Raw genomic sequence first — 72,089 nt, 5'->3', positions numbered from 1 at the left:
AGTTCTGTTAATGAGACATGGTGCTTTTCCAGAAATTTCAACACGTATATCAGAACACATTCAGGTCTTCATGATTTTTTTTTGGATTTTTTTTACTTTTATATATTTCATTCAACATAGTAATGAAGACTTAAAAAAGAGAATAAAGACATGATTTGACATATGGTTTTGAGTAAAATGTCACAATAAGCTGGAGTCTATTTGAATACAACAGTCTCCTAAGCAAATTGGTAATCAAATCAATGAAAATGAGCACATATCATTTAACGTTGTTAACAAACATATTTTCTTAAAATTAATCTCCATAATAAATAAGACAATTCAATAAAATGGAAACATTTGTTCATTTAAAGCACACTTAGTGGCATAATACATCAATTAGACATCTTGCCAAAAACTTACAAAGGCATACTGCAATACGTTTAATTTAATTTATTGCTAGCTCATTGGCTGAGTGCAAGAAAGCTGTTTTCTAAGGGAGACGAAGGGACCTATAATGTCCATGGTCTTGTTCACTCACTAATCGTCATCGTCTCTTGCTCCGCCAGCCTTGGGTTTTGGGCCACCAGCCATCTTGGCCATAATGATCTGGAAGAAATAAAATAAAATTTATTGTCTAAAGAAATGGATCAATGAAAGAACATGTTAATCATGAAATTAATTTCTAAACGAACAGATCAATGAGAAAAATATATCAATAAAAAAAAAAGAGTATTACTCAATCACAGTCGGCCATTTTGAAAAAGGAAAAAACACTTAAACAGAATGGTAATGCTTGTCAGTTTCACTCAATTGCCCAAAAAGCTTGAGTCCAGATTGTTTTAGCCAGAGTTGTGGATTTGCTACATGCGTGCCTTTTCATCAGTGGTAACATCAAGAGTACCAAGTTACATGTGAATATTATAAACATTGTGTTTCAGTTACAGTAGAAATATTTGCAGAAAGACATCAATGACACCAAGGCTTTGACAGAACTTGAGATAATTTTCCTTTGAAAACCAGGTGTTGAATCAATTGCCTTACAAGAAGAGAGACTTCAGCAGACATTTTTTCGTACTAGTCATGTATTATTGAGCAGCAGTTATTAAAATTAAACTTTGGGATGAATAAGCCCCATTTTAAAGGGCTTGAAATTGAAAAAAAAAACAAGCCCTGTTATGTCAAATCCAGAATTTGAGCAACCTGGAAAGAATTTTACCAGTGTAGAGTTTTTGGGCTTGTGCATATTTCGACCACTAGAGTATAGAACCCTATTTACAGTGGTCAAAATGAGCACAAGGTGGCAAGCCCTGCACTGGTAAAATGCTTTCCAGGCTTGCTCAATTATTTGATTTTATATAGCAGGGCTTGGTCAGAAATTTTATGTTAAACAATAATATAGGTATTCAGCTTGTTCATCCAGAAGACTAATTTCAATGACCATGTATAAAAGCATTTGTTTTGAAACCAAGGAAACCAAGATAAACTGTATTCTTTTTAAACACGATAATAACATCTTAAACCACTATTACCTGATCCACTCTAAGCACTGTGCAAGCAGCAGCAGTAGCAAACTTGAGTCCCCAGTACTTGGCGAGGTAGAGATCTAGAATTCCTTTATCGGCAGCATCACACACTCCAGCTCCCACGGCCTCGATGTCAACACCAACGTTCTTCTTACCCTCCTGATGGGCCGCATATAACAGGGACAATACTTCTGTCGCCTAAAGATAAGATGGTTGTGTTAGAAATTAGGATTTACAATCAATTATGGACAATGTTTTAAAGGCTCCCAAAATTATTATTTTTAGTACACAAATGATTATATAAATGCAGTTTTTTACCAAAATCTTGGCCTTTGGGAATTTGGGAATTGCCATTTTTCACAGAAATTAACAAAACAGCTGTAAACAAGAATGAGAAAGTAAAATATTTTGATCAGGTTAGTCTCTGATAAGGAAAACATTGATTCTTTCTCCAAAAACTTTTAAAGGGAGTAAAATTACATGCCAGTTTTTTCATTTTTAAAAGAAGGAGAAATAGGGAATTTTTCTTCATTTTTGGATTAAAAAGTATTTGATTTTGCATTGGGAATAGAACAAAACCCAACTAAAATGCTGAATATATCCTTCAAAGGTTCCCATAAAGGTAACATGGTGATGCCAAAATTCTTGGAATTATATTTATTCAGCAAATATGTCAAACAGAGTGTTAAAACTTTTTATTAATATTTAAGGATTGCAAATTGAAGTCCAATATCTAAGAAAAAAAGTATCTATTTTGGGATTGTAAATGGGGCTGAAATTTTGTAAAAAACACCTCAGTTCATGAAGACATTCATACCTTAACACCAGCATTCTCAGCGATCGTCCTCGGCACCACTTCCAGGGCTTCAGCGAATTTCTTAATCGCATACTGCTCAAGTCCAGGCGTGCTTTCTCCGAGGGTGGTGATCTGCTTTGCTACTTCAATCTCTGTAGCCCCTGCACCGGGTACCATGCGAACGTCACGGGTAAGTGCCTTGTACGTGTTAACACCGTCATTTACGGCTCTCTCCATGTCGTCCATGATGTTGTCTGTGGACCCTCGGATTACAATGGTGGTGATGGCAGACTCTGCCTTATCTGAAAAAAAACAAATGAGAAAAATAAAGAAAAAAATTCAATTGTAAGAGCTGATGTAATGAAGAGCATTTTCTTCATGTGCCAAATCATTGTCTGATTAAAGAAATAACAGTATTTAAACCTAAAACATTCAACGTTCAGAACAGAGTCTCCTCAACTCAACCCAAAGCACTTATTTAACAGTATGGTTGCATAAAATGCATCAATATGAATGATACATGTATATAAAGGAATCACATGCCAATAATAAGTAATCAGGTACAGTTTTTTAACAAGAGATGTTTGTCAAACATTATGCCCCCCCTGAGCGCCATGTTGTCAGGATTATATGGACAATTAAATGAAATATGCATGGACCGAAATGACAGCTGATTTGTCGCTAACATTGTATGCCGTTGAGGCAGTTTTAAGATTATGACCATTCAAAGTTTGAGGATAGAGTGTGTTATGACCATGACCTTTGACTCTATGACCTCAAAATCCATAGTAGTCATCAGCTGGTCACCAAAAATATAAATGTTAAGTTTGAGGGCCATGGGTGCAGGCATTGACAAGTTATCACACAGAAAAGCATTTTTCGTTAAAGGTCACTGTAATCTTGACCTTTGATCCAATGACCCCTTAAATCATAAGGGGTCATCTACAGGTCAGACACAACTCCAAGACAAGTTTGAGGGCCATGGGTGCAGGCATTGTCCAATTATCACTTGAAACATTTTCGCATTCAAGGTCACTGTGAACCTGACCTTTGACCCAATGACTCCTACAATCAATAAGGGTTATCTCCTGGTCAGGCCCAACTTACATGTCAAGTTTGATGATCACAGATTCAGGCATTGTTGAGATATCACTGGGAGAAGATTTGTTAACTTTTTTGCATTAAAGGTTACTGTGACCTTGACCTTGGCCTGATGACCCCCAAAGTCAAGAGGGGTCATCTACTGGTCAGGCCCAACCTTCATTTCAAGTTTGATGACCATAGGTCCAGGAATTGTCGAGTTTGCTTTCAAGGTCACTGTGACCTTGACCTCTGACCCCTTAAATCAATAGGGGTCATCTACTGGTCAGGCCCAACCTCCAAGTCAAGTTTGAGGGCCATGGGCGCAGGCATTGTTGAGTTATCACTCGGGCAACCTTTTATCGTTCAAAGTCACTGTTACCTTGACCTTTGGCCCAATGACCCCTAAAATCAATAGGGGCCATCTACTGGTCAGGCCCAACCTCCAATTAAAGTTTGATGGCCGTGGGTTCAGGCATTGTCGAGTTATCACTCAGACAACCTTTTACCATTCAAGGTCACTGTGACCTTGACCTTTGGCCTGATGACCCCCAAAAACAATAGGGGTCATCTACTGGTCAGGCCCAACCTCCAAGTCAAGTTTGAGGGCCATGGGTGCAGGCATTGTCGAGTTATCACTCGGACAATCTTTTACCATTCCAGGTCACTGTGACCTTGACCTTTGGCCAGATGACCCCCAAAAACCATAGGGGTCATCTCCTGGTCAGGCCAATTCTCCAAGTCAAGTTTGAGGGCCATGGGTGCAGGCATTGTTGAGTTATCACTCGGGCAACCTTTTATCGTTCAAAGTCACTGTTACCTTGACCTTTGGCCCAATGACACCCAAAAATGATAGGGGTCATCTACTGGTCAGGCCCAACCTCCAAGTCAAGTTTGAGGGCCATGGGCGCAGGCATTGTTGAGTTATCACTCGGGCAACCTTTTATCGTTCAAAGTCACTGTTACCTTGACCTTTGGCCCAATGACCCCTAAAATCAATAGGGGCCATCTACTGGTCAGGCCCAACCTCCAATTAAAGTCTGATGGCCGTGGGTTCAGGCATTGTCGAGTTATCACTCAGACAACCTTTTACCATTCAAGGTCACTGTGACCTTGACCTTTGGCCTGATGACCCCCAAAAACAATAGGGGTCATCTACTGGTCAGGCCCAACCTCCAAGTCAAGTTTGAGGGCCATAGGTGCAGGCAATGTCGAGTAATGACACGGACAACCTTTTACCATTCAAGGTCACTGTGACCTTGACCTTTGGCCGGATGACCCCCAAAAACAATAGGGTTCATCTACTGGTCAGGCCCAACCTCCAAGTCAATTATGAGGGCCATGGGTGCAGGCAATGTTGAGTTATCACTCGGACAACCTTTTACCATTCAATGTCACTCTGACCTTGATCTTTGACCCGATGAGCCCCAAAAACAATAGGGGTCAGCTACTGGTTAGGCCCAACCTCCAAGTCAAGAATGAGGGCCAAGGGTGCAGGCATTGTCGAGTTATCACTCGGACAACCTTTTACCATTCAAGGTCACTGTGACCTTGACCTTTGGCCGGATGACCCCCAAAAACAATAGGGTTCATCTACTGGTCAGGCCCAACCTCCAAGTCAATTATGAGGGCCATGGGTGCAGGCATTGTTGAGTTATCACTCGGACAACCTTTTACCATTCAATGTCACTCTGACCTTGATCTTTGACCCGATGAGCCCCAAAAACAATAGGGGTCAGCTACTGGTTAGGCCCAACCTCCAAGCCAAGAATGAGGGCCAAGGGTGCAGGCATTGTCGAGTTATCACTCGGACATCCTTTTACCATTCAAGGTCACTGTGACCTTGACCTTTGGCCCGATGACCCCCAAAAACAAAAGGGGTCATCCAATGGTCAGGCCCAACTTCCATATCAAGTTTGATGACCATAGGTCTAGGCATTGTTGAGTTATCACTCGGACAAGCTTTAAAATTATTTTACCATTAAAGGTCACTGTGACCTTGACCTTTGACCCGATGAGCCCTAAAATCAATAGGGGTCATCTACTGGTCAGGCCCAACCTTCATGTCAAGTTTGATGACCATACGTCCAGGAATTGTTGAGTTATCACTCGGACAAGCTTTGGTCTACCGACGGACCGACCGACCGACCGACATACCGACATGCCTGTGCAAAGCAATATACCCCTCTTCTTCGAAGGGGGGCATAATAAAAGAATGCCGAGCGTAACAAGTTATATAATAACAAGAGCTGTCACAGTATGTGACGAATGCCCCCGAATGTGACATTGACCTATGAACAAGGTCAGTACATGAAAAGTTAAAGATCAAACAAATGCATATGGCAAGTTATTTTAAATTGCCTCTGAACATAAAAAATACCACCCATACTTGACAACCTACATTCTGATGTCCTTATATTCAGCATTCCATTGTGAATAAACACTAAGTGTATCTTTCACCTTAGAGGTAGGGACATGGGTCTTGCACGTGACACGTTGTCTTGATATGTCGAACACATGTGGCAAGTTATTTAAAAATCTGTCCATACAAGAAAAAGTTACAGCCCGAACATAACAACCAATACTCTGTATCCTTATATGCAGCACTCTATTGTGAATAAACACCTAAGTGTGACCTTGACCTTAGAGGTAGGGACACAGTTCTTGCACGCGACACGTCGTCTTGGTATGTCGAACACATGTGGCAAGTTATTTTAAATTCTGTCCATACAAGGGAAAGTTACAGCCTTGACACGACAACCTATACTCTATGTCCTTATATGCAGCATTCCATCGTGAATAAACACTAAGTGTGACCTTGACCTTAGAGGTAGGGACACGGTTCTTGCACGCGACACTTCGTCTTGGTATGTCGAACACATGTGGCAAGTTATTTTAAAATCTGTCCATAAAAGAAAATGTTACAGCCCGGACACGACAACCTATACTCTATGTCCTTATATGCAGCATTCCATTGTGAATAAACACCCAAGTGTGACCTTGACCTTAGAGGTAGGGACATGGTTCTTGCACGCGACACGTCCTCTTGGTATGTCGAACACATGTGGCAAGTTATTTTAAATTATGTCCATACAAGGGAAAGTTACAGCCCGGACTCGACGACCATATATATTCTATGTCCTTATATGCAGCATTCCATTGGGAATAAATACTAAGTGTGACCTTGACCTTAGAGGTAGGGACACGGGTCTTGCACGCGACACGTCGTCTTGATATGCCGAACACATGTGGCAAGTTATTTTAAAATCTGTCCATACAAGGGAAAGTTACAGCCCGGACAAGACAACCTAAACTCTATGTCCTTATATGCAGCATTCCATTGTGAATAAACACTAAGTGTGACCTTGACCTTAGAGGTAGGGACACGGTTCTTGCACACGACACGTCGTCTTGGTATGCCGAACACATGTGGCAAGTCATTTTAAAATCTGTCCATACAAGGGAAAGTTGCTGCCCTGACACGAGTTATTGAGCCGGACACACGGACGGACGGAGAGAGCGATTTTAATATGCCCACCTTCGGGGGCATAAAAATGTACATGTACAAAGCAAGAAAAAAACACAAGCACAGGCTTTCAAGTAACCAATAAGAAAAAAGTAGGGATATAAGTAGGATTTTTTTTTTAAAAGTAGGGTAAAATTGGGATATTAAGAGCAAACTAGAACTCTGCGAGTCGGATGTGTCGCCTGACGAATTATTTACTGTCGACATTATAGCTGTTAGATTGGCATTTTATTCATTTATAGACAATGATGTTGCCATTTAACTTTCAAGTGTAGGTGGCATTTGAACTGAAGGTCGGCCATTTTGTTGTTGTTGTTGTTAATCAATCGTAACCCCTTGTTGTATTTTTGTCGAGGGACACCCAATGAAGCTTCCTGTCAAGTTTCATTGAATTTGGCCAGGTAGTTTCAGAGGAGATGTTCTTTAAGCAATTGTTGACGGACAGACGACGGACAAAGACCAATCACAATAGCTCACCTTGAGCACTTCGTGCTCTGGTGAGCTAAAAAAGTGTGCAAGGTAAAGTTAAACATGAAAATTAACAAAGGGCAATAACTCTTAACATATAGATGCAAGAGTTACGGTTTTTGTGCACTGCACTTTCCCTCAATCAGATATACCTACGGAATAAGTTTCAGGTTGATACCTCCTATAATTTATGAGATATGCCACGGACAAAACCTAAGCAAGAAAATTAACAAAGGGCAATAACTCTAAAATATGGCAGCAAGAGTAACGGTTCTTGTGCACTGCACTTGTCCTCAATGAGATCTAACTAACTATGAAGTTTCAAGTTGATACCTCTTATATTCTTCAAGATATGCCACGGACAAAACTTTAAGCATGAAAATTAACAAAGGGCAATAACTTTAAAACTAAGAAAGCAAGAGTTACTGTTATTGTGCACTGCACTTGCCCTCCAAGAGATCTATCTACATATGAAGTTTCAAGTTGATAACTCTTATATTCTACAAGATATGCCCCGGACAAAACTGTAAGCATGAAAAATAACAAAGTGCAATAACTCTAAAAATATGGAAGCAAGAGTAACAGTTCTTGTGCACTGCACTTGCCCTCAATTAGATCTATCTACATATGAAATTTCAAGTTGATACCACTAATAGTTTAGGAGATATACCCCGGACAAGCGAAAATGGGACGCAGCCGCCACCGACGCCGCCACCAGCAAAAGTAACCCCTATATGTCGTCTTTTCAGGCGACACAAAAAGTAGGGATACAGTAGAGCTCTATATTAATTTTAAGCAATTCCTAAGTATTCAACAAAGTTGACAATCTTCAGGGTAAAATCTATCTGAGTGTTATTCATATCAGCTCATTTTCCACACTATGTAAACCTACCTTGTCTAAAGACGATGACGGGGGTGTCACCAATTTCGTCCAAGTACACATTATCACAGTATCCAGACTCTTCCACAGTGGGTGCAGTCTGGAATAAAGAACACAGATGGTTGAAATAAATGGTTTGCAGTAAATAATGATACTTGAGCCCAGGGTGGTCATTTTGAGAAAGGGCTTATCAGTCAAAGAAATCATCAGAAAATGGTTTGATTGACAAAGTCATTTGATGTACATGTGAAGATCTTTTCTTTGATTTCAGTTATGATCAATATAATTGTCATCTGTTTGTATCAAAAGCTTGTTTAAATCCAAACAAAAGAAAACGCAATGGCACGAACACATGTAATTGATGCTGACACACTTCAAAATACCTTTTATCGGATTTTGAAAGAAACTGCAAAGTAATTTGGAGATTCTTTAACAAACCCTCCCCTATATGAAGCTGCATCTCCCACAGCCTTACATATCCTAGATTGATTCTTCTCAATTTTAATCATTAAGATTTCTTCAGATTTATTTATCACAAAATACAAAGCACTCACCACTCTTGGAAGGGGCGTAGCTCCGACAGCCTTGCACAGCCTACGCAGGTCCCACTTGGACATGAGACGCAGTACGAGGACGCCGTACTTGTTACAGAAGTGGGTCGCCATCTCGCCAACCTTCCCTCCAGACACGATCACCTTACATCCTGTGTCAGATATCGCCTTGATTTGCTGGAATGTTATTAGCATGGTTTATTTCCAGCGTAATTGCGTACCTTCAAGTACTACTAAACAGGCATTTACAGTCGTTGTCTTGAATACATCATTATAGATTATCTTAATTTAAAGAATAACTTTTACAAGAGACAATGATTTCAGCAAGCCATTATCATGCCCAGGAAGAGAATCATTCATATCATTTTAAAGCATTTAAAGATATCATCCTCCAAAAAATTGTGAAGGAGGCAATAAAATTAGTTAATAGATATTTCTGAAGTTTTACTCATTTTAGAGCTATAACCAACAGCCAAAATTTCTCAAAATTATATCGTAATCATAACAGGTTTAGTATCGGTATCCTTAGCCAAATTATTCGGTTCAACTTGAATAAATACACAACAAAAAGTTTACCATGATTATCTGTAAAATAAGTTTCTTTCAAAAGTCTTAAAAAAGTTTTCAGAAATTTACACAAATTATACCGTATCAAATAAAGTGAGCTTAGCTTGATCCTGTTAATATAATGGACTTACGATTGTTTTTGAAATCTGAGTAATATAATAACTGGAAACATTGTAAATGATATTAAAGAGAACTCAGATTGTCAATCTACTACATATGGTGCGATATTTTCTGTTTGTACATTATAATTACATAACATGATGATATGTACATACTTGTTCGACAAAGTTCTCCTCTCCTTGGCTGAAATTAATCAGCTCTTCTGCGTTCTTGATTAATACTGTTCCCTGAAAAATGAAGATAGGATTGTGTCATTAGTTGCCCATATGCTTGAATGCCTTCAACTAAATATAAGGATAATTGCTTGTTTCAATGTAAGATAGCAATATATATGAAATTTATTGCGATCTTACACAGAGACAAACAAGTTTTCTTTTCATAATTTTTTCAATTTCATAAAAAGGGATATAAAATGTTATTTAATTTCAAGTAAAACTAATTGAAAAATCTTGTAAAAGTGAATGCGAGCATAACATACTGTGAAATCATTAATGTTCGAGGGGCATTAATGTTCGTGATTTTCGTGGGTAGGGTGATCCATGAATTTAAGATCCCACGAAATATAGACCCTTAATTCACTTTTTCAACTGCCATGTTATGTACATAAATGTTTATATGTTACAGAAGTCACAGCATCCAGCGTTTAAACCTGTCTCATTGTATATTTTACTATCATTGTTTTGTTAATATATTATATTTGCCTTTAACAAATAATAAACCAAGTCAATTAAATGTGTTATATGAACCAAATGACAGAGGCATGTGATTAAACGTGTGCTGTTAATGAAAATCTCCAGGTTAACAAGATGTGCATGATGAGTGTCGGTACTCGATTTTTTTCTTCAATGAAATAATTAATCGATTACATTGAAGGTTACTGAGCACCCAACGTGACAAAGTACAAAACAACGCATTCAATATATTTATTAAACAAAAACGTGTGAAGAAATATTGAAATGCTCTTGTTTACTAAAATGTACGCACCTTTTCGGTGTTTCCAAATATTCAAGTATTCAATGGCTTCCCCTATCTGTATTTATGATCAGGGTACATATTCTTTTATGACCTTAGTTCCCAATTAAATCGATAATTGACATGGGTATATGCACTAATTGGCATCTTGTACCACTTTAGCGAGTGTCATTAACCGTCTGACGTAGAAAACGGAAAGCACGGGCCAGTGAAAAACCACGAATTCAAGTACCCACGAAATTGTATTTTTTCGGCAAACCACGAAATTTCATGCCAATGAATATAAATGATTTCACAGTAACTTTAGAAATTACACTTTTTAAAAAAAAGATCATGTTCTACATTTCTTTATATACATGTACCTTTGTCTCTGTCTGCATAATATCAAGGGGACAGGAGTAGACGACGATCTTTGCCTTGGACATCTTTGTGACCTCCCCTTCCACGGCTCTTCGGAACACCATACCCTGGACAAGTGATGATTGGAGGACACCAGCTCCCTGTATGAGAAAAATATACAAATAATTAGAGTTGAATTTTTCTAGACTCACTACAAATTTAAAACTGTTGTTCGATTTTTGTCCATGGTCATTTCAGTCACTCCCCCCTTCCACAACTTTTGCAAGGGGGGTGGGGTAGGTGGGATTGGATTAGGCCAAATAAAAAAATAGGTGCGTTTCAGGTAACACTGCCAAAAAAAAAGGGTTGGTAGGTCAGAATATTTTATTTTTATATTTTTTTTTTATATATTGATTTCAGTAACTGTTGATTCAGAAAGTAACAAAAATAAAAGTCATCAATTTTCAGGTTATCAGTAGTTTTTAAACATGTTCCATGCTTCAAAGGAAACATTCTTTGCCAAAATTGCACACTTAAGTCTGACAATCCGAAAGTCAATATCTGACACATTTGTATCTGACAAGAAAATATAGTTCAAGAATTGAAATATACCTGCCACACAAGCACAAACTACCCGTAATTCACCTTAGAGTTTGACAATCTAAAATTCGGACATCCATTATTATTTTCAAAAATAATTTAGTTTAGGTACCTAATTTTCGGACACCCAAAGGACATCGATTGTAACTTTTACAGTTACTTAGTCTCACAGACAAAAATTACTGATCTTTATCGTTACAATGCCTGGCTAGATTATCTAACCGTATACATCACTGTAAGTTAGTTAACGAAATGATTTATTGCCTGTTGAAAAGGATGTGCGATATATTTAATGGAGGATTAAAGAAACAACAAGGGCAATCAATAGATTAAAAAAAACACAGACATGACATGTTTGTAAAACGATCCGCCAATAAACTTTGAAACTTGTACCCCACTTTAAATATAGACTTTATGAAGCAATAATCGTACAGTAATACTCATTGTAGCATCAATAGAACAATAAAAATCAACACATTCAATGATACAGGTAACTATTTAATGTGATGAATTAAAGTTAGAAATGCAATACTTAAGTTACAATCGAAAACACCACTCAGAAACATTAATCCTGCATAGCAATATCCATGCTCTCCATGAGATCCTCGTGGGTATAACTGAGAGTTATGTGATGTCACACAATGTGACTGCAGGGCTTTTTCTATAGTACCCACGGGTCCGACTATCGGACCCATTCCCAAAGCAAAATATAAGATATTTTTCCCAATCTTCAGAAAAAAATCCCAATCCAAAATATTTTTTTTTTTTTTTAGAAATTATTTTTACCTGTACTGGTTCATTTTCAACATCCTAATAAATTATGTCATGTGAAGTTTTTTTGGTAATTGAACTCAGAAATCATTGATTTTCATCACATTCAGAAATCGGAAATATTATCTGTCATGATTTATTGCAATAGATATTTACACCCCAATGATTGATATTTCAGCCATTGTGGGTCTTTTAAAGGGGAAAACAACTAATATTAAATCATTACCTAATTCGCAGGAGACTAGACAGCTTTTTCTTTTAACTGTAAAATTTCCCAATTTTGGCATTTTCACGACGCAAAATTTCCCAAAATGTCTAGGGTCTTTTTCCCAAAATGGGCAGAAAAAGCCCTGGACTGTTTGATCTGAAGCCGATAAAAGGTGTTTATTCATTGCAATGCATGTATAAAATGGTATTGAATGGGATTTTAATTAACTTGGTGAAGGAGGTACACTTATAGGCGTAATAACCATTGATGACTACAGATAAAGAAAAAAGGCAGGTTTACAATACATGTAGATAAAATGTAAAAATGGTTATTTTCTATGAATTCGGAGAGCGTAAAATTAATTATTTTAAGGTGTTCGAACTTTAAGGTGAAACTACGGTAAACACATTCAGAAATCCAACTCTAATATTGTCAACTTTATGTACATACATTTCGTACCCAGATCACATTTTTTTCAGGGAAAAATAGGTTAGGGTCGGCGGGAAAAAATAGGGTCGGTCGGGTAACCTGAAACAGACCTATTTTTTTATTTGGCCTTAGGGGTGGATAAAGAAAATTTTACAAAGACTTTTGACTCGTATTCTGGTATTAATAAAGGGTTTCAAATGTATCATTGCTTTCATCTCTTTACCTCATTAACCTCTTCAAAGACCCTCAATGAGCAAGTGATAATTTGATTGCTTCAAATCCAAGTGGGGGGTAAACAAAGATGATAAACAAGAATATTTCACCTAAAGAATTGATTTTTACCCTTGGTTTTGATAAATAACACCATACCTCATATCTTTTATTTTCAATTAGAAATAAATGTAATTTCATCCATTTTTGGTGTGGATATCAGAGCTAGTTTATAGATATAAATATAAGTCACATACATCAAAACAAAGCTAAAAACTCACCAAGATTTTGGAGACACGAATACTGTCCACATTGAACGTTGATTTCTGCGCCATAACTGAGACTGTAAAGATGAGAATTTTTTTTAAAACATAACGAAAAACACGATCATCGCAGACAAAAAACTGTTCAAATGAGTATCTTGCACTTGTCTTGCTGTTTGTTTGTTTTCATGTTAAGGGCCTTGCTACACTTGATTGCAATGTCACTGGTAACTTGTGTAATAAGTTTCATTTGAATATCTTCAACAGCTTTTGGAGTTACGGCCAAAGTTAGTTTAAGCGTTTGCACTGCAACCACCATGTTGACCATGACACCACAGCTACAACAATACCTTAAATTTTTGGTTCATAAAACAGACCAGCTAAATGTTTGATTTTTTTAATGTAAAAAATGTTTAAAATTGGAATTTTATCTTATCATAATATGATTATATAGTATTTGAGCATGTTTAAAAAATCTTTCGTTTTAATGACTTGTTACAATTTGTATATCTTCTTGATAGGCATAAAAAAACCCAGACAACTCACCACAGGCATCAGCGATGAGTTTAGCGAGGAAATCCTCGTGTCCGTACTGCTTGCTCATAACCGAGGTGCGGATGGCGCGCGTGACCGCCTTTTGCTCGCGCAGTTCTTTCTGATTCTCACATGCCAGGTCTGAAAATAATGGTTTGATAGGTCAGTTTAGACAAACTTAATTTGATCTCGGCAGAAAAACTTTCTTTTTAAGTTTATATTGGTATAGGATTGATATCAGATATTTTAACTGGTTTTGGTCTCAACCTACGTACATGACTTTCTGGCAATTGAAAACTTCAAATGTTAGTAAATTAATTCTTTTGGTATTAACCTATCTTTATAGTCTATCGCAAGGTAATGTTCATGTTCATGGTTTCATAACAGTTTTGCACATTCAACAACCTCTTTCACACTTTAAGATGACCATTAAGGAATTTGTCTCTATTTCTGACAGACTGTGAACACCAAAATAATATAAACTATGATTAACAGGAATGATAAAGGCATTTCTTTCTATTTAAATGCCAATGTCAAGCTAAAAACAAATGTACATTAGAATGAAATCAAAAGCTCTAAAAAGTTCTGACTTTAGGGTTAATCCGGAGCATTATCATCCCAGAATTAAGACGTCAACTTCAATCAAATGTTAAGTTCATTGTTCATACCTGGAAGAATTTCTAGGGCCTTTTTCAATGCCAGTTCATAGCCTTCTGTAACCTCTGTCACTGATAAGCCCTGAAAAGGAAAAGCAAGAATTGATAATTAAATAATTCTCATTCATTTTAAAAATTTATGCAAAAAGCTCAATTGTATTTGTATGTTATGCATTGCTTAGTATTTTGATATATTTAACAGTTAACCCTCAGTCATATATCAGCTGCTTATTTGCAAAATCTTGGAACCTTTGAGCAGAGAAGTTAAAAGTTTTTGACGTGTTGTAGAAATTTGAACTGGCCTGTAGACATGTCATAGAGGGCCTCCCACAGGCAACTATAGCATTTGTAGGGATGTCGTGCACTTTTTGGACACACATTCAGGCACCTCAAATTATATAGCACCCATATGATTTCCAAGATCATCAAACAAGAATCTGAAGATGTCTGTGCAAGTTCCTCACAAGCCCCTTATAATGTGTAAAAATCAGCAAAAAATCATCGAAATTATACAAATATCCTCAATAAATTTACTGATAGTTAATCAATCACCAACCATTCTCAACAGGAACTCTGCCTGTTCCAGAAGGGCGCCAGCAAACACGAGGACAAAGTTGGTTCCGTCCCCTACTTCCTGTTCTTGCTGGTGAGTAGCGAGAACAAGCATCTTGGCTGCTGGATGTTGGACCTGGTTAAAAATACAAAACAATTACATTTTCTAGAACATGAGTGAAAACTTTTATACAAAACATATTCATTTTCTCAAACTCCAGTAACACATTTTCATTATCAATGTAGTATATACAAATAGCTATATTGTTTGATAATGCAGAAACTGCATACAAACTGGTTTCTCTAACAGATGTTAACTATATTTGGTATTTATTGGGACTTATTGTCAAATCAATTATCATAAATAAGTATTAAATAATAAAAATACTCTTTTTTTTACACTCTGGGCTTTTTCTGCCCATTTTGGGAAAAAGACCCTAACCATTTTGGGAAATTTTGCTTCGTGAAAATGCCGAAATCGGGAAATTTTACAGTTAAAAGAAAAAGCTGTCTAGTCTCCTGCGAATTAGGAAATGATTTAATATTTGTTTATTTTCCCTTTAAAAGACCCCAAAAATATCAATCCTTGGGGTGTAAATATCTATTGCAATAAATCATGACAGATAATATTTCATACTGATCTCTGAATGTGATGAAGATTTCGGAGTTCAAATATCAAAAAAACTTTACATAACGTAATTTATTACGATGATGAAAATGAACCAGTAGAGGTAAAAAGACTTTCTTAAAAAAAAATATAAAAAATATTGGGATTTTTTTCTGAAGATTGGGAATAATATCTTATATTTTGCTTTGGGAATGGGTCCGATAGTCGGACCCTTGGGTTCTATAGAAAAAGCCTTGACACTAAAGTCAAGATAACAGCTTCAGTATTCATTACAATTAATAAGTATTTTTAAGTAGTTTAGTTACACCTCATACCGTATATACAATAAGAATCGAACATAGACACTTGCAAGTGCCCTAATAAGGCTCATTCAATGCACATCAAAAGTGCCCTTTATTATTAATTATGACCTATCACCCTGTTCTCTTCAAATCCTGGCTGGAGTACAGATAATCTCTTCAGACAAGATGCTACAGTGGATGTTTAAGCTAGAATATGAATGTTGATGAATGGACATTTAAAATATCAGTTGTATTTTGTAAATAAAGTATAACTTAAGTATAATAACCAAACATGGAAATGCGTTTGTCTTTATTTCCAAATTGTAAATATTACACTTTGGATTAAAGCTGCACTCTCACAGATTATTTTTGTTTTGGAACAAGCCAATTTTTGTGAAAATCCATGGAAACCAATTATATAAGACTGCTGACAAAAAATTAGATCGCAGATGTTTATATTTAAGTTCAAATATTGATTTTTTTATGCATTTTTCTTAAACCGTTAGTAAAGGTTTAAGCCATAAAATATTAATTTTCAAACAGAAATATGAAAATCTGCGATCTGATCTTTTGTCAGCAGTCTTATATCATTGGTTTGCAGATATTTACGCCAAAATTTGCCCTTTCCAAGACATAAAATAAAAAAGTTGTAAAATTGGTAAATCTGTGAGAGTGCAGCTTTAAGCACCAACCACACATTTTTTGCAGATTTTGCAAATAGGTGTGATTTTTCCTTACTGAGGGTGTAACGCTTTTTAATCTTGTTTTTTTGCAGATTACATCACTATTATATCTGACTTCTTACATTTAATACATATGTTATATTTTTGACAGATGTACCTCAAGCTCTTGTAAGATGGTTGCTGCATCGTTTGTGACAAACAGCTTCTCAATGTGGTTAATGACCATCTTGTTTTGACCTGCAAAATATACACATATATATAAAACTTAAACATTTGCAACAATTCTGTTAAAAAGAATGCCACAAAGTGAAACTCAATGCTCATCTAATGATTTTCAATGGAAAAGGGGCGTAACTTAATAATGAATAAAGCTTGAGTTATGCTTTACATCTCTGTGTTGTCTATGACAACCAAGTTCAAAGACCGAGAACCAAGTTTTATTACAATTTTTCTGTCAAAAAACTTTTACAAGATGTTGGCAAATTACAATTAAGTATAACCAAGCAGTGATATCAATCAAACAGTGAGGCAATGAAAAAATAGCACCAGGGTGCAAGCAAAAAATAACCTTCAAAGATGTGTAACAAAACTTGAGATTTTGTTATAAAATGATAATGCTATGCAGTATTTTAGGCTCTTAAATTTGTTTGCATTACCATGTGGTCCGAAGGAAGATCTGGTTGTCCTTGAAAGCTCTTTACAAGCATCAATATTCTTGTACACTGCTTCTTCCAAACCAGAAAAGTGCTGGAATAAAGACACTCAGATCATTTAAGGTATAATAACATGAATAAATGGATATAAATTAAAATATGTTAGGTCTTAAAACCAGTCTGTTTTAGGCTATTGAACCTACCATATATATTTACCCTACCAGCAATAAGTTCAGGAAATCTCTTCTTTATTCACTGTAAATCTCATGACGAAAATGAACATGTTATACTTCAGTTTAAATCCCATTTTAAAATAAATTGACAAACAGAAATAACTTATTTTCAAATCAACAGAAACATAACTTGTTAAGATATTTTGAATTTATGAATTCAGTTTCCTTTTCTCAGTCAGATACTTATGACTCACAAGGAGCGACACTTACCATTTTTATTAGGTGATCTACCTACCCCAAAAATTGGTGACCCGTAAAAAAATCAGTGTTCTGTGAAGTTTCACATTATTATTTTGAACATTATTTTCATTCATATATTATATTTTGTTTTAAAATTAAATAGGAATCAATCAATAGTCTTTTTAAAGCATTTCCTTATCAAACTTTTTTACTATGTAGGGAAATGGCTCAGAAGCACTGCTTACGAATGGCCACTATCCAAAACATTAATGACATTATAAACCGCGAAAATGTGTGGGAGATTTCTCCATCACACTTGAATCAGCCCGTTATTTTGCTTCAACTTTATCTAAAATAATGTCATTATTCGTGGATAATTCTAAAATCAAGGGCTGATAATTATCTTAAACATCTTATTGTTATGATGTGTATTAACAGAGGTTGACAGTTTGCGTCTGCTGTACACAAAGAGATTGTTTATTTATTAATATAGCATAGTTTTGTATTTATTTTGTTTTTCATTGGACAAATATTTTTAAAAAAGTAAAAGAACATCAATGGCATTTTTTTATCTGGTGACCTGGCGGGTCCCTAGTAAATTAGCTGAGGTAATCCTGTCATAAAATTGGGTGTCTGGGGTTACCGTTAGCGTCGTGCCCAAGACACTTGAGCCATTAGTCAGTGAATATGGATGGACCCAGGGGTTTAATTTTGTTTGAAATAAGTAGGGGAGAATACTTTTAATAGGCTTGGTCTGCGGGCTGTTTGCTAGTTAAGTTCAAAGTGGCAGCAAAGAGTAGGGGCAACAGTCTGAAATCTCATTGACGTTGTTAGGGCAGGAGTTACTTTGTTTTCATGGTGTCCATTGTTCACTGGACAATTTGGTACAACTGAGATATCTTGATGAACCCATTTGTAACTTTTGGATGAATAATTAAATTAACAAAAGAAAGCTTGTCAAATAATGTTTGACATGATGATATATTGAAAACTCATCAAAATTCCAGAATGTTCCCAACAGTGAACCAATGGTAAAAGCCGAGGAGTTCCGCATACGAAACTCACATGGATTTATATTAACAACAGTCATTCCAAGCTATTCTACTGAGCATATCATCTAATTTGGTTGTACTCAGTAGTTCAAACTATAAGATTGGTATATTCTTTAAAGCACTATAGAATTACCTTAGCTCCATCCTTTAACATTTGGGCAAAGCCCGGAGCTTTTGGAACGTGCATCGCCATGTTCGGATATGTTGTGCAGCTGTGCTCGATTTAGGTAATGTGAAATAGATAAACCGGTTTGAGACCGACAAATAATAAATACTGTCCTCTGACTACTGATTATTAGCCTTCGTATAGTTAGGTCAGATTCTTCAAAAAAGGGATGAGCTACTGGCCCAAATTTCTCAAACAATCTACGGGATCAAGTAAGGCTCTCGTTTTGTTCTGGCCCAAGTTTCTCGAAATAACTGACCTTCACTACACTTATATAACAGTATCAAGCCTAGGTCACGTTTATTGTTTTTGAATAATTTGTGTAATATTCTAATTCTAGAGATTTGAGACTTTTTAAGGAAAGTATTATAATAACAATCACAATGAACCATTTTTTTATTATTTTTTTTGTAAATTATTTGGCTAAATAAAATAAGATATCAAAACTTGTTATTCTTTGATTAGAGAAATAGGATCCTGGTACAATTGCTTCCATTTCAGGAGCTTGTGACCTAAAACGGAATTATTATAAAGAAAACATCAGTATGATATACTGTATTTTGGTTGATATAATCCAGTATAACTCAGTGATCTTGCTTAAATGATATAATATTCTAAAACTTTACGTTTTACGATATTTTGATAAATTGAAGCCAGCTAGGCATTTCAAGACAAACATAGTCATCCCAAAAAAGATCATAACATCTCGGCAGCTGGGACTCATACGTAACTTGTAAGACGGTGGTGGTGGTGGTGATTGTTTTAAATTTATTTATACTCGCACTCGGGCAAGGCTCATTCGACAACCAGCTCCTTTTAGGATAACCAATGTGTGGAGACTGCTTGATAGTTTTGCCCATGAAGATGTCAGCGGCAAGCGTTGCTGTTCACATCTATATATAGCGACCATGGCATCACGCAGGAGTATCAATGTTCAAGCATGAATACGCCAGGTTGAGGCCTTGCAATGATTTCAACGAGTCCCTTTAACAAAAATCAAGAAAATCAGGTAAAAGCACTATTAAAACGAATTCAGAACTTTTTTAATCCATAAACACGTGAGGAGCAATACATTTCGAGATGTTTTAATAGCTAGATTCCTTTCAGCGCATGATCACTTTATTGTAATACATTGTCAATGATTAAAGTATATAGTATGTAGCTCATACAAAACTAGGCTGTTACATTTTTTTCCATGTACGTGACATGTAAAAATAAGTCTTTTCACAAAACTTGGTAATAAAAAAACTAGACTGTTACAAACTTTTTCTTGTATTTGACATGTACAAATGAGATTTTTCATTAAACCTTTTGTGACACTTTCAAGTACAGAACAGATCAGCGTGGGGAGTGTTGTCGTCATGATTGGCATCAGTAACATCCTGAGTTCCGAATGAATCTGATTTCTGGGTAGCGCTGAAAAAGGATTCATGATGTGAAGATATACAACAGCAAATAATATGTAGCGGTTGTCGGCCTTTGGTGGTGATGTGATACACCGCTAATTTCTTGGAAACTTCTTGCTTGTCACAACGTGTTTTATATGGTGAAAATCGACGAAACATGTAAGAGTATATTATTTTTAAAACTTCTTGATATTAAGCTCACCTGATCTTTCAGGATCGTAGCAGGTCCATAGTCAGTCCGACAAGTGTCTATAGTCTTTCGTTAACAATTGGTTCATTAACACTCTAGGGTACAACTTCGTCTACAATATAATGGAACTTGATCAGAATGTTTTATTCTTGGTCATGTCTGGTTGTCCAAGGTTTTGTAAGGTCACTATCTATCTATATCTATCTCTGTTCAATGTCAACTCCTCTTCCGAATGTTACTGACATGAATGGTGCGCGCCGGCTTGTTCGTGAAAAAAATAAAACACTGATGAAGCAAATCACATCAGAAAAGTGAGAACTGGGGTATGAAAGAAAACACAATTTAGGTAACATGATAAAAAGTGAATGGTGAACTGGTAAAAAGATAAAAACATTGCTCGCTTATCTAATGCTTAATGGTTGCCACAGCCACCTTGAGTGTGTCAGGGGTGGGGATAGTGACAATATGATTTGGCAAACTGTTCCAAAGTACAACCGAGTGAGGATAGAATGAAAATTTGTGATAGTCAGTTTTTACTTGAATTGTTCTGAAACATAGTGGGTGCATTAGTCTGGTAAATCGTATTGGTGTTTGAATATAAGATGGCAGCGTAATAGCAACATGATGATGGTATATGTTGTAAAACATTACAAGTCGGGAATCTAGTCTACGTTGTTCAAGTGAGCGCCAACCAAGACTTTCCTGCATGTTTGTAACACTGGAGAAAGGAGAGAAGTCATGTTAAACCAACGAATAGCCCGACGTTGAACCATTTCAATTTTATTGGTGTTTGATTTTGTGTGTGGGTGCCAAATTGTGCTTGCATATTCTAACTGTGGACGGACAAGGGTTTTGTAAGCTAAAGTCCTGACACTTTCTGTTTTTGTTTTTATATTTCTTTTAATGAAGTTGAGAGTATTATTTCCATTGGTGGTAATTCTTGAAATATCAGTGTTCCAGGTGAGATCTGCTGATATATTAACACCAAGATATTTAGCACTTGAGTCTGGCTCTAAGCTCTGGCCATGGAGTATATATGGATTTCTGATGATATGCTTATTCCTTGTTATGTGCAAAACTTGACACTTGGAGGGATTAAACTCCATATCCCAATCATTTCCCCATAATTCCAGTTGTTTGAGGTCATTTTGAAGGATAGCACAGTCAGAAGGAGAATTGATGGTAAGATAAACAGCAGTATCATCTGCAAAAAGTCGAACTTGTGATTTGATACTAGAAGGGAGGTTATTTATATAAATCAGGAAAAACAAGGGACCCAGTACAGAGCTCTGAGGTACACCAGATGTTACGGGTACGTCTTCAGAATGATCACCATCCAAGACTACTGTCTGACTTCTATGAAGGAGAAATGCCTCAGACGACTTGAGAACCTGTGGACAAACACCATAATCCTGTAGTTTGAAGAGAAGTTTTTTGATTTACCTAGTCAAAAGCTTTGCTGAAGTCCAAAAGAATTAAGTCTGTTTGATTGCCTGAGAAAGTGGTTCTTACAAGATCGTCGGTCAGCTCAATAAGTTGAGTTTCGCATGAGCGCTTTTCTCGAAAACTATGTTGTAGGTCATAGCAAATATTGTGTTCGGTCAGATGTGCAGAGAGATTTGAGGCAATAATGTGTTCTAATGATTAACATAAAATACATGTAAGTGAGATAGGTCGATAGTTTGCTGGGTTGCTGGAATCACCCTTTTTAAACAGTGGGCATACAAAAGCCTTCGTCCAGGCAACAGGGATAGAGTTTGTGGTTATAGTGACCGGCTTTTGAGAGAGGACTGTTATAATATCAGCAATCTCTTTTTTCAACTCTTTAAGGACAAGAGGGCTTATACGGTCTGGTCCAGTAGGTCCATGATAAAACAAACTCGTGCTAAAACTTTAGAGGCCAACTTGTGTAAGAAGACCGAGACAAGATGACAACTGATCGACGATAGACAGTGAAATTTTAAGTCATATAAATTAATTATAACTATGATATCATATATATCCTTAATATTAATTAAATAATAATCAAAGCCATTAGCTATAAATAGCTTTTAAGATATGTATACTAAGATTGTGTCCTTGCCACACCAGCGCAACATGACTTCCCGCTTTTTATAACGACTATACGTTGAAGTATGCAAGTACAAAGAAATAGTTGGTGTTGATCGTTTTATCGATTAGTGGCGGATCGAGCATAACTTTGTTTACCCACAATCCCGTGGAAACGACGAATCACGGAAATAAACGGAAAACGCTTCCGTAAACATCGGAACCACGTAATATGCCGAACAATTGTCATTTCCATGCGCATGTCTGACAAGCAGACTTCCAGGTTTTCCGGAAAAATATCACAAAATTATCCCTAAGCCTGGCCTTTGTGCACCATTTAACAGTGTATGTTCTAGGATTATGAAGAGACCTAGAAATGCAGATTGTGCAAAGTTACGCCGGCCTCTGAAAAGAAGCAAAATCACCGAAGGATTTTATGGAAGGTGAGTGGCCAATATTTTCAATATGGCAGCGACAAAAAAACGTTTGTTCATTCCAAAGCGATTTGACATGTTTAGCTTTTGTCCATCTGATGGAGTTCTTACTGGTTAAGCAGTTGTCAACACTTCTATGTTGATGAATTGCCACTAAAATGCATGCGCTGACTGCAAATAATGTTCACATTCAATTTTGTGTTAAGAATCTTAAAATGCAGAAGGAACTTAATTATGAACAACTGAGTAGCCTACCTATTTGGAAAAGAATAATTCGTATGGAGGCATTTCTTTTGTAGAATTGCAAAATAATTTACTTAAATATTTTAGGTTTTGTTGTATTGCACAATGTTATGACACTCAAAAATATCCTTACAACAACAAAGAACAGAATTGTGTCACAGTTAAATTTAGATATGTTGTCATAGTATCGATCATCTATGTTTATATGTTTTCATAGAATCGATCATCTGTGTTTTTAAATGTCAGGTATAGTTAATATTCCTTTTGTGTCGCAGTGGTGAACACATAAAAAGTTCTGAAGAGGCTCCAATTGCAACTGACATACATTTGTACGATATCATCTGAGGTCTACTGGTTGACGGTACATTTCCAAACAGGGCACAATTCCTGAGCACCTTTTAAAACACGCGTTTGTTTACCGTGATCGATTATTCGGTGACCTAGATCAATTCAGAGGCTTGCCTTGGTAACATTTGTGAAGTTTCATCTTGTTGTGTTGAGTAATTTTTCTAAAAATGCCATTCAATGTTAATATGCTTAAAGATCAAAATGTAGCACATGGGGGAATGAGGGCGCATGCGCATCTTTGAGGCCTTACAGTTATGTTGACCTACATTCAGGATACTTATTATTAGAAGAATTACGGACACTACGGACCATGGACATTACGGACCAGATTTAGGGACACTACGGACCAGATTTAAGGACATTACGGACCATCTTCAGATACTTACGGAACATGATTTAAACATATTTTTTTTTAATTATTCACTCATTGGTTTTTAATTTGTTAATAAATACTTGGATATGAGTGCTCAGTATGACGTTATATCTTCCATATAACTGTGAAAAATCCCGTGAAATTAGAATAGATCAATGGTTCAATAAATAAAATCTTGTGAAAGTCCAAAAGTTGTTAAAGACCTTTCCATTCCAAGGCGGGGTGGTTTGCATAAACACGTCTAGAACAGTGGATACAACAAGCGCAAGGCATACATGTTTATAGATCTATTTAGTTTTGTGGCAGTGGAAACTGTGAGGATGTAAACCTCAAACTCTTGCTTTATATACAATAAACGATGTGTGTTTGTTGCAATTCTTGCAACATGATGTTTAAAACTGGCAATTTCTGTTGCCTTAATTAGGGTTTATTAGTTATAATTCTACCCGTAATTATCGGCGATATATTACAAAAGAAACAAACATTATACTGACAACCTTTAATTGGCAATCATGAAAGTGTGAAAACCCATTGTGACGGCGCACTTTCACTGAACCTTTCAACTACAACAGATGAAACGGAAAACAAACAAATTTGACGATCCAAATTTTATTTCAGAAAGCTATCGATCACATATGAAAACATTAAAATTCACATTTACAAATACACATTAGTTGTATGTAAAATTATAAATCAATTATCTCTATTATATTATATTTTTTGTTCTTAAGGCCTTTTTTTTAATTATAAGTTTTACGAACGGCCAGAGTTGTGAAGTGTCAGAGGTCTCAGGAGGAAATAAAAATAAAATTACATTTCTGGAATGTTATTTTTTGGTCGGGGGAAAAAACACACACAGAAAAGCAAAAGCTATGATGTATTCTCTATGATTTTCTATTTTAATGTCAAGTCACTTACTAGGTAAGTGTGTGCACACTTGTTTTTGCTTTATCTGACAAGATCACTTCATATTTTCATTAATCACTCTTTATACTTTGTAAATGCATGATATAATAGACAAGTGACATAAAAAATCAACTATTTTCAGTAAATTTATTTGCCATGTAGAGTTTAAGGAATCGGCTATCACTTCACTGTGTTGTCTTGGCTTCAAATTGTCTGATACCAATTTACCAACCATGTCATAGTTACAGTTACAGTACACTCAACGAGTAAGACACACTCTCCATTTCCCTCCGCGGATTTTTGCTATCGCGGACAACAAAATGATTTTATCGACTGTCCGCGTTCTTCGGAGTTTGAATTTAAGGTATGGAGGGTGATCAGTCGACTGAAGAATAACGAACTCGGCGTTCCTCGGAGGGGTTAACTCCGCGAAACTCTGCGGACACTAGATAAGAATCTACGCTAAAGTTAAATTTATTTTATTAAACTTTTCTACCGATTACGACGGCTCCAGTAAATTGCTATTATTCTTTTTCCTCTGCCCGTTTTGCATTAAGTTAGCTTACCACAAGAATGCAGTCGTTTTTCACTAGTTGCACATGCATCTTATAAACATGTTTTTGCTAATGACTGATAAACATATTTCTTCCGAGAAATTCTAGGTTACACATTTTCGGAAAATCAGGAGGTCTAACACGCTTACCACAAGAATGCAGTCGTTTTTCACTAGTTGCACATGCATCTTATAAACATGTTTTTGCTAATGACTGATAAACATATTTCTTCCGAGAAATTCTAGGTTACACATTTTCGGAAAATCAGGAGGTCTAACACGCGTTCCAAGTTCACAGCACATGGTTTTGAAGGCCTTCTTGCCTCGTTTTCTGTGGAAAATTCCATGAAACGTCATAGCTATTTTTAACCACTAATAATGAATAGTATATTCATGGGTGAAAGTTTTCTGTATTAATACGGAATTCCGTATTTTCGGTCTTCTCAGGGGTCATTTTTCTAAATCGTGTAAATCCAGGGAGTTTTTCGTGGGGGGGGAGGGTACCCCAAACCCCATCATCAACATCGCGATCTACTCAAAATCGTAGATAAAACAAAGTTAAATTTTCTGGTTTCCCAATTTCGTTCTATAAATAGCGTTGCCATAAGCGGTAAATTCTGTCGGCGATATCAGCCGAACGTTTCCGTAAATAGTAATTTCTTTTCGTAAAAAAGCATCTTCATTCCAATGTTCTCCGAATAACCTCGGCAGTTTCCGCGCCAACAAAAACTTCGATGGCGGAAAAAGCCGGTTTTTGCCGAATATTTAAGATCAGTATCATTTTCAACTTTTACGACATACTGCAAATTGGAGGCAAAAACAAACGATGAAATAAATCGAAATACTTCTGTCAAAATTGAACAATGAAGTTTGTACCCCCAGGGTATAATACTAAAGAGCTTGAACAGCCTGCGAAAAACAAATGGAGGTGGCAAAGGCTGTCAAAAGTCGATTCGAAGGGTGTGAAATGGTCCGATTGTAGTTCTGGCTTCCATAACTTTAATGTTGATATTTATTTTTTTGATGTTTACAACACATTAAACTAACACGTCCAAAAAGGTAATATATAACTTGTTCGCTGAAGTTCTTTAGCTAGTCCGATTGGTAAGTTGATAAAAATACAAAACACTATTCAATATAAATCTTTAATTGTATTCTGATTTTCATTTTTTAACTTTTATTCGAATGAGTTACAGAGTTAAATGAATTCTTGATTAATGAGCAAGAATTGAAGTATTGAGGGATGTTTCTGTCAGGGGCCTTATGTACATGTATGTTGACAAAAGCTGCCAGAAATATAAATATACAACATATATTTGATTGATTAAAAGACAGGAAAGGCTTTGAAATGTGTTTTAAAATGCTTAATTCCTGGAGCTTCCGGGAGCCTCCGGCCCCCTGAACCCCTGGCCAGGGCTTTGCCCTGGACCCACCAGGGGCCCTGCGCCCCCCAGCTTAATTTTTCAGTATTTTGAAAATTTGCAACTTTCACCCATGTATATTCTACATTGTATTGATCACGTGCTTGACGTCAGAGGTCATGGTTCAGAATCGTGTAAATAGTCGGCTGCTTTATGATGCAATAACTTAGTGGATATACTTTAATGATTCAATGTTTAAGACAATATTCAATTGGCGTTTACGGACACAAATACAAATTAAACATTGGTACATGTAAAAAGCCAGCCACTCGGAGGAACTCGGGGGAATTTTAGCGAGGGCAACAGTTTTACCCTCGGAGGAAACCCGCGATCACCGACTTTATCCCTCGGAGTGAGCAAGGAAAGTGGGTCTAACTCGTTGAGTGTACTGTAGTCTTCCATGAGTTATCAGAGTTATATAATAACACGTTTTTGTGTTGTTCGATGCAACATAGCTTTACAAGAAAGAGATTTTTGGTAATTTTTCCTGAAAATATTAGCGGTTAATTCTTCGACTAAAGCTTAAATTAAGTTGATGTGGTATTAAGACCATGTACATGCAAATCATTGGAAAGGTACCTTGGAGTAGCCCTGACACCAAACATACAGATCACATAGGACATTTTATCTGGCTGTATTATCATATATGGTTATGTCACCCAGGACAAAATACAATAAACCCATAAATATTATATTTAGGGACTTAAATACTTCTTTATTCTTTAATAAAGCAGCACTGACAACATGAAATATAACAAAACTCAGTTACTACATGTATTAAATGATCCAGTATATATTCTCTAAACTCATGGTATAAAGTGTTTGTTTGTAAAACTGCGAGGTAATAAGGCAGGTATGTCGGACAAATTCCATATTGTTTTGTTTTTTTTAATACGTTTTGTCATTCATTTCTGTAGTACATTTCTGCTCATGTTTTTATGTACATTTCAGTACGTTTCTGTACATGAAATTCCTGATGGTGTGGGCACTCGTTCTGATGGCGGATTTCATCCTGGAGTTTCGGTTCGAGTACCTGTGGCCCTTCTGGCTCCTCATGAGGAGCGTGTACGACTCTTTCAAGTTTCAAGGACTGGTAAGTGATTTTGGCTCATCGGAACATATTTTTTAGGTCCGAAGCAAGATGCGTAGGCAGAGCATTTACAAGCAGAATTTTACAGTGCTTAAAAAATAAATAGATTTTCCATTAAAAAAGGTTCAGTAAAAGGTAAGCTCTGCCTCAAGAAAGTCTGTGTAGTTATGACAGTTCGTATTAGATGCAGATTTTGCTATGCAGCAACCTTAAGCAAACTAGTGTGTTCTTAGAGGCTGCAAAAAGCTCTGCTACTGACCCGTTGTATAGATATTTGTTTCCGAGTGCTTAACATCTTTAACAACTTCAGCAACATACCCTAGGACATTTTCAAGGTATCCCACAAATCTGATATTCTGACTCATTTCTTATGGCAAATTCTTTAAAACCCTCATGATTTTTCAATTTTTTAATACTCCTGGAAATTTAATCAAAAAATCAAAATTTAATGTTAGCTATAAAATTTTCCACCTTTGTACACAAATTATCATCCACAAAATGCATGGAAAATGGCCTTTTGGTGACTCTGGAAAATTTGTGAGTTTTAAAATACTGGTATATAATCATATTCCCTGGTAAATGTACACACATTTGATTCCTTCTGTCAAGTTGGACTAGTGAGTGATTGATGTGGGGTCGGTTTCACCTAAGACCTTCGTGTTAAAGTGAAATTATCTTCGGCCGTATAATTATCTTGCATTTGAACTTATTTGCAAAAGCTGTACCTATACCTTGTATCCATTTGGGATGTTCCTACAGATGTAAGATTTTGGAATTTACGACTTAAGAAGCTTTATTGAAATGGGCTCTATGGTGCTAAAATATAGGCCATTATGTACAAGCATGTATGTATTTATGTATTTCTTTAGACCTTGCGGTCAAGGATAATCCGTGAAAGTGCAAGCACTTATTTCCAACGGGGTCCTTTGTTTTTGCTGAAGGGACAGCACGCTGAAGAGACAGTGGTTGGATACAAGGAAGTCCGGGTGCGATACCCTAGCATTTTTTCGAAGAGACTCTTTGGTTCTTTTACGTGCTCGGTGTAAAGCACCGCTACAAGGAGTACAACTTTCCTAGGTTAAACCAGTACTGAGTATACCACTTTTCCAAGCACTATCCTCTAAATGCCGAGCGCCAGGCAAGGGAGCTACTTGTACCAAATTTTAACGTCTTTTGGTATGATGCGGCCAGGGATCGAAACCCTAGACTTCCTGCTCCATAGGCGTGTGCCTTAACCACTAGGCCACGGAGACGGTAATACAGTGGTCAAAATAAGTTCAAGCCCACAGACTAGACTATTAGTAATGCTGGCCCCATTTTTGCATTTTATAAGGCATTTTATTTGTTGTACAAATTGATGCCCTGTCTTAGTATGAATATCTGATGCATCTTGCAGGTATTTAAGGCCTTAAATATATCTGAATTTAGGGCAACAGTCTCAAAAATGCTATAAAGGGAAGGCCCAAATTTCTTTTTACTTTCTGTTTTTTTAATCAAATCAAAACAGCAAAGCAAGTTGCAAATTCTCACCATGACATGATGGTATGTGTGTTAAATATTAATAAGATATTTAATTATTATATCTAATACTTAATGTTTTTAATTGCAATCAACAGAAATGGTCAACAACAACTTAAAACTGAAAACAGAATTATTTTAAGTCGAAAAAAACCTCTAGGTTTAAGGGGTCTAGCATGTTAGGGTAGGGTTGGCCGAAACACAGGATTTTTTAGGCCTAATTTAAGTTTGTTGTTAAGTTATTCATCTGTTTAGTAATAAAACAACATGCTATTATTTGTTGGCTGGTCAAAGCATAGACCCTCCTTTGTCACTGCTCCAAGGCCATTTATCAGCCCATTATCAACCATGAAACCAATTTCTTCCTATTCCGACCTTCATTGATGGGGTCTTTTTAGGTAAAAGGTCATTGATACAAAGACTTTTCGGAAGCTCTCTTACAAGTCTGTCAATAATCGAGGAACAAGCAGATAATTTGTGGATGACAAATTGTAGTCGGTCATTGTAAATAGATTAGTCTTATTATAGATTTGTTGCCTTTACTGAACTATTAGTCATCTAATCTCATCCTCGGCACCGCAGCGTATTCATAACCTATATTGGTCTTTAGATATGGTTGGGAAAGCCAAGGATGTCTTATCTAGGCTAAGTAAAAAAGACATGTCTTATAAAGGGCCAATATGTTACAAGTCAGTGAGATGATTATAATTTTATATTAATAATTAAGAAATTCTTATTCCTTTATGATACACCAGATGATCATGCAAGATCTTTATATGCTATGAAGAGACATGTACATTACATTCCTACATACTCTGTTGCGATGCATCAAATGTCTGTTTTATTTTAAAGGCACATATAGTCCGGTAGATGCATGAAAAAAACATTGTTTTAAATGTGTTATTTTGTTTTACTCATTCGACTTTAATTATCAAAACAAAACAAAGCAGTTTTGGCCTAAAAAAAAAAAAAATTGTTTGGTTAGGGTTACATCCTTTTCAAAAATAGGTAGGGTAGGTAGGCTTTTTATTTTTTTTTTATTAGGCTTTATATAAGAATGTCATTTTCATCATTGGAGAATGGTGTTAAAGTTATCTTCTATATAAGCAATTAAGGTTTTAAACTACATATTGAAAAGCAAAAAAAAGAAGATTTTTTCTTCTTTTTTTTCAATGCGCCTATTCCGTAGGTAGGGTCGGGTAACCCGAACCAAATGTATTTATTTTTTTAGGCCTTATGTACAGATCAAAATATATCCACAATATTATGGCACTTTTGCAATTTGCAAACTTGTGGGTACATAGCTATTATTTAAGTTATTTTAATTAAGGATAATATTTATTGTTAAAATATGTACAGGTACTTAAATCATATGCTTTTTTGTTTTGATCAAGATTGAGTGAAATGAGTTAAACATAATAATGTATTCAAATTTATGTGTTTCTTATGTGTATCTTTCTAGACATTATACCTTTAAATGATCTTCAGCTTTTACGGTGTATAAAACGGACATAGACCTGACATTTTTCTTTGAAATCCAATTTTATGACAACATTTTGTAATGCCATTATTGATCTGCTATTCTCGGCAAGTATGAGCCTTAATGACAGCTACATCTAATGGTTTCCTTGTCAATGACAGCATTTTGTAAAATCAATTTTCATTCCTCTGTGCTGTATTCTCTTAATTTGAAGCTGTTGGTCACCCACTAATATCTAGTAAGACAAAGCAATTATGAGGGATCTCCTGGGATGAGTTTGTGGTTGGTTGGAGCTGTTAAAATCAAATCACTGTATAAGCATATTTAATATATAAAGGATGATTAATAAATGATTGTATTTGTAGGTATTAAGGTAACTGCCTTTGAAGTCCATTCTATTGGTAGATAGATAGATAGATAGTTGCATTGGTCCATGTATGTTACATGCTTTTCTGGACCCAAATTTCTCAGAAGAACTTCAGTCTACCAAACTTATGACGCTTATTTCATCCTTAATCTCGATTTTACTGAATACAAATTTGTTTAATAAAAATATTGTGATTATTATAAAGGTAATTTCCTTTATAAGTCAAACAAGTCTTTAGAATGTAAACATTACACAATTTTTAATAAAACAAAGGCAGTGAGCTTAACTTAGTCCTGTTTTAAGAATTTTAAGATGTTTTGAGAAATTGGATCATGGGTGTTGACCAGGGCTTCCATTAAGATTTTTGAAACTGGAAGTATTAACTTCCTGCCCATCAATTTTGGAAGTTTTTCACTGAAATGTGGAAGTTTAAGTCTCCCGAATACAATATCTTTTTCCACTATTTTTCAACAAGTATGTTATAATTAAAGTTACTTGCCACTTTAATATGCCAAATTCAAAGACTTATATATATATATTAATATGATAATTCATTTTTCTTAAAGACTGATTGAAATTGTGACCAATAAAGTTATATTGACACAAGCTTTTGATATTTTGAACTTCCAAGCTTTCTACTTTGGAAGTTGTCTTCAAAATTATGGATGTCTTTGTACATTCAAGTAAACTATTTTGGAAGTTTTAACCAATTTTCTAGGGAGTAATATGTTTCCAAACTTCCTTTAATGGAAGCCCTGGTGTTGACTAAGTTCGTAATCTAGATAACTAGGATGATAATTATCCCCCGCTGAATTGAAGGTTTCGGCAGGGGATATTGTTTTTGCGTTGTCCGTCATTGCGTCCATCCGTCTGGAACCATATCTTGGTAGGCATTGATCAGAAAATGTTCAAACGTGGTCAGAATGTTCCCCTTGATCAAATCTCGACCACATGTTATAGTGGGTCACATGGGGTCAAAAACTAGGTCACTATGTCAAATCTTCAAAAACTTTCACTTTGTAATCATTCAAATTCATAGAGACTATTACAAATGTTACTCTATATACAACACTTTTATTTCAAATAATCCAAACAAACTCAAACTTATATCCAACGTTCATAACAGTCTATTTCTCTGCAGCCATATTACATAATAATATGGGAATATTCCACCTACTTTTCATTTCCCATCCATGAACTTTGCCTAATCAGGCGGGGGATATCAATTCAACGAATTTGCTTGTATAATTTTAGCTGAATTTGGATTTTGGATCTGCTTAAATTTTAACTGTTTTTACAGTCAGCAAAATTAAAATTTGGATGAACAATCTCAAAACCTTAATCTCAGTGCTTTGAACAAAAAATCAACAAGCCCAGGATTTCAGCTTGCGGGCTTGTGCTAATTTCAATCACTGTTTTAACTGTAAAAAAGTGGGGTTTTTGTTTCTGGAAGTGTTCTTCAGCAATGTCATTGACCAAACACTAAAAATAACATTTGTCTTAAATAAAAGAGCAATCCAGATATTAGAATGAAATCTGGTATTCTTTTTTGCCAGAAACGATGCACTCATCTTTACTACTGTGGAAGTTTAATGGATATACTTGTGATCTATATAGTAATCCTAACAAGATTTGTTTCAGCTGTACTTGTTTTATTTGAATATATTAGCATATCATCATAAATTCTATGTTTAAATGTCAACAACGATGTTGTTTATGCACCAGTCAATTGTAACCACGGCTCCCCCAGGTCCGGGGAATAGCGGGGACATTGTCTTCCGGTCAAGACAACCCTGGCTAAAATCGCCGCCCTGCGGGGATGAACTGATGATAAAAACCCCGCCAAATGCCCACGGGACCTTAGGTTAGGCCCATTTCTCGCTCTATTTTGCTCGACGACAAAGCCACCGCATTCTCCCGGCACTGCGGGGCCACCGGAAAGGTAAAAACACGGCCCATTTCCCCGGCTGCCCACGGTATACCCCCGGACCTGGGGTGCCGTGGTTACAATTGACTGGTGCATTATCACGTTGTTAACTTTAATAAAGGTCTGAACAAGGTGCCCTATATGTTAAACATCAAACCAACTAAATGACTTAAAAGCCCATGCTTCTATGATGAAAATTGTATATCATGAAGTAGAGTTAAAATTGAACATATTTCTATTTTCAGGCTTTCTCCGTATTTTTTGTAAGCATCGCCATAACGTCGGACGTCGTGTGTTACCTGTTTATACCAGTCCAGTGGCTGTTTTTTGCTGCCAGCACATACGTTTGGGTTCAATATGTCTGGCATACAGGTATAAAATAATAAGGAATGACTATTATTTCTGAGGCCTAAAAATAAAAGGTTTGTCTCTGGTTAGTCGTCTGACTCTAAATATTAAAATTTGGAAAAATAAAAATGCAGTATCTGTAATATTTTGGCATTTGCTTATTTCGGTGCATTAGGTTTTTGTTTCATATGACAACGAAAAATGCCCCATTTGACTGTGATTAAACATGCCTTATTTTAAAAAAAGAAATATAACCCTACCTACGGACTCATTATTTATTTTGACATTTAACCAGAGAAGCCTGAGAATCATAAAAATAACGTCATAGGTCCTTAGAAAAACATATGTAGGAACTGTTACAGTATATGACTTGAAATGCGCAGAAAAATGAACCTCTGGTGATATCTCAATTTCATACAGGATATACAAGATTTTGACTTAAAAAAGTATTGTCAGTCTCAAGTGTATGAAAGCAACAGTGTAACAGTTAAGTAAGGTTGTTTTGAAAAATTGATAATGGTCATAAAAGTACTATCACCATGCTAACGGAAATGACGAGACTTTTGCATCATATTTCCTTCCTGCAAAATTGTTTTACAGTAAGTGACATATAAACAATGTGTTTCTTGTCCTGCTGTACTGAAGGATATATGCAGAAATTTATCTGATTGGGAAATTTCAGTATTATAGTCCCGAAAACACTTTATAAACAGCATTGTAGCCTGACCAACCGGACAAATCTGTTAAAATTTGAGTTTGTCGGTTTCATAATTTTGCTACCAGTGGTCAAAATTAGCACAAGATCGCAAGCCCTGCACAGGTGAAATGCTTTTAGGGCTTGCTGAAATTCTGGATTTTATACAGCAGGGCTTTTTCAAAAACTGATGCCAAGCATTAGTACACGAAATTGGGCTTGTTCATACAAGTCTTATTTCGATGACTGTGTCATATGTCTGAATGTCATATGTCTGAATGTCATATGTCTGAACAATTTCGGAAAGGAAATAAGTATATGGTACAGAAACCTGCAGAAATTATCCGTAATGACCAATAATTAATTACTGTATCATACTGAATCAAGGGTGCAAATGGATTATTGGGTTCACGTCAATGTAACACATGCTGTTGACGGGAAAATAGCATCACAGTGAGAAATGTTTATACCAGATGTGTCATATATTACGCTGGTAAATGTCATTTGCAGACCAGTGGCACCTATGTCCATTGTGTTCGTATAGGGTGTGTTACAGCTGTGAAATATCGTATTGTAAACAGTGCTTTCTGTAATTATTTTGTATCAATTTTCCAAGGAGCATTTTAGCACATTTCATATGCTGGGAGCGAAGTCAATATGGTTCTTATCTTTTGACACACCTCAGATATTCCATTCATTTGATAGGCAAAATCAATTTTACAGTTGAATGAAAATACTTAAATTGTACTCGGAAAATTAGGTTAAACCAATGTGGTTGTTGAATACGTGGGTCCCTGTTGTTTAAAAAAAACAAGTTGTTGTTGCTTTTTCGTTAGTTATTTAATGGAAACTACATGGTCAAGCCAAGTAGCTAATTAAATAGTATCATCAGTTAGTTATTTAATGGAAACTACATGGTCAAGCCCAGTAGCCAATTAAATAGTATCATCAGCTAGTTATTTAATGGAAACTACATGGTCAAGCCCAGTAGCCAATTAAATAGTATCATCAGCCTAGTGCAATAACTCGATAAATGCATAAAGAAATAGCAGCAGATGTTGAGTTCTTGCTTAAATTAAGGTGACGATCAAGACCCTGTAAAAAGGCCAAAAGGCAGGCAGTATACATGAAACAAGAGATAACAGCATACTAAACAACACCGACAGACAGACCATACATGCATCAAAATGTCTTCATCATAAATAAAGCCTTGTTGTCTATGGCAGAGGTGTACAAAATGTTTTAAATGTTGGCCATGGAAGGCAAGTCCCATATGAAGCATGTCCCATAATTCAGTCATCCAAATCAGACTGATGAACAAGCCCGTTTTCTACAAAAGTGCTTGCCATCAAAATCTATGAAGAAGCCCTGCTTTGTTTAATCCATAAGTAAAGCAAGCAGTGAAAGCATTGTAACAGTGCAGGGCTTGCGGACTGGTGCTTATTTCGACCACTGTTAACTCTGGTTGAATATTTGTCAAGTGTTGTCCCATTACGGTGCCCTTTGTAATGTCAAAGTTTTATTATTTAAATAGATCACATTTCGAAACAACGGAAATCGATAATTTCAAAATCTTCACTCTTATTACTCTAACTATTTTGACGTCAGTTGGTCTTAGATCAAGGTCATGGTGACCTTGACCTGAAAATCCCATTTCGTTCTTAATCTTTAATACAATGAAACATTTAAACAAAGTTTAAAAAAAGTTGTTGCCAACATAAAATATGTGAGCCTCTTTAAGAAGAGAAATTCTTCGCATGTTAATCAGTTGTTACCACAGAAAGCCAGTCTGTAAAAGGTGTTTGATTTCATGTATGAGTACAATGCTCACATTAATGTCTAACTTGACGCTTTATATTTTCCAGAGAGAGGAATCTGTCTCCCCACAGTGTCGCTATGGTTACTGTTTGTTTACATAGAAGCCTCAATACGCCTCAGAGAGCTGAAAAACTTGCCATTTAACCTTGATTTATGTAGACCTTTTGCAGCTCATTGGTAAGTGTTGATGTGTAGCTTGAAACCATTAATTAATGTTGACAAACCTCAAAGAGCTGTCTTATAGAGCTAACCAATAAACCTTGCAGCACATCTGTGTTTGCTAACTTAAAGGGACGCATTATAGGTAACCTTTGATAGATGAAAAAAAAAGAAATATATATATATATATATATATATATATAGAGAGAGAGAGAGAGAGAGAGAGAGGATAATTGAATCATTGTAAGATCATCATATATTTCACAGAGTGTGCACCAAAATGTATATTTCACGAGTGGCGTAGCCATGAGTGAAATATTTACTTTTGGTGTTTACGAGGTCTTTTTAATATTTAAGAGTTTTGTTAAATGTTTATTCATTCAGGCTTGTTGGTTGGTTTGAATGTGATGTATGGAAGATTTACTATATATGATAGTATTCAGACTTGCTCAAGAAAACCTGAATTTCAATGACTGTTTGCAATGCATGTATATTAACATACAAAAGATCATTATTTTTGTTCCTGGTTTTCAGTATTGGATATCCAGTTGTCACTTTAGGATTTGGATTTAAGACATACGTTTCTTACAAGTTAAGATTGGTAAGTAGATAAGTTGATAATCTGTAAAGTTTTCCTCCTTTATAGTGCATCTTTAAAAAACACTTGAGTATCAACACAGGTATATTATCATCTTATCAACAGACTAACCGTACATTTTCTTTGCTGAGTTTGTAGAGCATTATCGGCCATTTCTTTGTGATGGTTGTATGATTCCTTGATTTTGTAGGTAGTATTTTCATTGCGATTTGTGACATGAAGTATTTGGCTGAAATTCTTGGTATAATGGTATTTTATTATAGTTTTCTTAGGTAGGATAGCTTGAAAGTAATACTTCATGTCACAAATCGAAATGAAAATGCTACCTACAAAATCAAAGAATCATTATAAATGTAACCTCAACATGTATCTTTATTAAGAAAATCATACAAGTTTCTCCCTATTTTTGGCAGACTCAAACTTCTATACTAATCTAAAAGTTGTCTCCAATTAATAATACATATATTATTCGAACAAATTAAAAACCATATCAAGTTTGAGTCTGCCAAAAATAAGGAGAGACTTGTATGATTTTCTTAATATAGATACATGTTGAGGATACATTTATATAATGTGCGTTTCTATGTACCAGGGATGATAAAGTTCAGGACTAAACCTGACATCAGGATCCAGAGACTTCATTTTCGAACTTTAGTAACGTTTGTTTTTCTCTGTACATTTTCCTAAAACATGATTAAGAAGTGGATATGAATGTTTTGGAAACAATTTCTATAGGGGTCTAAGCCTCTTTACTAGTAGTCAAAATTAACACAAGCCTGCAAGACCTGCGCTGGTAAAATGCATTCCGGGCTTGCTTAAATTTTGAATTTTATATAGCAGGGCTTGTTGTAAAATTTCATGCTAAACAATAGTATAATAATCCGGGCTTGTTTTTCCAAAAGTCTAATTTCGATGACTGTCTTTTATTCTAAACATCTCAGGCTCAAACCAAATTTTTAGACTAGAGGGTTTTGTTCCTTTATCATCTTTGATGTACACAAAAGCTGATGTTTATATTTTTCAGCGAAAGCAGAAAGATGTACAGAAAGACAATGAATTTTATATTAAACTTATTCAACAAGCACTGCCACCAGAATTACAAAATGTAGAAAAACAGAAAGGTAAGACCCATAAGGAATTTTGGGGATATGGCTTTGCTTTCATTTTGGGTTGGCCGATGTGTGTGTGTGGGGGGGGGGAGATAGAAGCACTTCAAATTCTGTAACAGGAATTAAATTTACAAATGATTTCCTTGGGCTTGGAGGAAGGTGTCCTATCTGCCACCCAGATAAGTTGATCCAATTATTTGGCCATTCTAAAAATTCTTATCTTGCTCTCGGGCAAAGATGAAAATAGTACCCCTATTAAAAAGAATAAAAATAACGTACATTTTTACTATATTTTGTTTAACTGAGGTTGGAGAAAAAGCATCTACCATGGCTGCTCATGGAATATAGGTTCATCCCAACCCTCGAGCAGGGTGTTCTACGGAAACTCAGACAATGCGAAAACTTTTTTTTCTTCACAGGACATTGCGACAGGTAAACACTGTAAATTTACCTGTCGCACCAATTTTTTACCTGTCGCAATGTTACAAACAGTATTCAGTTACATCAGCCTAAACCTTGATTTTAAGCCTCTTATTTAAATAAGTTTTGTAATTCCCCATTAAAACTGGTTAAGATCTTCTTGGTTAGATGTGTCCTACTACTATAAATGAAGAGTAGCTAAACATCATAAAAAAATAATCAATATTCGGATCTTATGCCATATTTTTTTTCTTCCCTTGCCTCCCAAAAAACTCATATCTGGTTCGTCTACCTATGGAACAGCTAAATCTTACACTTTTAATTCATCTTTAAATTAAAGATACAGTACGGTTATAAAATGTGACGAATTGTACTACAAGTTAAACTCAGACACAACATTTATTCAGAAACGAAAGTAGAGTTTCTTGTTTATGGCAATGTTAAACAGAGCGGAAAGAGTGTCAGCTCGGTATATTCATCATCATATTTAAATTTACACCATTGCCGGGAACCACTTTGCTGAAAAAAATATATACGGTATTTTGTAATTTCCGAACATTTCCGTAAAATTAAAGTATAAGAGTACGAGCAGAAATCGGAACCTTACGTGTTTTATCGGGTTTCACGGAAACATGTCTAAACGGGTTTACAAATAGTGATACCCGGATTAACACGTTAAATAATCATGATATAATAGTTAAAAATAACTCTGAACATTTATTTAGAAACTGAAAGTAAATTTTCTAAAAATTAAATGGTGCTGACTGTAATTTTTCACCGGACATTGTGACCGACCTAAACAAAAGTTTCGTCGGTCAAAATTGAAATATACCGGACATGTCCGACTGTCCGACGGACATTCGCATTGTCTGGAAACTCTTCAACCTCGTTACCGCAAAACACCCTATGCTGGGGTTGGGATGAACCTATCTTGCACTCTCGGCTTTAGGAGATTTTTTATAATGTTGTATGGGAAAAAAAGTTCAGAAAGATAGCTGCCATACACAAGCAAAGGAGTCAGGATGCACAGCAAAGTGAATCATTAATATATTGTGGGGAAAACAGCATGTTCTTAAAACAAAATTTAGATGGAAAGGCCCCTAAAAAGGCTCCTATTGTACAGAGTTATTAAAGTTGTATAAACATATTCTGAAATACTTAACCACCAATGAAAACACAGAGTTTCTTGTCTTCTTGTTTGTTTATCAAAATAGTGAATTATATGTTGCTTGAATAAGAATCATTCTTTGCAATGTTGTTAAGCATAACTATTAACACAAAAATAATACTTTAATACCTATTTTTTAATCCTGATTTTTTAGCTTATCCAGCCAAATAAATATGTGCAGAAAATTCCATTTTAGAAATACTAGTTTAAAAATATTAATTTCTTTTGCTCTTTGATTAATTGAAAATAGAAACCAGATAAGTGAATAAGTGGATTTTAAAATAAGAAACATTCCTTGCAATGTTATAAAGAATAGCTTATTAAAATGTAAAGATCAATAATTTGATTATTAAATTTTTACCCGATTTTACAGCTTTACCAGCCAAATCGGAGGAGGAGGGAATCTCAGTGTTACCAATCGATGAAAAATCGTCCACATCATCAGCCGATAAAACAGCAGCTAACACAGTAACACAGTCCACATCTAGTAAATCTACTAGCAAAGACGAAAAAGATAGTAAAAAATCAAAGTCGTCACACGATACAGAAATTGACGACGATTTACAATATATTGAGCAAAGTCCACCAAAGAAATCTGCGGACATTAACAGTTTTGACGAAAGTGCTGAAAGTTTTACCACAGAACAACATACAAAAAATTTCAAACAGAATGGTATTAGCACGAAAGTGTCCGGGTCAAAATTGAACAGTTGTAAGGAAAACAGTTCGAAGAAGGGGAAGAATTATAATAAACCAGATTTATCGTCATCAGCATTTGCAAATAATAAAGATGAATCTGCATATTTTCAAAAGTAAGTAAACATGGTTCAGTGGTAATTTTTGCCCTTTTCGGGGCTGAAAATTGGCCCCATTTCCCTCCTGAACAAGTAAATATTTTTCCCCTGCCAGGTAAAAAAATCTCCTTTAAACAATAAATGATTTTATTTATTTTTTAAAAACTGAAGAGCATTGATCTCTTGACATTAAGCAAATGTAGCAATAAGTGCCATTCATGAATTTACCATAGGTTTATTGAATAAAAGGTTTGAAAAAAAGTTGAACATTATATGAATCATGTTTGTATTTTTCACCTTTTTCGACAAAATGAAGCTAGTTTCCCTTATCAAATGGTCCTGCCACCAGTCCCTTAAAAGTGGGAAATCACAGTGGTTGTAAGACCATTTTTGGCCAGTTTATCGGGCCGGAAAGAAATAAAAATTAGATCAGAAAAGTTTTATTAAGTGTAATATGGTACTCAATTTAATAAAGATAATTCTTTAAATTTTAATAGTTCAGAGAACAATGTATTTAAGAATCTAATTGATATGCTGGTAAAAAGTACTAATCTGCCAAAGTATTGAAAATCAGGGATTTTTTCCAATTTCAAGGGAATAGTGGCAGGGCCCCTTGATCGGGAAAATTTGGGCAAAAAGGGGGAAAATACTATAACACGATTCATATATTAATGTTCAACTTTTCAAACCTTTTATTGAACAGACTTATTAACATATTCATGAATGGCACTTTATTGCTATATTTGCTAATTGTTTAGGGGTCAATTCTCCTCCTAAATTTTTTTTAAAAAAATTAAAGGGGATTTTTTTACCTGGATAGTGGCAAAATGCAACCTCTCTCAGGAGAGGACTAGGGTCGAAATTTCCGCCCCAAAAAGGGCCGAAAAAACCTTGCATATTTTGCTTTTACCATAATAGTATTTATTATAGTGTAAATGCAATAAGTATTAAGATTTATGCATTACAATTTTGGTTTCCATATTTACAGATTAGAAAACGATGTAAAACGCCTCAAAACAGACCTACAATTAAGTCGGAACAACGAGGCAGAGCTAAAATCCCAGATCAACGAGTTTATACTCAGCGGGAAAAACACACGGTCAGAGTTGTACCAGCTGCAACAGGATAATGAAAACTTACAAAATAAGTAAGTTTGGTTCTTTCAGTAAATTAAAGACTCGAGACATTGTTGAAATAAGTATAAAAGTTCCAGGGTGCCATTTCATTCAAGACCTGTTTTTGTACTAAAGATGGATTTTTAACACTAGTACAATCCCGAAGTTTAACACTTATGCTGATCATCTACATTTTTCAACCAGCCCTGTTATAAAAAATCCTGATTTTGGGCAAACCTGATAGCCTTTTTACAAATGCAGCCCTTGTAGGTTTGTCCTAATTTGACTCCTGGTTAAAAAATTAACTGTGAGGCACCAGCCAAATCAGAGACATTTGTCACGTGATTGTGACAGCTCTTGTTATTTAAATGTTGTTTTTTTGCATGCATATATTGCGTTTAAATGTCTACTTGTAATTCTTGCTATTTCCCACTAGATTACACAACCTGGTCACTAGTCGACAGAAGGACAAAGAGACCATATCCTCTCTGGAGCGTAAAGTGAACGAGGAAAAGAAGTCGAAAGGCTCCATAGAGCAACAGTTGAACGCTGAGAGGAAGGCGAAAAAAGCTGAAGATGCGGCTGCCGCGCGGGCTGTAGCTTTAGTCACTGCCAGGTAATTGACACGATGCCGAAACCACCTTCATTTAATTATTCACGACTGCTAAGTAATAGATTACTTGAATTTAAATCTAAATGATACAGAATGGGTGGTGTGAGTCTAGATAACTAGCCCTTCTTAATCATTAAAATTTAATTCAGTTCATCTAACTGACTTAGAATACAAACTCATTGGCTGACACATTGTCAATGCAAAATCTGACGCAGGGATTGTGTATCCGATGAGTGGCATTGGGCAGACCTTTAAACACTCGTGAAAGGTTAACTTTTGATGATTGAGCCTAGTACTTCATGATTGCATATCTGCAATTTCATTGGCTGTAAATGTAGGTTGTATTCTAAACGAATGAAGAGGATAACTGGTCACTTGATAACAGAGCCAAACAAATGCATATTGTCTTGGATTCAATGTGTGCTTTTGTTTATCAATAAGATAAATATCGAGGGTGTTTTATTAAATCTCAGTGTCAGATTAATTAAGTATCATTATTTGATGAGTAGTATAAGTGCTTAAGACTTCAATACAGTATTCATTTCATGTCTGTTGTTTCCATGAAGTTTGGTCATATGTATCTTGTGACCATAGTCAAAAATGTTATTTCAGCTCTTCTGTTTTTCAGAGAAAAAAAGGTGTAGCTATTTTCATAGACATCATCTGAATTATAGTGTAAAAACTTGACCCTTGGCTATAACTCTTAAATCTTTCGAAATATTCAAATAAAACGGTATACGTGTTGTAAGGGACTATACTCTTAGCCCATAGTTTTGGCTTTAATAATATTAAAGTTATGCCCCTTGTTCCATTGAAAGAAATAGATAAGTACTGGCATTCGCGCTGTGGTGTTCTTGTTACAATCATCAGAACAGCTTAACACAGTTTGTTTTCTCTGTAACAATGTAATGTCTAATAGCTATACATTAAACAGACAGAATTCTAAAAAAAAAATGTCTGCTTTGATTAACCCATCCTATATTCAGATATTACTAAAGGTTAAGATTTCATACTGGTTTAATTTCTGTTTGAAATATGGCATGATTTAGACACCAGAGCTGAATTTCAGTATTATACACTGTTTTTCTAATTCCTTAGGGCAAAATATCAATATGTTTAATTGTCAGTTGGTATGTGGGATTGTATAACTTCTTGTTGCTTGTGTGAAGATACAGTGCAATTGACCTGCGGTCTAGTTTAATACAGACTTAATGATGCAATCTAATTTGATACAGCCTTTAGAATGTCACTCAATTCCACAGATCAATAGGCTTTTGGGTGTGTAGGCTTATTTATAACTGCACTCGGCAAGGCCCGTTCGGCCAGTGCCCCGCTAAGATTGTTAGTCATTTTAGGTTTTTGAACTTAGGAGACAGACAGAATGTAACCCTAGTTAGAGCTACCTTGGTTCTTTAACATGCACCAGAGTATAGCACTGTCACACGGGACACCCATTTAAAATCCGTACAGGAAGACGATAAATATTTTATTTAAGTGGTGCGGGGGGCAATCCAACCTGGGACCCCTGGATTGACAGTCAAGTGTGCACCCACCAGACCAGGGTCTTCCAAATCTCAACAGGCTAACAGAATAGTTGCTTTATATAGATGCATTGCAGTCATCTGTGTAAAAAAATTACCAACATTTTTCTCCCATTTTCAGGGGTGAATGTTGTACTGATGTGTGTTTGTCACGTCGACGTGACACGGAGAATGACCTCCAGCAGCTTAAGTGGGACATACAGAACAAAGATGATAAGATTCGACAGCTCGAGAAAGAAGTGCAGGTAAGATTTTGGGTGAGTAATAGACATTAGATCAATAGGGGCTGGTTTCAATAAAGATTTTATTCAATTTTGGTCGTAAATTTATATTATGAAAGTGTCCATTTCATTATTCTTATTCTTTCATTACATATTGGTTTGAATTGGACATATATTGGCTAATATAAGAAATTCTCTCAATTGAGAAAATAAAGACATTCAACTTGTGGCCATTAATGATGTTTTTACTGATTCAATATTTTTTATGATTGGACTAATGAAACAAGCTCCTAGCAGTTATTGCTACAATATTGCTACAATATAGTTTGGGACATTATTTTGAATCTTGTCAGTTTTAGCTCGATTTTTCGAAAAATAAGGAGGGCTATACCTGGCTATACTACTCGCCCGGCTTGGCATTTTCACTTTAAACCCAATACTGTTCATTCATTTTACTTCAAACTTCACACAGTTGTTCATGGACCATCACACAATTTGTTTTTATAAGTTCGATTTTTGCCCCTGATTGACTTGGGAACTTGGGTTAAAGTTTTAAGGCACTTTGTGTCAGGTTAAAGTTTAATGGCAAGCTGGCATTTTCACTTTTTAACTCAAATACCATTCATTCAATGTACTTCATACTTTACACAGTTGTTCAAGATTTTCCAGCGTTAGGTTACATAACTCCATAATTATTATCCTAAATGCAGATTATGGCCTTTGAATGACTGAGATAGTTAGGTTCAAGTTTTAGATCAGCCTGGGGTTTTAACTTGTGTTTGAAAATCAGACTCCCTTTACTTTTGATAATCAAATCAAACCAATCATTAGCTCGACTATTCGAAGAATAAGGAGATCTATACTACTCACCCAAGCGTCGGCGTCACACCTTGGTTAAGGTTTTGCATGCAAGCACCTTTAAGTCAATATCTCAGTAAATACATCAGGTATTGCATTGAAACTTTATATATGTATTCCCAACTATCTAACCTAGTAAATTAATGAAGTTAAAAAACGCTTATCTGAATTTAATGCAAATAATAGGCCTTTATTATTCGACTTAGAAATTCTGGTTAAGGTTTTGCGTGCAAGCACACATAGGTTAATATCTCAGCAACTGTTTGAGTTATTGCATTATGACTTTATACAATGGTACTCCACCATCCAACCTACTTAATTAACCAAATTAGATAACTCTTGTTTGCATTTAATGCAAATAATTGCCTTTTTTATTATTTGACTTAGAAATTCTTGTTAAGGTTTTGCGTGTAAGCACATATAGGTTAATATCTCAGCAACTACTTGAGGTATTGCATTGAGACTTTTTACAATGGTACTCAACCATCCAACCTACTTAATTAACCAAGTAAGATAACTCTAGTTTGCATTTAATGCAAATAATTGCCCTTTATTATTCGACATAGAAATTCTGGTTAAGGTTTTGCGTGCAAGCACACATAGGTTAATATCTCAGCAACTACTTGAGATATTGCTTTGAGACTTTTAACAATGGTACTCAACCATCCAACCTACTTATTTAACCAAGTTAGATAACTCTAGTTTTCATTTTATGCAAATAATTGCCGTTTATTATTCGATTTAGAAATTCTTGTTAAGGTTTTTGCATGTAACCACATTTAAGTCAATATCTCAGCATATATATCATGTATTGCATTGAAACTCTACTCACAGACTCCCAACCATTTAACCTTCTTATTTAATCAAGTAAGATAACTCTATCTCTAATATTATATGATTTTTGCCCCTTTATTATGTGACTTAGAAATTGTGGTTAAGATCTTGCTTGTTAGCACACATAGGATAATATCTCAGCAACTACTTGATGTATTGCATTGAGATTTTATACAATGGTATTCAACCATCCAACCTACTTGAAAAACTAAGTTAGATAACTGTATTTTGCAAATAATGGCCCTTTATTATTAGACTTAGAAATTCTGGTTAAAATTTTGCATGTAACCACATTATGTTAATATCTCAGCACATCATGTATTGCATTGAAATCTAATCTAACAGTGATCCAGGCATGTTTCGCCAAAACTTTTCAATCCTTACACTGAAAAGCGGCGGAATAGTCAAGCGCGCTGTCTCTGTGACAGCTCTTGGTATACATAGTATCATCATGATCATTTATATTGTTTATCCTGGAATCAGTAAGAGTCTTGCTTTTATGGAACAGATTGTAAATTTCCATGAACTTTTTCTGTCTTTTCTGACAAAGACGCACACAACTGTGTCATGACACCAGCTGTCCATAAATTATTTTTGGATTGGTCTGGTCCAGACAAAAATATTTTATGAACCGCTGACGCCATAATACTGGATTTTTATTGAAGTACATTGATATACAGACTAATCGACTTTATTATATATACCAAGAAGGGACACATTTATGTAAGGTATAATATTTCCTCCTATTCAGGCTCTTGGCCAGCTTAAAGAGCAACAGACAGACACAGAGGTTTTAATGTCGGCCCTGACCGCCATGCAGGATAAGACAGTCCATCTTGAAAACAGTCTCAGCGCAGAGACGAGACTTAAACTGGACCTGTTTTCTGCACTGGGAGAGGCCAAACGACAGATGGAGATTCTCCAAAGTATGGAAATTATTATATAATTAGTAAAAACACTAAACACACAGTGGTTTCATTTAAGCAAGTCTTCATACCCATACATGCCATATCCCCCGGAGGGTGATAAAATCCCCCGGAATTTCGACCCATCCCCCGGTCTCCCGGAGGGGGATGAAAATCTCCCGGAATTAAAAAAATGTGTTTAAAATTACGCAAATCTATCACAGGGTTTAATTATATATGCCTGTTTACAGTTACAATGCCCTTCCTGTCCTGAAGCTTAATTGGATTATCAACTGATGGTGTGTTTTAATACACCTATTGGGTGACACTTAATAAATCAGCAGGGCACATTTCATGCATTGTTTTGATTGAAACTGACAGAATTTGCGTAAGAAATGTCAATTAGACTGGTCAGATAAAAGGTTGATTTTCATTGGTTAAAACTATAATTTTTATCCAATCAGAGGATGTATCAAATTAAAGCGTTCTTCAAAACATGTGTCATTGTCATCAAAAGGATTAATAATTTAAAGGTGATAGTAAATTATTCAGTAAAGAAAAGGATTAAAATAACTAATAGACAATGCTGTTCTTTGTTATGCCTCACTAATATGTTTACATACATGACATTGACCTTCATCGCAAATATCGGAAAATAACAGAACTTCCAGAAGAGAAACTGAAAGTAGACAATTCGGATGAAATGACTTTTATTTATTTATTATGGTGGTGATGTTTTTATTTTTGATGAATGCCAAAAGAAGATATTTATGAACTTAAACAATAAATTATGCATTTGCTTTTTATCAGAAGCAAACAAATCTGACTATTTGGGAATTGAAATGAAAAATATTGATAATTCATTCCATTCTCTCTATTAGTCTGAAAGTCATCATTTATGATCATAGGCAGCAGATTTTGTATCCAATTTTAGAGGAAGGTAAGCCCATTAAATTGTCTCTGAAACATATTTTTCTGTGAAGTATTCTATTTTGCAAGTGAGTGATTTTATTAGCTCGTCTGTTTTTCGAAGAAAAAAAGTCGAGTTATTGTGATAGCCTTGGCGTCGTCGGCGTCGTCTGCGTCTGCGTCTGCGTCTGCGTCGTCGTCCAAAAACTTTAACCTTACCTCATAACTCAAAAACCGTTCAACATTTTCACATTAAACTTGCTACACGTGTTCCTATTAACACTATGCATGTTTATAGCAGGTCATATAATTTTGCCTTTAATTAATATTGAGTTATCCCCCCTTTTCGACTTGGAATTACAGACGAGCGTTGGCACCCACTCCGCGGTGCTCTTGTTATGCAATATGGTTGTGTCTCATAAAAATATAGATGAAGTGCTGGAAAAAGGGGTAAACAAGGTGAATTGGCATGTGTGTCATGCCCGTAATGCTACATGGCGATGATGAAAATCCCCAGGTATGTGACCCAAATCCCCTTAAATTCTGGACATAATCCCCTTGGGAGCCTTTCAAAATTATGGCAATTTGTTTTTTTTTCGTACTTGCGTCTTAAAATACTTTGAAATTTTGCCGAATTAGATCTGCTAAAAAATCCCCCTGAAAACTACCAAAATCCCCCTGAATTTTCAGACTTTTGAACAAATCCCCCTGAATGGTCTCCAGAAAATATGGCATGTATGCATACCATATTGTTGAAATAAGAAAAAAGTCTTCAAGGTCTTATAATTAAGAGTTACTGTTATTATAACAGTAAAAGTAACTGGCTATTCTGTAATAGTTCTTGGCTGTACTGTACTTATTACTGGCAAAACTGTAATAGTTACTGGCAATACTGTAATAGTTACTTGCTAAACTGTAATAGTTACTGGCAATACTGTAATAGTTACTTGCTAAACTGTAATAGTTACTGGCAATACTGTAATAGCTACTTGCTAAACTGTTATAGTTACTGGCAAGACAAATAGTTACTGACAATACTGTAATAGTTACTGGCAGTGATTCATTCTTAAACATGGGCATCAGCAGGATATTAAGCCAAACTTGTATTCTACGCATTTTCGAGAGATTTTCATACTTTACTTCATTAGTGGGTTTAAACCAGTGAAAAAAATAACATAAAATATATGTACATCTAGAAATCTAGTCTGCAGGATTGTCTGTTTTTCAAATAAGAAAAGGTTGTGGTACTGTCAAAGCCTTGGTTTTGTTGGTTTTGTCATAGCCTTGGTGTTGTTGGTTTTGTTATAGCCTTGGTGTTGTTGGTTCGGCATCATGCAATATCATAAACCTGGGCCATTACTCAAAAAGTGCAATGTACATAAAGTTACAACAGTTTATATGTTTTTGCTTTTTATTTTAACTGAAATCAGGTGTAAATGACATATTTTGCAATCTATTTGTCAAATGTTTTTCTTTACTGCACACAAAAACCATTTGAATGATACCAATAAAATTTTAGGTCCTCATGCATCTTAAATTAATTACATTCTGAATTATAACATGTGTAGGTTAATAACCTAGACTTTAAAAAAGAAGACATTTACCAAGTTACTTTGATGACATTTGATCATGCTCTATGTCTTTGCATTTGGTTTTTAAGTATTTTTTTTTTGTAGAAAAGCCACATTTGATAATGTTTCAAAAGACACAATATAACTCACACAATGTCTGGCTTGGTTTACTATTATTGCTTTGTAATCATTTATAAAAGAAACTGTAAATGAGTATTGATCACTTGTAAAATAAAAAAGAAGTAGGGTTTGTTTGTTTTTATTTTTTGTTGTTTTTTTTTGGTGGGGGGGGGAATAAAGGTTTTGAACTCTTTCTTTCAAGTAGCTTGAAGTCATATTAAGTGTTTTTCAAGTAACATAAAAGTGCATTTAAAGCCATCAAATTCAGTTTAATATTTCAGGTTGATGGATATGCTGATTAATTTTCTTTTCAATATTTCTGTTTTTTAACTTTTCTAAGGCAATGAGCAAGGGACAATTTAGAAGGAGATGAAGTGACTCTCTTATCACTGAGTCATTCAATTTTTCTTCGCCTTAGAATTAGCTTTGAACAAAGAGCTGAATCAGATGATGTTCCAGTATTTCAGACATTATTCAAATAATGTTCCTTTATTGCAGACATGATTCAGATAATGTTACTATATTTCAGACATGATTCAGATAATGCTACTATATTTCAGACATGATTCAGATAATGTTACTATATTTCAGACATGATTCAGATAATGTGCCTATATTTCAGACATTATTCTGATTATGTTCCTATATTGCAGACATGATTCAGATAATGTGTCTATATTTCAGACATGATTTAGATTATGTTCCTATATTGCAGACATGATTCAGATAATGTTCCTATATTGCAGACATGATTCAGATAATGTTACTATATTTCAGACATGATTCAGATAATGCTACTATATTTCAGACATGATTCAGATAATGTTACTATATTTCAGACATGATTCAGATAATGTGCCTATATTTCAGACATGATTCAGATAATGTGCCTATATTTCAGACATGATTCAGATTATGTTCCTATATTTCAGACATGATTCAGATAATGTTTCTATATTTCAGACATGATTTAGATAATGTTTCTATGTTTTAGACATGATTCAGATAATGTTACTATATTTCAGACATGATTCAGATAATGTTACTATATTTCAGACAGGATTCAGATAATGTTACTATATTTCAGACAAGATTCAGATAAGTTACTATATTTCAGACAAGATTCAGATACTGTTACTATATTTCAGACATGATTCAGATAATGTGCCTATATTTCAGACAAGATTCAGATAATGTTACTATATTTCAGACAAGATTCAGATAATGTTACTATATTTCAGATATGATTCAGAAGCGAGACCAGGAGATTGTTGATCTCAAGTCCAAGATGTCAGAGGTTATGGCCCTCATGCCACCAAATGCCGGTGTGGACGGAATCAGCCTGCCAAGCTCTGGAAACTCCTCCCCCTCACCCCTATATTCTACATCCTCCTCCTCACAGCAGGTAAACACCTCTATTGTAGCGTAATGGTTTGGTCCTGCTTCCGGAGTGGGAGAGTTCATTGTAGGTTTTAAGGGTGTTTCTATCTATTATAATGGGGGTAATGTAGCAGAAATTTCTTGGTTGGAGTCTTAGTGTGGGAGATTTTATATTTAAAGATTTTAGGGGGTTTCCTTAGACACCTCAAAGCAGGTGTCACCCATTTTGTATGGTTATGTCTGGTCCCCGTTTCAGAGGCTTTCAGAGGGGTAAAATAATAATGGTGTTATGGTTAGGTTGAGTTTTGTGTGGGGAGATCAAAAAGCTTGTACAGGTGTTCGCTAGACTTTCGTACACTGCTCACACTAGGTAACACCCCTATTGTCCCCTAATTTTAAAGGGACTAGACACCAGTTGGTTCCAAAATTGGCGAATTCAGTATTTTCCTCAAAACAAGCCTAGAATTGTTGATACAAGCTAGTATGAGGCCGATAATAAACCATTTTGTAGCCGTCTAAGCTGAGTTTACTCGTTTAAAATAGCGCATAATGGTTTCCCAGTTTATAGTGTGTATATTTAGCATATGAAAGTCATGACGTGATTAGTACAGCCAAATATACCGATGCTATTTTTAAATTTACTGAGATTAACATGTTAGACAAACCCACTGAATTTCAAAATTGGAAAATAAGCAAAAACTGGGAAAGATACATGTGACGTACGCAATGTGATACTTACGTTAGTAAGGTTCAATGCGTTGTACACAACGATATCAATCAAGTTCTTGACAATTTACTTTTTTTGTTACAATTGTATCATCTGGTGTCTAGTCCCTTTAACTGTCGGGGTTCTAAGCTGGAAAGATTTGTTGGGGATGTTTTTAACATCATGACAACTTAATACATTATCAAGAAAAGGAACGATAAAATCCCAAAATCTGTATTACTTTACTATAGTTAGGGTCGAATTAGCAAAGAAAAATTCCTTCACTAGTTTAGCATTATTAATATACGGTGAAGAACATATATATGGCAAAACTACTTCTTCTGGAAATGGTTCTGATAATATATAAATGTTATACTAATTTTATTTGTATTTTGTTTTTTGGTGTTTACATGTATATAACAAATATCTTGCACATTTGATTAATTTTAAAATTTAGATCTCAACAAATTTAAATTATCTCAGCTTTTTCACTAAAATGCAAATCACACTATTAGAATGGCTAACGATTTGTATGCATATATATCTGGAATTATACAAATATTTTTCAACTTTCTTCGTATATGAAATTTTATTTTTCTGCATAGATCCATGTATGTTTGAGCTTGTTAGTCTTAAAAGTACGGAGTTCAAAAAGATGTGCAAAAGAAAAGTATTAATATTAATGCATTATTTCATTTAAAGGCGCACAATATTATAAGTTATGGGGTTAGTAGGTGACCCGATATGGGATATACGGGGCAAAGGAAACCATATTGGGTGAGAGCAAAGCTCGAACCCGAATATGGTTTCCTGCGCCCTGTATATCCTATATCGGGTCAACTACTAACCCCGTAACGTATATATCACGTCGACAACCTGTTTTAATGTTTCATTTATTCATCGGAATCTAAAAATAGACGCCATTTTGGTACGATATAAATTTGGTGACCCAATATGGAACAATATGAGGTCCCCACGTGACCAGTCCTGGACCAATGGCATTGCGTCATTTATGTTGGAGGCGTGATATCGTTTGATGCAAGAAAATATAAATATTTTATCATGTTTAGATAATTTGACTATAATTATAATTATTTAAAACAAAACAAAAATGATAATGGTACAAATAGAAAAAATAATAGCCATTATAAAGTAGAATTAATTAAAAAAAAAACATTTATAAAGGTAATATATATTTTTTATATATATAAAAAAAATTTGTATACCAATCACTTTTTGTTTTCATCATTAAAGTCACATGAAATAAACATAATAATGCATTATGTAATAGTTAGATGACATGAAGAAAATTCTTAATGATTAAGAATGGGGGGAGTAAGCGTAGCGAACGAGTCTTTTTTTATTATTAAATATTCGCTTCATGTCATCTAACTTAGACTTAGAACACAACCTCATTGGCTGATACATTGTCACCGCAAAATCTGACGCAGGGATTGTGTATCAGATGATAGGCTGTAGGCGGACCTTTTTTTACACGCGCAGAGTTGAAATTCTTAATGATTAAGTGTACTACTTAATGGTTGCCTTTCTGCAATTTCATTGGCGTAAAATGTTGGTTGTATTCTAATATTAATATTTTTCTTTTGTGCATCTATCTGAATTCCCGATCTTTAAAATCATGATAGTCCATTGTTATGACCTTATAATCTTTATGAAATCTTTCTCAATATTTAATATCTGTTTCTTACTTTTGGACATGTAGCTTCCTAGAAGGAGCATGGCTAACTGACAAAAAGGTGATTTTTTTTATCTCATTTTTTTTCCAATCAATTTCACTCCGCTATGTAGGTGTTTTATAACGTAATGTGTTGTGGTAATAGTGTGGGAGTGGGGTTGGTGAAAATTTTATTAGACAGCTTTTTTGCATTGCCTGCAAAGCTTGCAGTCTCATAGTGATTACTTTGTCCAGCGTCATCCTCAGCATCATCGGCTGCTATTGTCCCATTTTTGTTAGTTAATGATGTCTTGGAGTTTGGGGCCGATATAAGGTCCCATCCCCTAAGCCAACGAGTATACTTTTTTCCCAGAAGTATACTTTGTTCAGCATCATCGTCATCCGCCGCTGTTGTCCCATTTTTGTTTCTGTTTGATCATTTATGAAAGACTCTGGGCTATTTTTCCACGAATATTTAGGCCCGATATAAGGCCTGATTCCCTTAGCCAACGAGTATATTTTTCCTAAAATTTTGGTTAAAATTCCCCCCCATAATCTCAATAATTTAACCTTTGAAAAAAGGAATGCAGGTCAATTCACAATTGGAAATAAAACTTTTCATTTATTATTGACCCTACATTGTGTTTTGTTACATTTACATGACATCAATTTTATTTTGTTTCTGTCCATTTTCAAATTTCCCCTTTTTAGCAAAAATAAAACTAAGTCTCCTTTTCTCAGAGCCTGGCCCTATTTTCCAGGTTTAGAAATACAGCTTTAGAAATATAGCCCTGTGACTTGTAAAGTTTTCAAACTTGGTAAACACATTGGTCAACAGTAGATAACCCATAAGGTCTAAAAAACTTCTGGTCAAGTTACCAGAGCCTACCTATTAAATAAGCGCTGACCCTAAAAGACCTTCGGTTAAAAAACCTTGCAAGCTTTATACAGTAGATAGCGTTAACCCCATTTTCTATTTTCTAATTATAACAATAATGTTTTTACTTAAAGCCTAATATCTTATTTATTTAAAATGCTCATCTACTCAACCTGTTGTTTTTTAGCTCCACTGGCCGAAGGCCATGGAGCTTATGTCGTCACAGATTGTCTGTCGTGAGTTCGTGCGTGCGTGCGTGCTTGCGTAAACTTTTACTTTAAACGACATCTCCTCTGAAACTGATAAGCGGATTTTGACAAAACTTCACAGGAATGTTCCTTTGGTGGTCCTTTACCAAAATTGCTCAAATGGTTCCGGTCCATTGCACAATATGGCCGCCAGAGCTAAAAATAGCAAAATCTTTAAACGACATCTCCTCTGAAACGGTTCAGCAGATTTTGATGAAACTTGACAGTAATGTTCCTTGGGTGGTCCTTTATTAAAATTGCTCAAATGGTTCTGGTCCATTGCACAATATGGCCGCCACAGCTAAAAATAGCAAAATCTTTAAACGACATCTCCTCTGAAACAGATAGGCAGATTTTGATGAAACTTGACAGAATTGTTCCTTGGGTGGTCCTTAACCAAAATTGCTCAAATGGTTCCGGTCCGCTGCACAACATGGCTGCCAGGGCCAAAAAATAGAAAAACCTTTAAAGAACATCTTCTCATAAACCGATGATCAGATTTTGATGAAACTTAATAGAAATGTTCCTTGGATGGTCCTTTATCAAATTTGCTTCAATGGTTTCGGTCCACTGCACAAGATGGCCCCCAGAGGTAAAAATAGAAAAACCTTTAAACGACTTCTCCTCAGAAACCGATGATCGTATTGCAATGAAACTTGACAGAAATGTTACTTGGGTAGTCCTTAAGCAAAATAGCCCAAACAGTTCTGGTCTGCTGCACAACATGGGCACCAGAGCTAAGAATAGAAAAAAACGTTAAACTACATCTTCTCAGAAACCGATTATCAGATTTTGATGAAACTTTACATAAATGTTCATCGGGATGCCCTTTAACCAAAATTGCCCAAATGGTTCCGGTCCGCTGCACAACATGGCTGTGAGAGTTAAAAATAGAAAAACCTTTACACCACTTCTCCTCAGAAACCGATGATCAGATTTTGATGAAACTTGACAGAAATGTTCCTTGGGTGGTCATTAACCAAAATTTGTTAAATGGTTCCAGTCCACTGCACACCATGGCTGCCAGAGCTAAAAAATAAAAAAAACTTTATACGACTTGTCGTCGAAATCGATGACCTTTTTTCGATAAAACTTGACAGAAATGTTTGTTTGGTGCTCCTTTACTCAAATTGCCCAAATCATTTCGGTCCACTGCACAACATGGCAGCCAGAGCTATTAAAGTAAAAAATTTTTTTAAATAACTTCTCCTCAAAAATTGATGATTGTATTTCTATGAAACTTGACGAAAATGTTCGTTAGGTGGTCTTTGCTTGAACCTTTTGGCCAGTGGAGCACAGGCACTGATGTGCCTCTTGTTTAAAGGATGTAACCCTAACCAAACCATTTTTTGTTGGCCTTATGATTTGAAGGTCAATAGGTCATTGATCAAGGTCATGGTGACCTTTAATAGAAACATTATTGGCATTTCTCGCAATAGGCAGCACATCCAATTCGCGGAATTCTAGTTAATGCTTAGGGGGCTTTGATTAGGTGAAGGTTTGGGATTATAAAAAAATGTTTTTTTCTGGTAAATGGGTTAATCTGTTCTAGTTCAAAATAATTATGCTTTTGGGTGAAGGATTAATTCCCAAACTTCCTATGGAAAGTCTGATCCTAACTAACTCTTGTTAATCCTTAGGAAGTGTTCTGAAAACCTTTGAAAAAGGAGATTTAAAAACTTTTAATTACCAAATAATGAATACTTACGTGGTAGGATTTTTTTTGTCTTTTTCGCTGGTCTATATTTCTAAGAAGAAAGTTTGGGTATAGTGATAGCATTGGTGTTGTTGGTGAAGTCATGGTCATCGGGCAGAACCTTCAGATTGCCCATATCTCAAAAACGTTTAAAAGATAATCTTGATTTTTTTTTAAATATGCACATCCGTATAATTTTGGCATGGGCCAGAGGCCTACATGACAGACCATTGTCCTGTCTTAATATTCAAATGAAGCCATTTTTTTTTCAACTATTTTGGGAAAGGGCCAGAACCTTTCTCATTTGAGAAAATGGGTCATTTTGACTTTAATTGGGAATTTGAAATTTACCTAGAAATGAACAAAAATGCGTATAAAAAGAAAGAGATAAACTTGGGGGGGGGGGGGGGGGGAGTTAAGAATAAAACAATTTTTCCATACGAAAACATTTTTGAGGTCTTTTTTTTTTTTTTTTAATAAAAAAGAAAGAAAAAAAGGATTTTTAAAAAAAAACATTGTTCTAACGTTTGGGAAAGAAGAATATGTTTTAGCATTGAGAATGGGGCGGAATTCAACAAGACAAGATCCATCACTCTGGCTGAATTCTTGAGTAATGCCCCTTTTTTGACTGTAAAATACCCCAAACAGATGAGCGTAAGCACTGGCTCTGTTTTTTTTTCTCTTGTTAACTTTAAATTAATGAAAAGCATTTAAGGTATTGAACAAGTACAACTTCAAACTGATGTATTGAAGAGTATACCGCATATACAGATGACGTGATTGTGTAGTCATGAGGACTTGTGTGATGTTTGATTTGTGAGTTATAACACGACATGTCACAGTCGTTATGTACAGTACACTCCACGCGGAACTACCACTTTCTGTTTTCCTTGGCAGATTTTCGTCATCGCGGACACAAAACCCATTTTATCGAAATCCGCTTTCCTCGGCGTTTTCACTCGTTCACCCTCCGAGGCTGATTAGTGGACCGTATAATTACAATTGCTGCGTTACTCGGGAGTGAAACTCCGAGGAAACTAATAAGAATCTCCTGCTGTACATGTATATGATTTTGTGTAATTTATTTGAATACTGTTCTTTTATTGTGTTGTTTCAATATTTTTCAGAGTAACTTGCACATAATACGACTGGTAATCCTTTGACGGCGCAAAAATGCAATATATGTCTATGTTCATTTTTGACCCAGTTCTAATTATATATTACTCATTTGACTTTAGTCCCAGTTACTTAAAGTAATGTAAACATTCTGTTTGCTACGTATATTCAATTAATTTCTCTTAACTTTACATTTTAACCTCCAGTTTGATAAAGAAAATACATGCATTTTTCGCCATAACAAACATGCCAGATAACCAAAAGTAGTCTAAATTTAGCGAACAATACATCACTAGGAAATTTGCATATCACGTAACTTCCACATTGTCAAAAAATACTAGATTGCGTTTTATACTAATAATTTCTAATTATTAACTAAGAAGTAATGGTTTCAATATTTTTTAAACACAATATTCATACTAACACCGTAACTTTCATAAAATAGTTCAATTGAAAGCTGAATTATATTCATTTGAAGAAGGAAATAGATTACGACAATATCTTCATACTGATGTAGATTAAATCGGCGATTTTTAAACCACAGAACATGAGTTACCTTCATACTTTTCTAACGTCATAATTAACAATATAATTAAAATTTTATCTGGAATGCAGAAAAACAACTGATATGTATCACAAAAGAAATAGTGACAGGAAAAATATTCACACTTTCATGGTACTGAACACCTGCATTACTCGAATCCAATTTAGTTCGCAACAACACAAAAAGAGTATGACGTAATAATGGTAAACAAACAAACACATGGTGTAACATCTTAAATGTGTGGATATCAACAGGCAATTAACGAATATTAGTTGAAAGGTAAATTAATAACCGAACGAGATATAGATGTATTGTTTTATTGAATATGTCTTCTTTCTTTCTTTACGAGAAAAAAAATGATTTTTATAAACGAAATAACTGCTAATGTAATTATTTATTTTCAATAGTAGCAAGGTAGTAGCAAAGCATACAACTCTGAGTTCTGCTTTGAGGCCAATAAAACAACAAGATCACCGAAACTGGCAATAAAACCCTTGGCGGAAAACGAGCAACTCGGCGAAACTCGGCGGATTTTAGCGAGGAAAGCGGTTACGTACTCAGCGGATATCCGCGATAAATTAAAAAACCCGAGGAAAGTGGTAGTTCCGCGTGGAGTGTACTGTAGTTAATTAGTGAACAAGTCCACTCGTATTATGTTGACTTGTGAGTAATTATGCTACATGTCAACTGGAATTATGATAAATTATCTAGTTAATGGGTGAATAAGTTGACTTGTTTGATGTTGAGTTGTGAGTAATAACACTACGCAACGTTAATTATGTCAAATTATCTAGTTAATTAGTGAACAAGTCAACTTGATTAATGTTGACTTGCAAGTTAGAACGCTATGTGTCGCAATAATTAGCTAATTAGTGAACAAGTCAACATATTTATTGCGTCATGTCATGTTATAACTGACAAGTCAGCAGTAAAAAGGCACTACATGACCACATCGTCTGTATGTACAATACATTTGTATACTCTTCCATAGTTAAAGTTGTAATAATGCATTGTAATATTATTTAACGTATGAATAAGTTTCCAAGTTGTGCATTTCTATGTTAATAAGTTTTAAAGCATTCTCAATGTACATTAAAATTATATTACTTACGCTAGCCGACTTCAAATACAAGGAGACTAATTACTGAAAATATCAAAGGTCTGACATGAATTAGAAACAAAAAATCACTTGTTAAGCATGTTAACTTTTATGATCAAATAAATCTAAAGTATTTTGTAGCGAAGTAACCCACATATTTGCAAATGGCACACGTGACGTTTTAGTTATTTCTTTGAGAAAAACATTTTAAATGATTTTAAAACAATTTGTACATGTAAGCATATTGAAAGTTATTTAAGAATTTCACCACATTGTTTGATTTTAAAAAGAAATTGTATTTATTTGCTGCACAGGCCTTCCAGCGTTCCTACTTTTTCCAACTTTTCCTACTTTTTCCTACTTTTTTAACAGCTTCCTACTTTTTTCTAAAAAACTCCTTCTATTCCTACTTTTTTGAAAATAAAGTCCGCAAAAATATTAAAGTTTGATCATTGTGCTAGTTTTATTTGCAGAAAACGAACAAAAGGTGTCAAACTGGCTGGTTTCTGTTGTTGAAAGGTGTGGCAACATGTTCCACTTTGACATGCATCATCTTTTATAATAAAGGCTGTGGGATGATGACCACACAGTTCAGCAACAGAAACCGACCAAGCATCATTCACTCAAATATTCATTGTGGCATATAGAAAGGTAAGTTAATAGCTATTTATAATTACATATTTATCCAAAAATATTCCTACTTTTTTGTAAAAAATATTCCTACGATTTCCTTCTTTTCTGTCAGAAAACCTACTTTTTCCCTTCTTTTTTGTAAGTGGGTGCTGGAAGGCCTGGCTGCATTGTAATCTGTAGTCAGCTACATTGTATTGGTATGGTGTTTATTTTGCCAATTGAAATATTGCTTGTAGAATGCATGAGTCCCATAAAACTGTATTCCGAATGAGTTTTTTTTCTGATTATTTCATTTATTGATATAATATTGATTTATTTACTGAAACACTTTGTCAGCTTGTAAGGATTTATTTTTTAGCTTTTGCTATGTTTCAAAAAAACAACGAGGATTTTTTACAACCTCATTGTCAGTGGCAGCTTCGTTATACATGTGCCAAAAAATAACATAAATTTACATGAAACTTGGTAACAAATTAAACTGTACAAAATATGCTAAGATAGCAATACAATGGTTAAAATGCATGGGGGAGATGGGGAAAAACAGCTTAAATCTGAATTTCAAGATCTGTCTGAAATCGTCCCGAAATTGACTTATTTTGTTTTGGTCAAACACTTCATGCTGTTATTGGGTTATTGCACTGGGGCGAAGAATTAATATACATAATGTCATTACCATACTTTGTCAATGATTAAAATTCCTTTTTAGCTTGACTATGGAAGAATAAAGAAGAAACCCTATTCTATGATCTGTAGTATGCAAAAAAAAATTCATCATATTCTGTGGTGAATATCCCCATAATGGTATTGTCTATAGGGAAATTTGGTACACATGTTATTAATGACTGATACACACGTGTAATGAGGTCCAAATTTGGGGCATTTTTATAATTATTTACTAATATCTATTAATTGATGGAGAAACATAGACAAGCTTCGTAATCTGCTAGCTATGCTAATGTTGCACGCATTGCTCTCACATTCTTCTTTTCTTAAGCTTATACACAGTTATTATTAGAACATTTATAAACAAGATTGACAATATTACTGTGGTACAACGTCTTAGCATAGATTTCTGTTTGTGATTATGATTTTTGTATGAAAGATATATATAAAATCTTTCCTTTTATTTTTTCTGTCTTTTCAGTTTCCAAAATAGCCATGCTTGATTAAGTTTGATCAATTAAACCTTGATTAAGAAAAAAAACAGGGTGTGCTTGATTTAATTTATAGAATTTGATCGATTAAAACCATGATGTACATGAGTCTGCTTGATTGTTACAGAGCCACCACCAACAGCAGGAGAATGGAATCATTAAGAAGTCCAAGCTGAACCCTCATGCGTCAGACTACACACCAAAATTGATGTAAACTGACGACGGAGGAACTACTTACCAGAACTATTTTTCCTGCTGCTGCTGCTGTGTGAATAGTCCCAGAATTCTCTTCACTGCCCGTTTGAATCATCTCGTCATCTAAGATTAAAGATAATTACAAAAAGCTACAACAAAAACATTTGAAAATATTTCCACGTTCCTTCTTCATATCGTATGTAATAGTATGATAAAGAAAAAGGTGTAATGATATATATTATATTAATTTTTGCTGACTTTATTTGTTAAAAGGTATGATTTTTAGCAAAAAAATATTTTGGCTTTTTAAATTCAACACCGTTGCCAAAAATAGATTTATTGATTTTTTTTGCCAATTTGAGTGTTCACATCCAGTTGCCTATCACAATCACACGAAATATAGTTCATGGAGTGTATTAAGACAAGTGCTGTTATTTCCTGTGAACATTTTTTTATTACTGAACCTTAAAAAAAGTTAAACATTTCTGTCTGTGCAATATATAAACGACCTGTGTCTAATGAATACAAAATACTCTCTTAACTTTTTGCAACTGTTATACACATACTTTTAATATTTCCAGTTTAAGATCAGCTTAACTTCTGAAACTTAATGAAAACACAATTAGGTGTTTTCTTACTGCACTCGAGAGATTTCTGAGATAGAAAATGAGGAGGAACTTATGCCCCTTTAATTTACATGCTGTAAAATTGCAATGGATAGTGCTCTAAGAAAAATTGGTCTGTTAGTATTGAACTCTTGCAATTTCCTGCCAAACTTATTTACACTTCTTGTCTATGGTATAATAAGCATTTTGTTAACAATTTATTTATTTAATTGAAAGCTCAGTTAAAAACCTGGGGGACATTCCATAAAAATTCTTTGGTGCAGTTGTTTGTTTTCAACAGTACTGCATTTTTCTTTGGCCCCAAATTTCACAAACGGAGTTAAAGTTCCTAATAACATGATCAAACTGGTCTCCATATTTTTGTTTTGGTATAAATTGTGTAAAATTCTCCATTTTAGGGAATTTTGAGACTTTTAAAGAGAAAAGAACTGTTAGCGCATGGAGGAAAAAATTTGAACATCACAGAAAGATAAACCTATTATTCTTAATTCAGTATTCATTGATATTTTTTCTATGTTGTGTGACTACTGTATGTACACATTTCTTGCTGTTTAATTTTCTGATTCAACAGCCAAAAAGGTATTTGGAAAAGTTCTAAATCAAGTTTTAAGACTTAATGTGTTAGTGTTTATTGTTTTAATTTTTTGTTAAGGGATAAAAGAATATCACATCAGTTAAGCCCTGTTTACTGTTTAAAACTTTTTTTTATATTTTGATTATCATTGAAAATTGAGTAAAAAAATATGTTTGGAAATATTTTGAAAGATCATTTAAAAAAATTATGTTTCGGAAAATGCTTTATTGAAATTTTTGCAACAATATGCATTTTTGCTATGAAAAACATCTAATTATTGATTAATGGTTAACTGTTTTAAATTAAAATATGGCATATTAACATCTTATGAATGCTTAATTCTTTAAAATTGAAATATGTCATTTTTACGTCTTATAATTAATGTTAAATTCTTTAGAAGTTGAAATATGGCATATTAACATCATATGAATGCTTAATTCTTTAAAATTATGATATTGCATTTTTAGTCTTATAATTAATGTTAAATTCTTTAGAAGTTGAAATATGGCATATTAACATCATATGAATGCTTAATTCTTTGAAATTATAATATTGCATTTCTTATTCTTTAATATAGTTAATGTTAAATTCTTTGAAGTTGAGATATTGCGTATTTACATCGTATGACTGTTAATCTCGTTGAAATTTCTTAATTTATTTTGATTCGGTCTCGGTTTCAATCAACAGCAATGCATATCAATGCAAAAACTTAATATAAATGACCTAATTTGTGTGTTGTGTCTTCAGTTGATGTTGTTTATTAGTAACTTCGAAACCACATAAAAAAATGCAGAAAAAACATTTTCAATTAATATTGTATTAGTTTTATCACGGACCTATAAACCGTAAAACACAAATTTCATTTGAAAAGATACCTGTCTTGTTAAGCTATTTTAAATAGTTTTGTCAATTTTTGAATAAAAAGTAAATATAATTTGATAACATACTTTCCTTTAAGAAAAAATCTTATTTTAGTTTTGCATAATATCTTGCAAAGTTCACCGTCTTTTAAATCAGCTAACACATTGAAATTAAGTTAATTAAGTTATTTTTTATAAACTAAATATGCTTGAAAGTTTGCAATAATTAAGACAAGAGTATTATTTACTTAGCTACTATAGTTCAGGGTTGGTAGTCATAAAGCATCTTACGCGATTTCTTAAACTAAGTCATTTCTTTAATTTATGTATCTCACTGGTCATAGAATATATTGTCTAGATAACGTCGTAAGTCATAATATTGATTTCCTTTTCTCAAACTTCGTTATTTCAGTTAAAAGAGCTCCACACATTTGTTAACATCTTTGTAATTCTAAGAAATCGACTTAAGTTCGGAAACGGCTTCAACGAGTTTCCGGCCCTAATCTTCACCAATGACAATAAAGACTATTATAAAACTTGAAAAGTGTGAACAATTCTGAAAACATGAATTTACAATTTCACAAGCTGTTTGATGTTGTTAGAATTCCTGCCTTTTATTGGCTTGACTTTGTATGTCCTTCTACAGTTATAAAACAAACAAAAATGTGAAAACGAAAATTGAAGAGTCCCTTAAGAAGTTAAATTTTATTATAATCACATCTCATAAAAGTTTTCACTCCAATTTGGTAGCTATCCATGACATTAATTATGCTCTTAAGAAGAGAGAGAGAAAAATAATCCAATTTTAAGTTGCGGATTTTTTTTTCATTTCCAAAGCTTTCTTTTTGTAAAACCAGCTCAAATTGCTATTAAACATATTATGCTACAGATAGATTTAATATATGGATAAGTCAAAACGAATGAGCCGATTGTTCAGAACGTTGTTTAAGTTAACAACGTCGTTAACCTCATCGTTGTTAACTTTCAAACTCACTACTGCTCTGGAAGTTTAATGGATATTCTTTTCATTTGCATTGTTGCAAACAAAATTTGGGATAAATGTTTAGCTGATTTTTTATATATTTAAATATATGAGCACATCTTCAAATAGTCACGTTTAAATGTTAATGACGATGTCGTTAATCACCTTGTTAATTCTAACAAAGTTCTGAGCAATTAGCCCAGTATAGAAGAAAATTAAATTGTTGAGATTTTTTTTTAATAAGAAGTAGGCACTTGATGACTATTCTTAAACTGTATTGTAACTCACTTTCACCTATGGGCTAAATTATTTTGAAATTAATATTATAATATGTCGAAATGCGCCGATAAATGGCATTTGAGAAAGAACAAGTATTTCATGTATATGTTAAGGAATGTCTTTTTGCCAATATAATTATGTTCTTAAAATGGCAATTATTGAATAATTCACATGTTTTCTGCACTCCAATGTTTTTATTAATGAAGCACATGATGTTTTCTATGATTATTTTTTTTTATTTCGGTACACTTTGATAGTATTACAAGTATAATACTAGTAAAAGACCCAGTTGCCATATGGTATATGTTTTAAGTGTGGTGGGTCATACAATGTTTAGTTAATTTTTCATGTCTTTGCCGAGTTTATCGGTAGTTATGAAAGGCAAGACATTGCGCTGTTGTTTCAAGAAAATAAACAATTTTAAAGTATATATTTGTTCGCTTTTTGCCGGGTTTTTTTTTTGAAAAATAGAAGTTGATGTATAGTTAAAGCCTTGGTGTATTGTTGTAGTCAGCGTGCAAAACCGTGGCCATGGCCAATATAAACTAATTGCTAAATTATCGTCCAATTTTTTTTTTTTCAATAGAGAGCAGGTGACATTTTGTTTTAGTATTTTTTCTTAGATGACTGTTTCACTGTTGAATATGTGTTCAGGCTCTTTCTTATTACATAAGGGACCATGAACATGATCGTAATTGTTTCCCTTTTTTACTTGTGAATGTTACACATCAGCTTTGTAGGTATGTATAAAAAACGTTCCCGGACAGTACCAGACTGAAACCCAAAAACAGATCCTAGTTCAGCATTTTTATTTGAGTTAATAATATTTAAGCGGCGGCAGAAAAAAGAGGGGGAAGGCAGGCTGGCATGAAAATCTAGCAGTTAATTTATAGTCGCATAAGAAACTCTTTTTTAGAAAGATATTTACATGAGATTCTGAACACATGTACCCAGAGACAAAACACACAATTTCAACAAAGCCCATAACTGGCTTAAATAATTGTAGAGTTATGCTTCTTTATCGAGTTTAAAACTATGGCAAAGTTCTTGTTCGCTCCTTTAAGTTCTTGTTGACTAGTCACCCTTTGTCATATACCTGAAAAGAACCGTGTAAGATATTTATGTATTATTGTTACATGTATATCTTCATCAATCTGACTACAACACTTTCATTCATCACATACGTTATGATTTATAAATATGCCTCCTAATTTTAAGTGGAAAAAATGGACTGTATACTGACTGGTCCCAAATTTAAACAACTTAAGGATTGAAATAAAACAGTTGAACCCTGTTGGCCTGAACTCCCAGGAACAGGCAAAAATACCCTGAACCTTGGAGAATTCGAGCCAAGCATGAATGCTTACCTTCAGAATAAAGAAATTTGTCCTTAACATCCAGTTCGAGCCAACGAAGAAATCGAGCCAAGTGAGTTCGAGGCAACGGGGTTCGACCGTTTATGGAATTCAGATAATTTTAGCGCGTCAGTTTTTCAAAGAAAATTTAGATATCATTTTAAGTCGTCGTAGCAATCTAGCTTGCAATGTGGAACAAATTGCATATTGTGAATTTCAGATTTTTCTTCTGACAATTCTTCTGTTACAAAAATTCCAGAACTATTTATGAAGGTAAAACCTCCAATTTGGTACACTGTATGAGTCTTCTTCTGTACCAAATAGGTTGCTATGCATTGATATACACTCTTAAGAATTGGTTATACGTTGTGTATTTCATATTTGGTATGCTGCCTTTCAAAGTTTGTCTTGATTTTGAAAAATATCTGAACACTTGCATCAGAATAGAAATGTAATTCATGGAATGTTACCTAAAATGAACAGCCAGAAAGACAGAAAGAGGTACAGTCTCAAAGAGGTTTAACCACCAAGGAGTAAAGCCAAAAAAGAGGTATAGCTACAAAGGGATAAAGCCACAAAGGAGTAATAGAAACAAAGGGGTATAGAAACAAATGTGTATAGCCACAAAGGGTAATAGAAACAAAGGGGTTATAGAAACATAGGGGTATAGAAACAAAGGGGTATAGCCACAAACGGGTAATAGAAACAAAGGGGTTATAGAAACATAGGGGTATAGAAACAAAGGGGTATAGCCACAAAGGGTAATAGAAACATAGGGGTATAGAAACAAAGCGGTTATAGAAACATAGGGGTATAGAAACAAAGCGGTTATAGAAACATAGGGGTAATAGAAACATAGGGGTAATAGAAACAAAGGGTAATAGAAACAAAGGGGTATAGAAACAAAGCGGTTATAGAAACATAGGGGTAATAGAAACATAGGGGTAATAGAAACAAAGGGTAATAGAAACATAGGGGTATAGAAACAAAGCGGTTATAGAAACATAGGGGTAATAGAAACATAGGGGTAATAGAAACAAAGGGGTTATAGAAACAAAGGGGTAATAGAAACAAAGGGGTAATAGAAACATAGGGGTATAGAAACAAAGCGGTTATAGAAACATAGGGGTATAGAAACAAAGGGGTATAGAAACAAAGGGGTATAGAAACAAAGGGGTTATAGAAACAAAGGGGTTATAGAAACAAAGGGGTATAGAAACATAGGGGTATAGAAACAAAGGGGTATAGCCACAAAGGGGTATAGCCACAAAGGGTAATAGAAACAAAGGGGTTATAGAAACATAGGGGTATAGAAACAAAGGGGTATAGCCACAAACGGGTAATAGAAACAAAGGGTAATAGAAACAAAGGGGTATAGAAACAAAGGAGTAATAGAAACATAGGGGTATAGAAACAAAGGGGTATAGAAACAAAGGGGTATAGAAGCAAAGGGGTTATAGAAACAAAGGGGTATAGAAACATAGGGGTATAGAAACAAAGGGGTATAGCCACAAAGGGGTATAGAAACAAAGGGTAATAGAAACAAAGGGGTATAGAAACAAAGCGGTTATAGAAACATAGGGGTATAGAAACAAAGCGGTTATAGAAACATAGGGGTAATAGAAACATAGGGGTAATAGAAACAAAGGGTAATAGAAACATAGGGGTATAGAAACAAAGCGGTTATAGAAACATAGGGGTAATAGAAACATAGGGGTAATAGAAACAAAGGGGTTATAGAAACAAAGGGGTAATAGAAACAAAGGGGTAATAGAAACATAGGGGTATAGAAACAAAGCGGTTATAGAAACATAGGGGTATAGAAACAAAGGGGTATAGAAACAAAGGGGTATAGAAGCAAAGGGGTTATAGAAACAAAGGGGTTATAGAAACAAAGGGGTATAGAAACATAGGGGTATAGAAACAAAGGGGTATAGCCACAAAGGGGTATAGAAACAAAGGGTAATAGAAACATAGGGGTTATAGAAACAAAGGAGTAATAGAAACAAAGGGGTATAGAAACAAAGGGTAATAGAAACATAGGGGTATAGAAACAAAGCGGTTATAGAAACATAGGGGTAATAGAAACATAGGGGTAATAGAAACAAAGGGGTTATAGAAACAAAGGGGTAATAGAAACATAGGGGTATAGAAACAAAGCGGTTATAGAAACATAGGGGTAATAGAAACAAAGGGTAATAGAAACATAGGGGTATAGAAACAAAGGGGTTATAGAAACAAAGGGGTTATAGAAACAAAGGGGTCATAGAAACAAAGGGGTTATAGAAACCAAGGGGGTTATAGAAACAAAGGGGTATAGAAACAAAGGGGTTATAGAAACAAAGGGGTAATAGAAACATAGGGGTATAGAAACAAAGGAGTAATAGAAACATAGGGGTATAGAAACATAGGGGTATAGAAACAAAGGGGTATAGAAGCAAAGGGGTATAGAAACAAAGGAGTAATAGAAACATAGGGATATTGAAACAAAGGGTAATAGAAACAAAGGGGTTATAGAAACAAAGGGTTATAGAAACAAAGGGGTTATAGAAACAAAGGAGTAATAGAAACATAGGGGTATAGAAACAAAGGGGTATAGAAACATAGGGTAATAGAAACAAAGGGGTTATAGAAACAAAGGAGTAATAGAAACATAGGGATATTGAAACAAAGGGTAATAGAAACAAAGGGGTTATAGAAACAAAGGAGTAATAGAAACATAGGGGTATAGAAACAAAGGGGTTATAGAAACAAAGGGTAATAGAAACAAAGGGGTTATAGAAACAAAGGAGTAATAGAAACATAGGGATATTGAAACAAAGGGTAATAGAAACAAAGGGGTATAGAAACAAAGGAGTAATAGAAACAAAGGGGTATAGAAGCAAAGGGTTATAGAAACAAAGGGGTTATAGAAACAAAGGGGTTATAGAAACAAAGGAGTAATAGAAACATAGGGATATTGAAACAAAGGGTAATAGAAACAAAGGGGTATAGAAACAAAGGAGTAATAGAAACAAAGGGGTATAGAAGCAAAGGGTTATAGAAACAAAGGGGTTATAGAAACAAAGGGGTTATAGAAACAAAGGAGTAATAGAAACATAGGGGTATAGAAACAAAGGAGTAATAGAAACATAGGGGTATAGAAACAAAGGGGTATAGAAACAAAGGGGTATAGAAGCAAAGGGGTTATAGAAACAAAGGGGTATAGAAACATAGGGGTATAGAAACAAAGGGGTATAGCCACAAAGGGGTATAGAAACAAAGGGTAATAGAAACATAGGGGTATAGAAACAAAGCGGTTATAGAAACATAGGGGTATAGAAACAAAGCGGTTATAGAAACATAGGGGTAATAGAAACATAGGGGTAATAGAAACAAAGGGTAATAGAAACATAGGGGTATAGAAACATAGGGGTATAGAAACATAGGGGTATAGAAACAAAGGGGTATAGCCACAAAGGGGTATAGAAACAAAGGGGTATAGAAACAAATGTGTATAGCCACAAAGGGTTATAGAAACAAAGGGGTATAGAAACATAGGGGTATAGAAACAAAGGGGTATAGCCACAAAGGGGTATAGAAACAAAGGGTAATAGAAACAAAGGGGTTATAGAAACAAAGGAGTAATAGAAACATAGGGATATTGAAACAAAGGGTAATAGAAACAAAGGGGTTATAGAAACAAAGGAGTAATAGAAACAAAGGGATATTGAAACAAAGTTGTATAGCAACAAAGGCGTTCAGAAACAAAGGGTAATAGAAACAAAGGGGTATAGAAACAAAGGGATATTGAAACAAAGTTGTATAGCAACAAAGGCGTTCAGAAACAAAGGGGTAATAGAAACAAAGGGGTATAGAAACAAAAGGTAATAGGAACAAAGGGGTATAGAAACAAAGTTGTATAGCAACAAAGGCGTTCAGAAACAAAGGAGTAATAGAAACAAAGGGGTATAGAAACAAAGTTGTATAGCAACAAAGTGGTTCACAAACAAAGGGGTAATAGAAACAAAGGGGTATAGAAACAAATGGTAATAGGAACAAAGGGGTATAGCCGAAAAGGTGTATGGAAACAAAGAGGTACAGCCATTAAGGCTAGATTTATAAAGGGTACAGCCACAAAGGGGTACAGGCGCCTAGGGGTACAGCCAATAATGGTTACATCCTTGATTATTTAAACCAAGAAACATAATGTATGAAGTTGTTTTTTTTAAATTCCAGTTTTATATAATCTCATTAACATCCTATCGTGACCTTCACTCCATTCATACAGCATAGCGTAACATAGAGTCGTGCATTGTGGATCTGATTTTAATGAGATTAGGATATATATAAGTAGTACTACTTCAATTTAGAGATTTACCTATTTTTGAAGTTTCAGCATTTTGAATATTTAAAAATTAAGTTGTTTTACTTCAAGTAATTCAGCTTAACTCTTGAATGTCTTTATCGAAGTCATGCTCTATTTACTTCCCTTTGATCTAATGACCGTGTGTGTAGAATGAGTGCTAACTAGTAAATAATCCGTTCCTATAACCATTGCTCATTTCCATTTAAGAAGTCAGTAGCATAGTGCTAATGTTAAATACAAGTAACTTTGCATAATTATAAAACTACATTTGAAATGGGTCAGAGTATGAGACCCATGAGGCGCTTAGAAATGGCCTAGATGTCAAAATAGATCAAGTGGCCAGTGCTCATTTTCGGTAAACGTAATCAATGCTCACTTCCTGTATGAGTTCGAAGTCCGTGCTCATTTTACGTGTAGGTAGTCGGTGCTCATTTACGTGTAGGTAGTCGGTGCTCATTTTTCGTGTAGGTAGTCGGTGCTCATTTACGTGTAGGTAGTCGGTGCTCATTTTACGTGTTGGTAGTCGGTGCTCAATTACGTGTAGGTAGTCGGTGCTCATTTACGTGTAGGTAGTCGATGCTCATTTTATGTGTAGGTAGTCGGTCCTCATTTTACGTGTAGGTAGTCGGTGCTCATTTACGTGTAGGTAGTCGGTGCTCATTTAACGTGTAGGTAGTCGGTGCTCATTTTACGTGTAGGTAGTCGGTCCTCATTTTACTTGTAGGTAGTCGGTGCTCATTTTACGTGTAGGTAGTCGGTGCTCATTTTACGTGTAGGTAGTCGGTGCTCATTTACGTGTAGGTAGTCGGTGCTCATTTACGTGTAGGAAGTCAGTGCTCATTTTACGTGTGGGTAGCCAGTGCTCATTTTACGTGTAGGTAGTCAGTGCTCATTTTACGTATTGGTAGTCGGTGTTGAACATAAACTAGTCAGTGCTAAATTTACGTGAGTATTATGAATTTGTTCGCCATTGAAACAAAATTGAAAAAAAATATGTAATAATTATTGTGAAGATCAGATAGTATCAGGTTACCAGACATGTGTGAACAATTGTGTAAGTCAAGTAAGTTTAAGTCAAGTCTGTACAAGTTATGTACACGAACTGTAGCTAAATAGAAACAGACCACTCCACAGTCTCAATTAAGATCCTGGCAGTTTTATAAGTTGTTCAAGCCCTTAGAAATAATAAAACAAAAACAGACAAGAAAGTGCTGACTTTACATACTTCAAATTCATATGAGGGAAAACAAACAGCTGACATGCAATTTATTGTTTATAGCAGGCCATGTGAAAGCATGTTACCGATCGTGACAATCGAAGAAAAAAGGCCAGGCTTCGGATCGAAAATCGCCATCTGTGACCATATAATAACAGGAGTTGACTAATTGGAAAAATACAATCGCATGTACTTTATATATGATATTCATATGTAAACAATTAGCCCTGAGCCATCAGATCGTATATATTTTTTTGTATGTATATTTTCTGTAAAAAGATACTCTAACAAAAATGCAAACTTATAGGAGTTATTAAGCATAATGTTGTTGACGATGTACCTGTTGCTGATGATGAAATTTCAACCACTCCTGATGTTCATTATGATGTAGCTGGTGAGCCGGACGATGCAAGTTGTGGTAGTGGTGCTGCTGCTTCTGTTGTTGTTGTTGATGAGGATGATGGTGATGGTGTTGTAGGTGGTGGTGGTGGTGGTGGTGGTGATGATGATGATGATGATGATGATGATGATGATGATGATGATGATGATGGTAGTGATGGTGACGGTGGTGGTGGTGTTGACGGCGGCGGCGGCGACGACGACGATGATGATGATGATGATGAAGATGATGATAATGACGATGATGATGATGACAATGACAATGACGACGATGCAGAAGATGATGACGTAAATCGAACTATTTTTTTGCATAAAAAGACTTTTCCTCTGCGTACATGTGTATAATACATGTTATGTCCTCGGGGTTGGCGTTTACAGCTGTTTCAATATTGAAGATCCTCGGCATCAATAAATAGTGTTTATACAAATGGAATGTCAGCAGATCTGTAGATTAATATTCCAATATACAATGTAGCAACTTTTGTTCAGATTGGCAAATGTAGCAATATAATTGTATAGACTCTGACTTATATCCGACTCAGACGAATCTTACGTAATAGGACTGCCTCGAGATATTTTGCATACACGCATTAGTGTGCGTCAAATAGCTTGGACACTTAAATACCATCGAAACCCGTTGCCTCGAACTCGCTTGGCTCGAACTCCTTGATGGCTCGAACTGGATTTAAAAGACCGATTGATTTATACTGAAGATAAGCATTCCTGTTTGGCTCGAATGTTTCGAGGCTCGAGGTATTTTCGCTGGACCTTGGGAGTTCGAGCCAGCGAGGCTCGACTGTATGGCCCTTCAGTCTTAAGATATTGTTAAGATAGCAATAATTAAAAAAATATCCTCGCCTTTATATAAAGAAATATTTCTATAAAAATATAAATGATAGTCTATTCCATACAGACATTTAATGATATATGGGTGTTTTATCATTAAAACGTTGGAAATGTGGACAGACGCCGTAAGGCAGAATTTGCATGATGACAGCTGAAACTAAAAAATGCTGAAAACAAACAATCAGCACATATTTTGTTATTTTTTCTCCTTTTGTCCGTTCCGTGATTAAAAGCAATCACAATTTCATGTGGAGCTTCGATGATGGCAGACAGCATTG

General features: G+C 35.0%; 2 protein-coding genes across 4 annotated transcripts in view; one reads left to right on the top strand and one right to left on the bottom strand.

Annotated features, from left to right (window-relative positions):
• LOC128239115 (T-complex protein 1 subunit theta-like) overlaps positions 1–18,958 on the bottom strand; it is a 19,110-nt gene extending 152 nt beyond the window's left edge. Inside the window, exons 1-14 of the mRNA XM_052955600.1 lie at positions 18,871–18,958; positions 17,276–17,366; positions 16,777–16,856; positions 15,032–15,163; positions 14,488–14,557; positions 13,832–13,960; positions 13,304–13,365; positions 10,828–10,965; positions 9,649–9,720; positions 8,810–8,983; positions 8,268–8,355; positions 2,323–2,603; positions 1,512–1,703; positions 1–588 (exon numbers count right to left, since the gene is read on the bottom strand). The exon at positions 1–588 is cut by the window's left edge and continues 152 nt beyond it. Coding sequence (XP_052811560.1) covers positions 520–588; positions 1,512–1,703; positions 2,323–2,603; positions 8,268–8,355; positions 8,810–8,983; positions 9,649–9,720; positions 10,828–10,965; positions 13,304–13,365; positions 13,832–13,960; positions 14,488–14,557; positions 15,032–15,163; positions 16,777–16,856; positions 17,276–17,366; positions 18,871–18,930 — 1,638 coding nt within the window. The 5' untranslated portion in view covers positions 18,931–18,958 and the 3' untranslated portion in view covers positions 1–519. The remainder of the gene's footprint in view (positions 589–1,511; positions 1,704–2,322; positions 2,604–8,267; positions 8,356–8,809; positions 8,984–9,648; positions 9,721–10,827; positions 10,966–13,303; positions 13,366–13,831; positions 13,961–14,487; positions 14,558–15,031; positions 15,164–16,776; positions 16,857–17,275; positions 17,367–18,870) is intronic.
• A 3,831-nt stretch (positions 18,959–22,789) lies between these two features.
• LOC128237465 (macoilin-like) lies at positions 22,790–64,075 on the top strand. 3 transcript variants are annotated; one of them, XM_052953026.1, is made up of 14 exons: positions 22,790–22,991; positions 27,778–27,919; positions 33,454–33,580; positions 36,116–36,245; positions 36,762–36,828; positions 37,850–37,946; positions 39,896–40,334; positions 41,305–41,463; positions 41,868–42,047; positions 43,707–43,842; positions 46,250–46,424; positions 50,245–50,408; positions 52,813–52,846; positions 60,259–64,075. In XM_052953026.1, the coding sequence occupies exons 1-13, from the start codon at positions 22,909–22,911 to the stop codon at positions 52,837–52,839; spliced, it is 1,926 nt and encodes a 641-aa protein (XP_052808986.1). In that variant the 5' UTR covers positions 22,790–22,908; the 3' UTR covers positions 52,840–52,846; positions 60,259–64,075. The 3 variants fall into 3 exon arrangements, with proteins under 3 accessions (XP_052808986.1, XP_052808984.1, XP_052808985.1); XM_052953024.1 differs by lacking the exon at positions 52,813–52,846; XM_052953025.1 differs by lacking the exon at positions 52,813–52,846 and having other exon boundaries at positions 22,792–22,991; positions 43,707–43,830.
• Positions 64,076–72,089: the final 8,014 nt, after the last annotated feature.

This window comes from Mya arenaria, chromosome 6, assembly GCF_026914265.1.
Source record: "Mya arenaria isolate MELC-2E11 chromosome 6, ASM2691426v1".
In the NCBI taxonomy this organism is placed as follows: Eukaryota; Metazoa; Mollusca; class Bivalvia; order Myida; family Myidae; genus Mya; species Mya arenaria.
The sequence above is the reverse complement of the archived record's forward strand: the minus strand, read 5'-3'. Positions and strand labels throughout refer to the sequence as shown.

Coding starts and splice junctions, on each gene's coding strand:
- LOC128237465 (XM_052953024.1), top strand. CDS start 22,909: ATGAAGAGACCTAGAAATGCAGATTGTGCAAAGTTACGCCGGCCTCTG. Junction 27,920..33,453: donor CTTTCAAGTTTCAAGGACTG/GTAAGTGATTTT, acceptor TTCTATTTTCAG/GCTTTCTCCGTATTTTTTGT. Junction 36,829..37,849: donor TTTCTTACAAGTTAAGATTG/GTAAGTAGATAA, acceptor TATATTTTTCAG/CGAAAGCAGAAAGATGTACA.